We start from the raw sequence: 72,089 nt of genomic DNA, 5'->3' as shown, positions 1-72,089 counted from the left end.
TGTCGTAAATATTGGTTGGCTCTCTGAAATTCTGACGGTGAAGATTATATATATGAAGAATTACGTGCAACTGGTAACTATGCCAGACGAGGCAAGGATTAGTGCATTGATTTTTATAATGTTAATTCCCCTTCAGTGGATTTAACTTGGCATTAGCTAATGTAATTTTTAAAATATTGAAAATATTACTAAGAAAGTGTGAAACTTTGTTGAGGGCAAAAATTGTTCATAAATATTGATTAGGACATCATAAGTTCACCATTTGCTTCAAAAAACTTTCAATTTTTTTGTGATTTAAAATAAAACATTACATTCTTAGTCATATTTGAGTTCTGTTGTCAAAATCATGACTCAATTTCAACATTGAAAGAAAATTTGTTTTTTTCTATTACATTGCACTAAAGATAAACATTTTTGAATGGAACTATTAGACTGAATAAAACCATTCTCCCATTACAACTGTAGGTAAAATAATATGTAATAAAAATTGTAGTTGCTGGCAAATGCGTCCAGAAATCAGTTCTCAGATTTTGCCCAGAATTGGCTGGTAGATTGTTGAACAATGATTCATGCAAATCTGCAGTAATGTAACCAATGGTTAAAATGAGAAGGTCATCTAATACTTGCATTTGGAGGCTGTAATCTGTGATTCAGTCTGCTCATTAGAGACTATATATTTATAAACTTGATTATATTTTTTGAGCTACAAGGATTTGGAAAGGAAATGGAAGAATCACTTGCAAAAATAAATATTTTTAAATATATTCTTTTAATAATACATTGTTTCATATTAGCTTGCCTTGGTGTGATGCTAATCCCATTATTATTGATTCATGTTTATTTGAATGAAAATCAGCTCATCTTGTCTTCACCAAATCCATATCGATTTATTGATTTTTGCCCAAATCTAAACCAATAATATTGAAAAACTTGTGCATTAGTTGATTTGAATTACCTTATGAGGAATGAAAGGTTATATAAATGGGGATAGTGTGGAAAAACATATTGTGCTCCATAAATGGGGATTTGGATAAATATTCTTGAGTTTCAGCAAAATCCTGTTATTGCTAATAATACTCATGTTTTTACCAATTAGATAAAAAATTTGAACCACCTCTAAAGCTGATCTAATCCTCAGGGAAGAAAGTGATTTGGATTGTGAGATGCCTAGTGCAGATCTTAGTATATTAAATACTAAATAAGTGCCATACTGAGAGGCCTAGATCAATTTAAAAAATTATAACATCATGCCCAATTTCATGGTACTTCATTCACTATTCTTTTCACAGTAAAAGTTTATTTGAATAAAACATGCATTAACTGTAAATTATAAACACTCTCCAACTTTCAAAGAGAGGCATTCAAGAAAAAATCTTTGTTATGAAAGGAAACTTATTTGTACTTGTTGATATCTCCCGTGTGGAGGCATCCCTTCATACAATTTCACCTGCCACGTTCGTACCTAGTTTCATACATGTTTTGTTTCTAAATGTTCAAACATCACCATATATTTCATATCATTACCACTTACACTGCTCAAGATACTCCATACCTATCGAACATAGTTGCTATATCTATTGTGCCATACTCAATTTTTATGTAATACTCGTGCGTGCTGTGTTGTCAGCTTAAAGATATTTGAATATGAGTGTGTTTGCAAAAATAACAATTCAGTCATTCTTTGTAGTGATTTGAAATACCTTTCTATTTGAATGATTTCATTAATCTGAATTGCCTCCATTATTACCAATCACGTCATTGAGGGGCAACAGTGTAATGTGATATGCATGATGTGAATAGTTATTTATCAATGCTTGAAGGATGCACTCTTAGTTTGATCTGCTGAGGCTGATATTCAAGAGGTGTAGAGGGAAATCTATTATCCATTGTGAGAGCCTGCCATAGTCTTAAAATGGAACTTTGCTTACTTAATAGGACTTTTCAATAAGTTTTGCTTAGAAAATGAAATGGTTGTTTCTCTTGAATGATTGCAGAAAATGAAAACGACTTAATCCACTTTTTCAGGATTCATATTTTAGAAATATTTTTTTTATCCTGGTTTCTTTTTTTTAATGTAAGATATATCTTTGTTCTTCAGCAATGCTGCTAATGTTATATATTGCTTTGCATTCACATTATGTTATTGTGTTTTAATACTTGCATTGCCATTAAATTAATTACTTGTAATGTACTTGGAAGATTAAATTAAATTGATTTAAAACATTATTTTTACTTTTATTGAAACACATTGGACCCTTCCCCAATTCTACCTTTTGTTATAGACCATCTATTTCATGTTCTCTGCAACACCTCCGTAACATTTTTTTGTTTGGTGGGGTAGACATTATCTTTTTTGATTTAATTAACACTGCCTTATGATTAATAGAAGGGAAAACCTTCAGAAAATTATATTTGTGTCTGGTGGTGAATTGCTATTTGAAATCCAAGAGAACTCAGTACTTCCAATCTTGGACTGTGTCTCCACCAACCTGACTTTTCCATGTACTATATGGTGGAACCTCAAATTGAGTAATTTTCATATGAGCAGAAAAATTTTTCAAAAACTGACTTGTTTAATGAGTGGCTTTTCACATAACAAGTGACAAGGATAGGGGGGATTCTCAAGATTAATTCTTGCCTGCTGCATCAGTTTGTTTTTTGCACTCATTCCACTTGCATCTTAGTGTTGCTAGTGATCACATATTTTTCCAAATTTGTGTTCAAATATATTATTTGTGATTTTTTGTATAAAGTTTAATGCACCTGGCAAATGTGTTTCCAAAGGAAAAGCCACAAGGAGCCAGGCATAAGAGAGCAAAAGTAACCACAGAAATGAAAGCAAAAATCATTGATAAGAGAGAACAAGGTGTGGGTAAGACTGGTCTAACATGCTTATAGAATCAGTCAACATCAATGATGTGCACCATCCTCAAGGAAAATATTAAGGAGATTTCATTGCATGATAGAGGAAATGACTCGTGATATTGAACAATTTTTATATAATTTTCTTTGAAGGAATCATGAACATAATATAGTTTTTTCAGCATGGAATGAATTATCATTTTGTATTAATTTATGTGGGAAAAATTATTTTGCTTAACTAGTGTCGCTCTGAGAAAGAAGTTGTTGCCTCTCTGAGAAAGTTACTGGAATGCATTTGGCTCAATATGTGTGGTGCCACTGTACTTGCACACCTCCATCATGTCCTTCCTATTCTTTATTCTTGCCTATCCATCTTGTGATGGAAAAGAAGTTGTCCTTAATTCTTGACTTATTGAATGAAAGAAATACATACAAAAAAGAAAGGAATATGATAATGAAATAGGGCTGTCTCTCTCTCTAATTGAGGACTTTTCTCCTATTTTCAGGCAAGACATTATAAGACTACTATGAACATTCTCCAATTTCTCCTAAAGTAAATTCGTAAAATGCCTTCATAAACCTAGAATGTGTCATTTCCTGCATTCGGTAACCTCCCCTCTTTGTTTACATTCCTCCATTTTTTTCTAATCTCATCTGTGATCCATGGTTTCCTTGTCTATTTCTTATTTACAGTTCTTATAGTAAAATTTGCGGCTTTCGAAATCCCTTTCTTGATACATTACCATTTTTCTTCGATAGTCTCTTTACCATCATCCATGATTTTCTCCAGAAACTGCTGATACTCCCTCCTTGTTATTCCAGTTAATGCTTCTAAATTCCATTTCCCAACCTGCTGCTCCTGCATGATCTTTTTGAAACGGATGCTACACTTCATTACAAACAAATTGTGGTCAGAGTCTGCATCTGCTCCTGGAAAGCTGTGTGAATTGATCTTACTGTTCCTGAATCTGTGCCCCACCAGAATATAATCTGATACCTTTCTGAGCCACCTGGCATTTTCCATGTATGCCTATGCCCTTTTTGGTGTCCAAACCAAGTGTTGGTGATGACTAACCCCTGTCTTCTGCAGAATTCAATTGCTTTCTCCCTGTGGTCATTCCTGGTGTCTAAACCGTAGTCCCCCACCTCATAACCATCTCTTCCTTTGCCTACCATCGCATTCTAATCCCCATCTCTATCAAATTTTTTCCCCTCATGAACACGCGCAATTATGTCCTCTACCTGATCATATATTCTATCAACTTCTTCTATATATATGGTATATTCTATCTTATTATTGTTCTGTGGCAAGTATATTTGAACAATGGCCAAGTTTATTTGCTCTGCTTTTACGTCTGCTGGTAATATTCTATCAGTTGCTTGATATATGTTGACTATGCTTCTTCCTACCTTTTATTCATTATCATGGCAACCCCTTCTTGGCTCTCATCTTCTTTGCTGTATATTTCTCTATAACTATCACTTTAGTAATCTCTGATATCCTTCCATTTCACCTCGTATAGACCTAAAATATATATGTTTCCTCTTTTCATCTCTTGCTTTATATTCTCTAATTTGAATGTCCTAATATTCCAAGTTCCTATTTTAACTGATTTGGTCTTCTCTTGCATCTTCTGCCGGTTTTCCTTTGCAAGGGTTTTATGAAATGATGACTGGAGATCCTTGCCTCACCCGCTTCTGGACACAACACATGACCGATTGGGCCGAGTCCTGTAGTTACCTGGACTGATTTTTTCTACACTGTTGATTATAAAATTCTTCGGAATAATAATTTAAGAAGTTTCCCCTTGCCTTTCTCAAGAGTGTTTTTGCATGACACCATCACTCAATGGCTCCTCTGGGGTCAAATGCTTTTGCAGCCAAGGAACAAATGCTGCGTGGACTACCTTTCATCTGGCTCCTAACCTTCACCCTGTCTGGTATTGGTGACTATCAAGAGCAATTATCATTGCCCCCACCACCACAGCTCTATGGGTCATCCAAATGGACAAGCCCTTCCACAATGTTAAGCTTGTAGTCAATGGGAGGGTAGGACTGTATTATAAATTGAAGTTGAATGTACTTCGATGATTTCAAAAGAAGAATTTAAACCCAGCAAATAGGTTGTTTGAAGAACTGCTCCCTTTTTACCTAGCTATTGCTCTTAGTAATCAAATAAACTATACTGTACTAGGTGATTTTCATGTCATTATTTTTTAGAGGTGACACACATTTCAAGAATGGTGATGCAATGTATGTATCAGTATTGGTCAATTAGAATAAATATAAATGAAAGCTCTTTGGCTATTAATTTTTAAAGTTTAGATAAGCTGTAATGCTGAATAAGACTGAATTGGTCCCGTTTTTAGTATGATATTCCTTCATATTGATGGTTATATTGAGTGGCAGCCCTTTGATGGAAAACCTTGTTCGGGTAAAGAAATCTGTTGATGTCACCTTGACTTTTAGTGTGTGCTGAAACATTGTGCAGAAACTTAAGGTTAAGCAATATTCAAGTAAGTAATTATTCATTGCTATGCTGGAGTTATCGAGAGGAACTTCTTAGGATAACGGCAGTGGAAATAAAGTGGTGTCGCATCATTTAAACTGCCTAAATAAAGATGTCTGAAGACCTTGAAATAAGATGATATGAGATGTAAGAGTCATGGTCAATGCTTATATTTGGTCACCCAAATATAAAATATTCTTAATATGTAGGAGCAAATATTTTAGCAATCAAAATTACAAACAATAGGGTTATCAATTGAATCACACTTGTAAATAGGCAAGTATAAATAATAAAACTGCAGGATATTTGAATCAAAGTTTCTGTTGTAAATTGGGTCAAACTGTTCAAAATAAAACCCTTGGCTAAAAACTGCTTTTCCCTTTGATTTTTGTACAATCATTTTGGTGATATTATGATGGTTAATTTTAATTTAATATGAATCGGGTGGTATTTCTAGGTCATTGGGACTGTGCTAATCATACAAGAGGAAAACTTTCATTACTTAAAATGGAGTTGGCAAATCATAATTATCCTCTTGGATGGTATTTATCTGCAAAAATAAAGCTTTTGGTACACCACACTTAGCCTTGCAAATATCAAATTCATAATTTCAATCTTGTAGATTTATTTAAAAACTACGGTCAGTGCCATTATCAAAAGTAAACTCTAGTTTCTGAATACATATTCATTTTGGAAGATATAAGTCATATATTCCCCTTAGATCTTCTCATTAATGAATTTCTTTATTTATTGAGAATTTATATGCAGTGCCTTTTTTCATATTTGAAAATCTAGTTTCAAAACTTGTGGGTGCTATTATGTCAGATAAAAATCATCATTTGATACTCTTGATATTTTCCACTAACTCTGAAGCCTTTCCAAAAAAAATTTCAGGAAATGTCCCTAATAATAATAATACATTTATTTGTCTGGAGATTTGTTGCATATTCATACATACACAAATATAGGACACGTTAGATATAAATTTCACAATTTTAGAAGAGATACAAGATATATATATATGTATATATTAATATATATATATATGTATATATATGTATTAATATATATATATGTATGTGTATACATATGTATATATATATGTATATATATATATATATATATATGTGTATATATATATGTATATATATATACACATTCAAACACGAAATACCGCCAAACGGCGAATAAACACTCATATATACAGAAACAGATATAAGGAAAAGGGATAGGAACACATATAAAGGACGAACACAATAGAGGTGGGGAAGGCGGAATCGAACGGATCACAAGAGTAAAAATATTTCCTTGACCGGGACTTGAACCTCTGATCTTTCCACTTGCCGGGCGGATGCTCTTAACCACTTGAGCTATCAAGGAAACGTAATTTACCCTGAGATCCGTGGGTCTTATATGCCGCCAAGCACCCCGATTCTTTAGCCAAGAGATGGCGTCAGGGGGCTGTTTCACCCACCAAAGGAGAAATACACCACACACAAGAGGAAAAGAGAGTAGTTTAGAATTCATACAACATCATACTGGAAAGGAAACAGCCCCCTGACGCCATCTCCTGGCTAAAGAATCGGGGCGCTTGGCGACATATAAGACCCACGGAACTCAGGGTAAATTACATTTCCTCGATAGCTCAAGTGGTTAAGAGCATCCGCCCTGCAAGTGGAAAGATCCGAGGTTCGAGTCCCGGTCAAGGAAATTTTTTTACTCTTGTGATCCGTTCGATTCCGCCTTCCCCAACTCTATTGTGTTCGTCCTTTATATGTGTTCCTATCCCTTTTCCTTATATCTGTTTCTGTATATATGTGTCTATATATATATGTGTATATATATGTATATATATATATATATATATATATATATATATATATATATATATATATATATATATATATATATATATATATACATATATATATATAAGTAAGTAATCTACCGGTTAAGGTAGGTTTTTGGACGGACACAACTACCAAACAAATATTTTATTACTCCTAACCAAACACAAAATCAATCATCCTACTCTATATCAGGTCCCTCTTCATCTCTGAGTACTTTCTTTCTCCCTTCATCCAGTCCAACAACCCTATCCTTTTCCTTCCCTTTCCTCTTTTGCCCAACATTCTACCCTCTATCACAGTCTTCAACATCCCACTGCCGGTCAACACCCCCTTCATCCACTTTTCCTGCCTCCATAGGATTGCTCCCAACTAACCCCTCTCTTCGCCCACCATACCAAGTACTTCCTCATTTGTTTTCTTCTCTGTCCATTTCACCTTCTCCATTCTTCTCCACACCCACATTTCAAAAGCCTCCAATCTATGTCTATCCTCCTGCTTCAATGACCACGTTTCCGCACCGTACATAGCTACGCTCCATATCAAAGTTTTTGCGAGTCTTTTCTTAACATCCTTACTCAAAGTCCCCGTCATCAACTCCCTCCTCCTTGTGAAAGCCTCTTTGCCTAGCGCAATTCTTCTCCTTACGTCCCTACTACTTTGACCGTGTTGGTCCAAAACACTACCGAGATACGTAAACTGTTCTACCTGCTCTAGCTTTTGCCCTCCTATTTTAATGTTAAGCTTGGCCTTTTTCTTTCTAGAAAATCGCATAACCTTTGTTTTATTAATTTTGATTCTCATCCCATACCTGTCGCACTGAATTTCCAATTCACTAAGCAATGCTTGCAGCCCCTTGGCTGACTGACAAACTAAAGCTTGGTGATCGGCAAACCTAACTGAGTTTACGAATTCCCCGCCCACTTTCATTCCTACCTCCAGTTCTTCCCATGCCTCTTTGATCATTTCCTCTGCGTACAGGTTGAACAGCAACGGTGATAATGGGCAACCCTGCCTTACACCCCTTCCTAACACTGCCCATCCTGACTCCCCGTTTCCCACCCGCACCTGAGCAGTCTGAGACATGTACAGGTTGCGGATTAGCCTCCTTTCCCTCCAATCTATTCCTAATTTCTGCAATAAACTCATTAGTTTTTCCCAATTTACTCTATCAAACGCTTTTTCGAAATCTACGAAACAGGCAAATACCTCCTGGTTGTGTTCTATATTCCTCTCGATTAATAATCTCATTACTGCAATGGCATTACGCGTACCTCTCCCCTTCCTAAACCCAAACTGATCATCCCCTAAGTAATCATTTGCCCTACTCTCTATCCTTTTGTTTATGATCCTGAGAACAACCTTAGCTGCGTGGGATATCAAACTAATTGTCCTATAGTCCTCACATGACGTGGCCTTTACCTTTTTCGGAATAGGAACTAAAACTGATCTCACAAAGTCTTCCGGCCAGATTCCCTCCTCATAAATGCTACGGATCAGCCTATATAGCCTCTTCCATATTTTCCCAAGCATTTCAAAAGTTCCACGGGAATGTTATCTACCCCCACGGCCTTATTTAGTTTCATCTCCCTTAATGCCCTTTCTATCTCATTGTCTAGTATGCCTGGACCTAAGCTATATTCCTCTACGTCATGTTCCTTTTCAATGCCTAACTTTGTTGGTCTAAGCTCTTCACTATACAGTTCTTCTACATATTCCTTCCATCTCTCTTGGATCTTTCCTACGTCAACTATTACCTTACGGCCTTATCTAACTGCTATCGTTGATCTCCCTTTCTTACTTCCCGATAAAGATTTAACTATGCTGTAAAGCGCACCGATTTCCCCCTTCCTCTGCAGACTTTCCATATTCTCGCACCGCGTCTTCCACCATGCTTCCTTTGCTTTATTTGTTGCCCGCCTCAATTTATTGTTCAATTCTTTGTACTTCATTTTGCCTAATTCTGTATTTATATTCTTCCATTTTCGCCGCTCATCCATTTTTGCAATCATCTCATCCGTGATCCATGGTTTACGAGTCCTTTTAGCGTTAACGGTTCCAATAGTGTCTTTTGCCGCTTTAGACAACCCTTTTTTGATGCATTCCCATTTTTCTTCAATAGTACTTAGCTCTTTACCGTCCTCCATGATTTTCTCTACCGCCTGTTTGTATTCCTTTCTTTTCAACCCATTTAATGCTTCTACATTCCATTTTCTAACTCGCCGCCCCTGCCTTATCTTTTTAAAACGTACGCTACATTTCATAATAACTAAATTGTGGTCTGAGTCCGCATTCGCTCCTGGGAAGCTGTGGGAATTTATCACACTGTTCCTAAACCTGTGTCTAACCAGGCTATAATCTAGCTGATATCTTCCCGAGTCACCTGGCATTTTCCATGTATACCTGTGTCTTTTGTGGTGTCTAAACCAAGTGTTGGTGATGACTAACCCCTGTCTCCTTCAGAACTCAACTGCTTTCTCCCCGCGGTCATTCCTCGTGCCTAAACCGTAGTCCCCCACCTCATCACCATCTCTTCCTTCGCCTACTGTCGCATTCCAATCCCCCATCAAACTAAGTTCGTCGGTTCTGCTTTTATCTCCACTAGTAGTATTCTATCCGTTACCTGCTCTATGTTGACTACGCTTCTTCCTACCTCTTCATTTAATACTATGGCAACCCCTCGTTGGCTCTCGTCCCCACCGCTGTATATTATTCTATAGTTATCACTCCAGTAATCCCCGCTATCTTTCCATCTCACCTCGCATAGACCTAAAATATCTATATTTCCCCTTTCCATCTCCCGCTTAACATTCTCCAATTTCCCCGTCCTCATCATTGTCCTAACATTCCACGTTCCTATTCTAACTAATTTGGTCTTCTTCTCCTGCGTCTTCTATCCTGCTGCTGCTGGTTTTCCCTTGCAAGGGTTTCGTGGGATGACGACCGCGGAAGCCTTGCCTCCCCCGCTGCCGGGCACGACACACGGCCGATTGGGCCGAGCCCCGTGGTTGCCAGGACTCAAAATATCTCTATTGTCCATCATATTTTTCTAGGGAATGATAATTGAGGTGGTTTCCCGTTGCCTTCCTCAATAGTGTTTTTAACGTGACACCATCACTTACTGGCCGCCCCGCTGGGGTCAGACGCCATTGCAGCCGCCTCACTGAGCAACAGACGCTGCGTGGACTACCTTTCGTCTGGCTCCTAACCTTCGACCTATCTGGCCTAAATAATCCTTAAGTTTCAGTTCTATTATCCAATCCTGAAAGTGTTTGATTCACCATGTGATATGTGGCTGTTGTAGTGGACCTTGTTTTCCTAAATCCATGTTGAGATGTGGATAATAGGTTATATGTCTCAAGATATGATACAAGACGTTGATAAAAAACTATTTCAAATATTTTCCCCAGCTGGTTTAACAGGGATATTGGTCTATAAGAATTCATTGCCATTTTGCAACCTTTCCCTTTGTATATTGGCACAATTTTTGCTGATTTAAGAGGGCTTGGGAAAATTCCAGTTTTTAGGGATTCATTAATTAAGAACAGCAGCTGATCCTTAATAGCATTAAACGACCTTTTTATGACTATCCCTGGGATGTCATCTAATCCAGTACTAAATTTGTAGGGGAATTTATTGATTATGTTGGTCAGTTCCATGGCTGAACGTGGGAATATATATAATGAATTGCATTAGTTAGGAATTTGAGAATAATTAGCTGAATTGACTGAAATTGTGGGATTTTGATGGGACAGGTAGAAATCATTCAGAATGGAAGCCATTTTAGAGTAATTTGATATAGCATTACTAACGGAGTCCTTCAGTTGAAGATCTTGTACATTATGTGGACCCTTGGATTCGTTAATAATTTTCCAAATCTCTCTAGATTTATTGTCTGCATTGGTAAGTCTAAGGTTGCTGAAAGATTTTTTGGCACGCTGTAAGGTTTGGCGATAACTTTTCTTGAGTACTGAGTATTCTTGGGGATCTGCGGGATTTGATTTACTTTTGTATTACACTGCGGCATCTTTCATTTTCTTTGAAAGCCAGCGAATTTCATCAGAGACCCACTGACTTTTGTAGTTAACAGAAGAGCTTTTGTTTTTTGTATGCTTCAGGACACGGGGAAAGCATATTTCAAAGTAATGTAGATAGGCAGAATAGAAATATTCAAACCTAAGGTCAAAGGACTTCAAGGAAAACAAATCGGACCACTCATGGGAATTTAATAAGTCACAAAAGGCAATCATATTCTGATCAGAGAAATACCTTTTGTAGTATTTTTTACTTTCTTTGGATGTAGACCCAGCAATTGTGGAGAGAAGTGGGTAGTGATCAGATAGGTGGGCATTAATGGTATTTGTTTGTACTAGTTCAAGGTCGATATTAGTTAGTACATTATCTAAAACTGTTTGCGAACTAGCACTCACTCTAGTAGGTTCACTGTTGGTAGCATTGATGTTGAATGACGTTAGTAAATCCATGAATTCCTTTTTGGCTTTAGAATCGGCCATAAAATTACAATTAAAGTCACCTGTAATTATTATGCAAGGTTCATGGATTAACCTATGGATTATTTCCAAGAGTTTCCTCAGTTTGGTCAGGAAATGGAAAAGTCACTCTTCGACGAACGATAAATAGACAGCACATAAAAAACAGTAGTATCCATTTTGAAGCAGGCAACACAGCATTCAAATGATTGGTAGATAATACTGGAAATAGCCAAGCTATCAAAGATAACATAAGCAGAAGCATCACAGGAAATAATTAAAATCTTACTTTGTCAGATCCAAATATTGACAGGATTAAAAGCATTGGTAAGTTAATAGCGATATACTGTAATTGTTAAGGTAGTTATGAGATTGTTCAATAAGGAACTGAGAGGCTTTATTAATTAGTGTACGATAGGCGCTAAGCACTGCACTATGGGTAGGCTAAACAATTGCGGGAAACAAATAAGTAAAAATCCTGTAAACCTAATTGAAAAGAAGGTACTATTAGTGAGATATGGGAAAAGCACTAGGGACTGACACAAAATCACTTTTCACTGAATTACTTTTAAACACAGCTTTCAGTATGACTATACAAATGGGGAAAAGAACAGAAAATACTAATTGAAAGGGAGGCAGTATTTAAGACGACTATGGGAAAAGTACTGGGCACTGACGCTACATCACTTTTCACTAAATGACTTCATAGCATAGATCAAGAACAAGTGAGCTGGATAAAGGAGTGCAGGATATAAAAGGATAGAAATGCCGGAGTAAGATAGGATGGGAAGTCTTGAGCACAGAATCAAAGAAGGCAGATCAGTGGAGCAATTGCCAGATAGTGGGTAGCAGGAAGGTTGAGGCTCAAGCATGGAAGGCAGGAATTTCAAGCAGCAAGAGGTACAGATAAGTAAAAGTGCTGCGGTTAGGTACTATGAGGGAGTGATGTTTTTGCGGTAGTAAAGAGAGCTTGGCACTGGCAGGTCACACATCATTGTATTAAATAATTTGATGCTATCAGGGAGCAGTTTTTCAAAAATATTCATGGTAGGCAAGGAAGGCAACTCACCCACTGGGTTAACAGGGTCCGATCCTTGATGAAATATTGTGAGAGCTGTAATCAATACTCGCCTGCTGCTAGTCTCCTTCATTTGAGACAAAAATCCTAGAACCATTAGGTTTTATGACAGTTATCTTCCCATCTTGGGTCCAGACATTCTTTGGCCTGGTGTCATCTTTGGTGGCAAGTAGTAGACGCTTCTTTGTAGCTGTGAGTGAATCCATACTGAGAAATCAGCTTTCTTTTAGGTTTATTTTTGCCCTCCAAACTTGATCTCTGTCTTTATATGAAATAAACTTGACTATGATGGGTCGGGGATGTTTGTTCAATTCCCTAATGGGCCTATTCTGTGACCTTGGTCAAGGGACATGGGGTTCACGTTTACCTTTAATTTAGTAATGAAGAAATCTGGGGGTACATGCAAGCAGTTTTCACTTTTTTTATCCCATGCGGAAGAAGACAATTTGTTCTCGAGTACTTTTCAAGATCATCGAGGGGGTAGTCAAACTTTGAGATGTGCTCTTCAATATCCTTCAACCTTTCAGAAAAATGATGTAGGCCTCTGTTGATTGCATTTCAGAATTTGATGAATCTTTCTTTGAGCGATATAATTTTCAACTTCTTTTCTTCAGAACCGTCCTTCTTTGCAGTTTCAAGTTCTTCTTGAAACCTTGCCATGGTTTTATTTATTGCTTCCAATATTGATTTCAACTCGGCGTGGGCATAGGAATATTGAAAATATGTAGGTCATATTAAAAGGCATTGGGATTTTGAAGGCTCTGCGAGAAGGGAATAATGTTGACTAAGCATTACAGAGGAAGGAAGAGATGTCTTTTCATACATCATGATGCAAGTAGAAGTCACAAAGATATGAAAAGGGGAAAAATATTGTCCAAAGAAAGGGAAGTTTGCTGGAGATGTAGATGGTAATAGTTATTAAGGACACTCCATAGCCTCACTTATATTGGTAGCATAACTAGATATTGAATTGAAATTAATTTTTGCTGTCATTTTATTAGAACATATGAGGACTTAATCCTAAGGCTTCTGCGATGTCTATTTGATGAATTCAGTCTTCTTTTGGGAATTTCTGTCGTGTAGGTGGGTTGATGGACAACTGTTTCGCCCTCAGTCCTGGAGGCGTCTTCAGGTCCTGACGCCTGATGGACCTGAAGACTAAATTCATATGAGGACTTTTCAAAACATTCAACATTTTTAGATAGAAGATTGATGGCAAGGGAAAAAGAAGAGATTTGTCCTGCTTAATATAATGGTAAAAGTATTTTCAAAGCAGCCTACATTGGGGACATACAAGTACGTTCATGTGAATGAAAATTTCAATTTTATTATAATTTTTTTGAATATGTAACATTATAAAGTTACAAATATGGAAAATATTACCCTTTTCAGAGTGCAAGTGATTCTATTAGGGACCCCTGAGATGTGAGGTCTTCGATGGGCCTTTTTTTTTAGTCTATTTCTCCTTATTTTTCTCTTGATTATGGAGGGAAATATAATTTTAAATTGCATACAACAGACATAGTTACAGAAGAGAAGTGGATTTGGTGGTGGTTAGACAAGACATTCTCACATATATGACTAGACCAGGGTTTCCGAAGCTTTTTTGAATCCTCTGTCCCACCTTACCGCCTCAAAGATTTTGATGCACTTTCTAGCATAATAACCAACCAACCTCTAAAAGAGTACTTATGCTATTGATAGGGACTTTAATTATGAAAAGAAACATTAGTTAACATTTAATTTGACTTCAATGAATTTAAATTTTAGCGAAATTGATTCCTTTTTATATCCGAGATGATTCAACGAAAGAAGCATATTTTTTCATTGTCCCCAAAATAATTGAATTTCCCCCAAATTGCGGTAATTTGAATAGCAGGTTATGTACACCGCCGATTCCTTTATATTTGAAATAACCGCCTCTCAGACCTGAGTCCATTCGATTCAAAGGATCGGTTAATCGGTATATCGATTGTATCGACTTTAGAAATTTCCGATCTGAGCCTAAATAACTCATTCGCACCGTTGTTCTTCGCCTGAGGTAACGTGTTTTTACAGCTGCTTGTATCTTTGTTAAAATTTTCCATCTTCGATTTTCATCCGTTTATATTTAATTATTAATTAAGTAAATTTATAACCTAGGATAAGTTAGTGATATTTTTGAAGCATTTATTGCGATTTAAGTGTTGCAAAGTAGAATGCCACGTGTTTGTAGGCGTTAGTTAATTATCGTTGGTTTGTTCGTCAGAAATTAACGGTTATCAAGTTTTTTTAAAATTATTTATTAAGAAAGTAAAACTACATGTTTTTCACAAAAATTTTGTTATTGTTCTTTTGAATTTATCTCTCCGAGAGTAATTTATGATTTCGATATCGTGAGATTTTTCTGACTTGGAATGTCGTATGTCTTAATGATTGATTTATGAACTTATTTTCAGTCCTTAAAAATCTCTTCGGAGGAATCCCTACAACCACAGGATGGGTAGGGAGGACAAGGCGACCTGGAAGGCAAACTTCTTCACAAAGTTAATCGTAAGTGAAAGCAGTTAGTCCATCCTCTTCAGTTTTTAATTAAATCGAGATTTCCTCTACATTGTGCATTTTCCTTATCTTTCAGCAACTCCTTGACGACTATCCAAAATGCTTCATCGTGGGTGCCGACAATGTCGGGTCAAAGCAAATGCAGCAAATTCGCATGAGTTTGCGTGGCTCGGCCGTCGTACTAATGGGAAAAAATACGATGATGAGAAAGGCCATCCGTGGACATTTGGAAAGGAATCCAGCTCTGGAGAAGTAAGTATAAACATTGACAAAGGTCTTTATGCCGCTAATGCCCTGTGAATTTAAAGACTGGTGGAATTTGAAGAGCCATCAACAATTTGCTGCTTTAGTATTAATCATTGCTCTCTATATCACTCAATTCTGTATTTATCATTGCTTCCAAGGACTGTTGTTGTCTCGTTATTGTTGCTGACCGTTCATATACTATAGTGTATAGTTTTTACGGAAAGTTAATTGCTTATTTATTTTTCAGGCTCCTTAATCACATTAGGGGAAACGTTGGGTTTGTGTTCACCCGTGGTGACCTCGCAGAAGTTCGTGACAAACTGCTTGAGAATAAGGTTCGGGCACCTGCTCGAGCTGGTGCAATTGCGCCATGCCCCGTCATCATCCCTGCTCAAAACACTGGGTTAGGTCCAGAGAAAACATCCTTTTTCCAAGCCCTCTCCATTCCCACCAAAATTTCTAAGGGAACAATTGAAATCATCGTAAGTGATATTTGACGTATTTTGTATTCTGTGTAACATTAAGTATCTCGTAACCATTTTTGCTAGTATTTCTCGTAAATAGATTTATGCATGTTTATTTCAATATACGCGATTTTAAGTGAAATGGATGTTGCATTGTATTTTTACAGAACGATGTCCATATTTTGAAAGAGGGTGACAAGGTTGGACCCTCAGAAGCCACCCTGCTGAACATGTTGAACATCTCCCCATTTTCATATGGGCTGCTGGTGGAAATGGTATATGACTCTGGAACTATATTTGAGCCGAAGATCCTAGATGTGAAACCTGAAGATCTAAGAGTCAAGTTTATGGAGGTTAGTAGACTTCTCTCTTCAGTCACAAATATTTTGGAACTCCTCATGGTTGTATATGCCGCACTAGTTAATGCAACGAGAATTCTGCTCCTAAGTTGAGTAAGTGTTCATTGATGAAATTTTGTTATTTGACTGTGTTATCTAGCTTTCTCTCACAAGAATGTAATGAAGCAATTTTAATGTTCTGCTCTCAAGACGATCCTCGTCGAATAATTCTTACAATTTTTATTTTCACCTGTTTCAATTGAACAGAAAAAAGCTTCAGAACAGTTTATAATTTGAGCCGTGGAGACTTAAGGTTTTCTTATTTCGAGTTTTGAAAAATGTTATTATATTTTTTCTTCTTTTTTCAGGGTGTCAGCCGTGTTGCCTCGTTGTGTTTGTCCATTGGGTATCCAACTGTTGCTTCAGCACCACACAGCCTTATCAATGGATTCAAGAATCTTTTGGCCATTGCTGCTGCTACTGAGGTGGAATTTAAAGAGGCTATCACTGTCAAAGAATTTCTTAAGGTAATGTTGTTTCAAATTAACTTTTCAGCAGTAATGGGTAATGCCATGACATTTTTACCAATTGTGTATTCCAATGCAGAAAACTCAGAAATAATATTAATAAGGTTTTACAGACCTTGGCTTTGTAATGATGAATCCCTTCGTGTCTTAAAGACTGTGCCATTAACTTCTCAGAGCTAGAAATAGCTGAACCCACTGGGAAGGGTACAGTTTGCTGCAGAAAAACCACCATTTGGTTGTCTGAGCATTGCCAAGCTGTTTGCATTGCATCATGTATTCAGTTCCTCTGCTTTGCCACAATTATTGGATCTATTGATTAGCAATGGAGGTTTTCATTAGTTCATTTGTGTAGAATTGTTGTGAGAGAATATCATTTCAATTTTAAAAAGAAATTGAGATCAGTTATTGTATGCTTTAATACCTGCTGATGGATTGGAGCTAAGTTTATTGTTGCTTAAATTTCATAGTTGCACTTAATGTGGACATGTTATTTGCAAGAGTCTTGGGAAGTTTATTAGTCACTCAATAAACTTACAAAAGCCAATGTTTTGGCATGACATTTAATACGTTTTTGGATGACAGATGAGATGATGACATAGGTAAATAAGAGATGAAAATGGAAGAATGTAAACACAACTTTGCAGAAGGAAGTGCAAAGAGTTAAATTATAATTTGAGAGGGGCAACAAATAAGGCAGAAGTGTGGTGGAAGATGTAGTGCGAGGATATGGAATATATGCAGAAGAGTGATATTGTTGCGCTGTACATAAAGGTTAAAACAGTATCGGGAAGTAAGAAGGAAAGATGTGCTAAGAGTTATAGATAAGTCAGGTAAGATAATAGTTGATACAGGAAATTTCTAAGAGAGGTGAAGGGAATGTATAGAACTGTGTGCTAAAGAACTTGGGCCAACAAGGTGAGACATAGAGAAGAACTTTTTTATGGAGGATAGTTGTGTATGGCACAGAAACATGGTCACCGAAGCAGGATGATAAAGTAGAGTGGATGCTTTTGAAATGTGGCTGTGAAGAAGAATATAGAAGGTGAAATGGACCAGAAGGAAAATATGCTAGGAAGTACTAGGTATGATGGGTGAGAAGAGTTTGGGAGAGATCCTAAGGAGGCAGAAAAAATAAAGTGCATATTGATCTGCAGAGGGGAGATTGTTAGGCAAACAAGGGCGGCAGGAACAGGATAGGAATGTTGGACGGGATGAAGTACACCCGAATGATGTTGGATTTTTTGGAAGTTGGTTGGATGACAATAATGTTCATCCAAAACCTACCTTACTGGTAGATTAATTAATAATAATTAATTACTTTTAAGAAAGTTGAGGAATTTTAAGCATGTTAGCTTTTAATTGTAGGCTCTGAATGTATATTTACGTGTCTTGCGTATTTTTTTTTCAAATTTTATTTGGAATATTTATAGGAGTGAAATTATTACCTGGATAGGATCAATTTCGTTTTATTATGAACTGAACTACTGTTTATGCATAATTGTTACTTCTCTCCAGTTCTTGGTATAGCCCTCTTAAGCAAGCCTTCCCCTAGAGCTGTCAAATGCTTGTAACTTCTTCTCAAGAGTACCCCTGTAAATAATTGTATTTTTAATAACTGTATTTCCATTTATTATTTGAACAATACTCAGTAACCCTTTTACTGTAGGAGGAACTGATGCACATCCTTACTACTGGTTTTGCATGTGGTTTTATTCTTTATTACGGGTGGTGATCTAACACGACACTCCTTGTAGGGTATTATGTACACGTAGTCTGTTGCAATGGCATCTATTTTTTCCTCTTGGTAGGAAAATATCTCTAGTCAAGGAAATTGGTGAAAAACAGTTCATTTTTTATCGAAAATATAATTACATTAATTTTACACTTTTATTAAAGTGCCTTTCTGAAATTACACCTCATAATGGTTGACTCCTTGAAAGCATGTTAACGATGAAGAAAGCTTAATGGTCCTTTTAATAATTGCCCCTTCAGGTTTCAAATAATGATGAATACTTTCCATTTTAAATCAGATTGATATAATCAAATCTGACTGTTTTAGTCTAGGGTGGAATAATGATTACAATAATAGATAGTTGCAGGAGGATAAGACATTCCAGATTGAGCAAGCTTGACTAGTGCTGATTGATGTTAGTTGAAGAATTTCGTTTCCTAAATTTCATGTATAGGATCTTCTTAATATGCTGCTACCTGTTCTCAAAATATCCTCCAGTAAATCAACATGCATAACATTTCCAAACCACTGGGCAATGTGGGGATATTATGGATAACATACATACAGTGGTCAACCTGAAGGCTGGTGTGTTATGAAAGCTCATGAATCAGGGTTATGGGTTCTGTTCCTTTCCTGTTGGCTATGGCTTCCTAATTAGACTTGGTATCATATTCCTACATGCCGAGGGTGCCCAAAGAGTATACCCAGGAATTGAACCTGGATCCCTCCAGTCAGTAGTCCAATCCGCTACTCCTGGACTACTATGGCCGATTGATGATATGAGCATAAATTTGTTGTGAACATTGTTTTAACATGGTTCTAAGAATGCAAAAGTAAATTATGCATATTTTCCTTGCTTTTTGATGTGGGAGAATAGACCCAGTGCATCATTCAGAATCATTTGTCGCACATAGTACTTCACATGTTTTTCTGGTCTATTTCAATTTGTATTATCCCTTGTTTATCAAGTACTGGGTATATACATTTAGCTTGAGGATCTTAGTAGTTAACTACCATTAACCATTGGGAGAGTCATGTCAACCACTTCTACCATAGGAGAGTAAGCATGGAGGTTTTCAGTTTTCCTAGACTCCATCCCCAGAGTCACTTTCTGACCTGTTAGTTGCCCAGAGAAATTATTTCTGCCTTTCTTATCCCATCATCCTTGGGATGTGTTAGTCAAAATAATGGAATTTTATTCCTTTGGCTTGGCAGGTTTTGAATAATTAAGCATTTTCAGGTGAATTTCGTGAAGTAATAGTGAACTGTGCATGGCTGCCCATTGTGGGTCAATTTTTTATGCTAGAGTAATGTTTCTGGAATTTTGAAATTCACTTTCTTCACCATTGCACCTTGATGGCAATTAATGGGAGGTACGAGGGGGGGGGGTGGTTACAAATGTGTTGAATGATAATGCTGATATTGGTAATGACATCCTGAGAAACACTTTTATTAGGTTTTACAGTATATTTTTTGAAAAGGGTTAGATGTGGATATGAAAATATTGATAGCTATGGAAAACATGCTATTTTTACCATGAATATATTTTGTTTACTATACATTCATGTAATAACACCCACTACAACATGCAATCCATGAACCAGCTAGGACATCCCAACTAATACATGTATCTTGAAATTTCGCTATGCTGTTCTCCTACCACAGAGATAGCAGTATTGATACCTAAAAAGTCAGCTTCTAGTGGACTGTCATGGCAGGTTTTCATTTCCTGTTACACCATCTAACTTTGTACCTCAATATTGAAAAACTTGGTTGGCTTTGTAATGATGAATCCCATCACGTCTTAAAGGCTGTGTCATTAACTCCTCAGAGCTAGAAATAGCTGAACCCACTGTGGAGGGCATAGTTTGCTGTGGAAAGCAACCATCTGGTTGTCTGAACATTGTTGAACCAAGTTGCGCTTAGAATAGAGGTTATTAAGAGGTTAAAAGAAATGCCTTGGAAGACATCGTTATGTACCACAAGAGTCATTGTTAGTCTGGGCATTGAATAACATAATGTCATACAAATTGTTAAATAATAGCAATAACAAATTTGTGTATTTAGTTAAGATCATTTTCCTTATTTAATATCATGCTTATGCTAATCCTGGTGCATTGGCATACATTAATGGTATGTTGAACTAAAGTCTTTAAATGCTTTGATAGATAAGCCTCGGTTCCTAATTCTTTTCAACACAAAGCTCATTGCATTTTGATATTGTGTAAACTTTGTGTACCTTATTTCCTATTATGTAAAATACCTAGCGCGGTCCGAAGCTTCCTGTGTCCATTCGCGAGCAACATTGCCCCCTCCATCAAGCAGTACGCATGCCCACCCGTGGAAAAAACATATTGGATCTATTTCTTACAAACACGCCTGAACGTATTATTAGTGTATCAACTGATGAGGGGTTGAGTGACCATAAAGCAATTAATGTCCACTTGGACATAGAAATAAAAAAGATCATTAAACCAAAAAGAAAAATTTATAATTACCATAAAGCAGACTTTGAATCTTTTGCCAATCAATTAAACTCTTCACTACCCGAGTTCAAAACCCGCTTAAGTCATGTCAACGTGGAAGAAACTTGGACAGAATTTGTCAATATCATGCAAAAAGGAATCGTAGATTTCATACCTATAAAATACGTTAAAGCAAATCGCGAACCCAGGTGGTACAATAAAGACGTTAGAAAAGCCCTTCGAAAGCAGAGAATGCTACACTCTAGGGTAAAGAGGGCAGGCGTGAACACATCATCCCCTGAGAATAAACAATTATGGGACACATATAGATCCTCCAAAATTGAAACCAAAACACAATTACGTAGCGCTTTGCTGGACTTTAAACGCAAAGTACTTTGCGAGCACTTGGACACTGACCCCAAAGCTTTCTGGTCATATGTTAGGGAAGTAAATGGGAGTAAACAAACCGTGGCTTGCTTAAGGGATTGTAGCAATGTAATTCATACAGACAGTGAGGGTAAAGCTAACATCTTAAATTCATTCTTCCAAAGCGTTTTCTCGAACGATGTTGCCACCGCATATCTCCAAGAAACAATACATACTCCACCCATGGAAAAAATAACAGTGGACCAACAAGGAATTCTAAAATTGCTTAACGAGATTAAACCCAACAAATCCCCGGGTCCCGAAAATATACCAGCTAGGGTGATAAAACATTTAGCTCCAAACATTGCCCCGTACCTTGAATTTATATTCAACAAATCCCTCACAGAGTGCAAAGTACCTAAGATTTGGAAAACCGCGCAAATAACGCCTATTTTTAAAAGTGGTGACAGGGAGGATCCCAGTAATTACAGACCTATATCTCTCACTTCTATCTGTTGCAAAATCTTAGAGCACATAATTGTCAGTTCAATAATGAGACACCTTGACAATATTAACTTTTTAAGTGACAATCAACACGGATTCAGGAAAACCCGCTCCTGCGAGACCCAATTAGGATTATTTACACATGATTTACTTTTATCGGGTGAGAGAGGTAGGCAAGTGGATGCCATCTTCTTAGATTTTCAAAAGGCATTTGATAAGGTCCCACACGGTAAACTCATTCATAAATTAAAGGTCGCGGGTATAAACAAGGGCGCCATAAGTTGGGTTAAAGATTTTCTTTCAGAGCGGGAACAGAGGGTAGTCCTTGATGGCGCTAGTTCCGACAGCGTTCGAGTCACGTCGGGGGTACCTCAGGGAAGTGTGATCGGGCCGTTGCTTTTCTTGATATTTGTTAACGATTTGAACCGCGAAGTGAAAAGTAAAATTAGGATGTTCGCGGATGACACGGTGATCTATCGGGAGATATCTGGGGATGAGGATCGTTTTATTCTAGAGCAGGATTTATATTGCATTACTAAATGGTGTTCTAACTGGGGATTGACTCTAAATTATAATAAATGTTCAGTGGTAAATTTCTTTAAAAGATCAACGGGATTTGCTTACAAATTAGCTGGAGGTGACCTAGCAGTAGTTGATACGGTAAAATACCTAGGTGTCACATTCACCAAAGACTTAACTTGGGGGACTCACATACGTAAAGTCTGCGGTCAAGCATATAAAAAATTGGGATTCATTAGACGCATTGTCGGCAAAAGTGGCTCGAAGGTCAAGGAACGTTGTTACCACGCTCTTGTAAGGCCTCATTTAGAATACGCATGCAGCGTGTGGGATCCGAGTGAAAAAGGTCTCATTCGGGAAATTGAGAAGGTTCAACGCCGGGCAGCCCGTTTTGTAAAAAATTCCTACGATAAAACGCAAAGCGTCACCGAAATGCTCATGGATTTGGGGTGGGAATCATTGGCTGAGAGACGATTCAATGCAAGATTGAAATTATTAAATAAATTTAGATCCGCATGTTTCAGCACCGAGGTCTCGCAAATTATTCGTACTCCTACATACATTAGTCGCTTGGATCATGCATATAAAATTCGGGAAATAGATGCCAGAACTAGCCGACTCAAGGACTCCTTCTTCCCACGGACAATACGGGATAGCAACTGCAGGGTTATAGATAGCAAAAATTCCACTTGCCACCCTCAGTGTCTAAAAAATAATTAGTTGTATTTAAATGCATGCTCTTCCACTAACCTTATGTGTTTTGTTATAATAACACATTCTTCCCGAATGACCTCATTCATGTTCTGTTCATCTGTTTTTAAGTTTCCCTTTCAATCCCTCGTCCCTCTCCGCGGGGGGAAATTCCTGCTACCTGCAACGTTGGGTCGCATTCCCTGCCTTTTAAAGACTCTTTGGGGGCAGAGTGTTTCGTGGTGCATTTTCATGTGGTGTTTCAATTTCTTGCTTGTTGTGTCCTGGCTTCCGTGTTGTAGGATGTCTTTCGTGCTGCATCATGGGGTGCAGTTTTTTAGTTGTTTTGCGGTTTATGTGTTTGCATGAGTATTGGATGAAGGGATTTTTGCATGAGTGTGTGCGCTCCTGTGGGTGTAATTTTCCGTGTTGTTTTTTTTTTGCATGTGGTATTTTTCTTTTTACGGTTGGTGACCTAACACCCCCCGCCACACGCCCTTGCGGCGGCTTGCGGGGTATTATGTAGATGTAGATGTATAGTTGTTTCATTGATATTAGGTTTCCCAAAGTAATAATTGGGAAATGCTAATGTACTAATCTTAAGTCCTGAGTACAAGTTTTTCAATTCCCCTTTCAGGATCCCTCTAAGTTTGCTGTAGCTGCTGCTGTGGCTGCCCCTACTGCTGCTGCTGCTGCTGCACCTGCTGCGGAAGCAAAGAAAGAGGAGAAGAAAGAAGAAAGTGACGAGTCAGATGATGATATGGGCTTTGGTCTTTTTGATTAAAAAACCATGGATGGCTGAACTCTGTTCATTGCATTTTTATTCCCGAATAAATGCCTTTTTGGCTAATAGTTTGTTAATATTTCTTGAACCCTGTGATATCTGATCAATGTGAGGGACATTCATTCACAGTTTGAGAGGGAAGAACATTTCTGCAGTGTAATAGTTGGAATTACTGCTGGCTGCTCGCAGAATTTTTAGTGGCAGCCATCTAATGTCCATTTTTAATGCAACAATTTGTGTAAAATTTGTTTGCCTAGACGTTGCGATGAAGTGCATATTAGAGGATTGCACTCTATAAGTTGTGGCATCTGCAGTTTCTTGGATTTTGTCCATTTTTGTTTTCTTAAGCTTTTTGGCTGTTATTGTTAGGAGTTAAATGTTAATTCCACTGAAGATTGAAATTTAAGGTGCAAGACTGCGATTCAATTTTTTTGTTATGGAGCAATTAATAGCAGACTACCCTTAAATTAAGCTGGTGAGGCTCTCCTAAGATTTTGTGGTTAAGTGAGCTGTTTCAAATAGAAGTGGTTTTTTTTACCATTTCTAACGATTTTCTGACCAAATATTTTGGCCGATTATGCATCGGCGAGAAGTACGTGTGATGGTTTTCATAATACTGAAACTGGTTTTCACGAGTGCTGAATGACTACGATTAAGAGGAACCTTATTAGATACTCCCATAGGAGCACGATGCTTGGTGTCAGGAGGGATGACCTAATATGTTGGGTGTGACTGGTGGAGCCTTGTGACGTCTGATGAATCCTTAAAAGATAGGGAATGTGAATATAGGTTGTGGAAATGGAATTAATTTGAGCAAAGAGTTTAGGAACAGAGTAATATGGTGCAAGGAATAGGAAAGTAAATCATACGACGAGAGTAGTTTTTACTGCCGTAATCACCTTGCTACCTACTGAAACCTAATAGTGGTCGTACCTTGTCCGAAATATGGATCAACAGGTGAGATGATATAACATGCAATGGGAGTGCTACAAAATTAACTTCTTTTTAGGATCTGTCAGGTTACTCGTAAATGAAGTTACACCAATTATTAACTACTACGTAGTGCTACATCGCAACCAATTGATATTTGGAATATATTTTACTAGCATAAAATTTTGTTCTAGTTTTTGTCCATCTTCTCTTGATTTTCTACTTGGTACAGGGATGCTCGGAGCATGTCAAAAAACGTAGGGAATAATCATTTACTGCCTAGTGTAATTAGCTATAATTACTTTCCATGTGGTGGGTACCAAACGTTTGTAAAAATTGTGTACATCGGATAATGTACATAAGGCACACGAATATACGTAACCCCACGCCATACAATCTTCCCTTTATATATATAATATTTTTTCTCGATATACGTTATGACGAATTGTAAATATCTTCGAGCACCACAACCAATAATATAGAGAGATATATCCTTCCCATGTCTGTGGTCTTGACAAAACTTTACAGATTTAAGTGCGTAATAACAGGCGTAACTTTTTTGCGCTAACGCGAGTCACCAGTTGAGCAACAAAATGCGTGCTGCTCTAATTGTGAAGGTGGTCATGTAGAAAGTTATCATTGTGCTTATTTTGAGTAAACATGATAGAGAAAAGAGAAGGAAATACATCGCCGATCACTGCCCACGGCATACATGAGTCGATTTCCACAATATCTCTGGAGACCATTGACCTTTATTTGAAGCAGCTGGAGGCTCAGAAATTGCAGGTTTGTCCGAAATACAACTTAATGTTTTAATATGAGTTGAAGTTGTTAAATATTTCCTTTTAATATTTAAAATTTTACGATTGCACAGGCACAAGCAGATATTTCCCGTTCATTCAGTCAGTTGACGTCCCTGATAAACGCCAGAGAAAAGCAGCTTTTACGTCAAGTAGATGCCATTCATGATCACTTAATATTAATATTGCAATCTCGTAAGACCTTTTGCCCAGATGCTATTGCAAGCTGTGAAAATAAAGATAAAGAACTGCAGTTGAAGGAACAGGAAGCAGAAGGTTCCTTGGATGACGATAAGAGGTGTGGCTGTTGTGTTAACCCCTTTGCTGTTTATGATCTGGAATCTTATTTGAAAGTCTTTGGCAATGGTTATTTCTGTTTTACAGTTGTAATGCAAAAGCATCCCCAGGTATTGATGTTTCAATTGATACTAAGGAGCTCGAAGATCAGATCCTAACTGTAGGTAAAGTCGAAATGACAGGGACAAGTTTTATGCATCTGAGTGAAGACAACGAGGCTTTCGTGTTTCCGTGCAGGTGAGTATTTGAATTGACTAGACATCAAATAACTTATCATTTTTTATCTGTTGACTAATGTAAAGTCAATTTTTTTTCTTCCAAGGGTTCAAAATTATCAGGAAACAAGCCAAGACCACATGCTTCTTTATAAATCTCTCGAGACAACAGAATCACTTAACTCTTCATGTGTCAAAAGTGAAGGCACAGTTCTTGTATCCAGAGAAATGGAATCTACTTCCAATATGGACATAGCGAGTCCAGTTGTACTTAGTGCCAAAGCAGTTTCACCTGACGTCTCTTCCTCAGACAGTCATATGCAAGAGAATCCTGAAGGAAACAATGGTGAAGGGTCAGTGAATTTAGGAAAGGTGAGGAAGTAATGAATAATTGTATTTCAATGCACTGGTATCATGCTCACTCTTATGAAGTCGAAGTTTGTGGAATTAGTATGTGTGTTTTACTCTATAAAGAAATTCTAATGTATGAATTAATTCGTAAGTTTACCATCAAAATATTGACTTGGTTTATTCTTGCTTTTACAAATATGTCGCACATCAAAAGGTTTTTGGTGTTCATACTCTTATCTGATAGGTGTATCATAGTGACATTTTTGTCGTCTTGCATTTTTAGGAAAAGGAATATATTGATGCAAGCGATGACGGGCAATTCCTAAGGAAACTTAGTGAAGAACGATCCGAAGATGTTCAGCACTGGATGAGAGAAATTCTAAATGAGACCAATTCAGAACCCACCAGCTGTGATCCAGAAAGATTTGATCTCTTCACAGTACTCAAGTGTAATCTTAGCAAGGAAGATATAAAGCATGAGAAACTTAAAGTGTGCACTGAGCGGCAATGTACTTCTCGTGTATCAGCAATGGATCATGCATTGGAGAGGGATTCAGTACCCTGCCTGAAAGTGGATCCAGACCATCTCATTCAACAGGTTTTATTTTTGATTTGTCTTCCTTTAATTTCGATGTTTGGCTTTATTTAACACTCTTGAAGGCTAATGTTGAGATGCCTGAAAGTTTACCTGAAAACTCATCCTGATAGACTGGAATGCCAGCCTAAGATCTTAACACTGAGGTCTTGAATGAAGTGTTTTCCAGGATTATTAGTTTAAAATTAAATTAAGACATTTTAGACTTAAGGTTAGAATGTTATTCAGATTAAATCACCAGGGGCCATGAAACAGTATTAAAAAGTTGTTGAATGGAACTGGTTGGATGGCAGGCCACAAGCTACAGTGTTTGACTGTGGCCTGTATGGTCTGAAGTTTAGATTTCTGTGGTTTTATGAAAACTCATAGATATCCCTGTACTGATTTTCTATGTTGAGATTGTTTTTAAAAGCTGAAAAGCTTCAAAAACTTTTCAAATCCTCTGATGAAAAACAGTTATAAATGTATCTTAAAAAACTATGCTATTCTTTTAAAAACAATTGTGTTAAGTTTTGGAACGTATTTATATTTTGTCTAAAGACCTGCATGGGTAACTATCAACACTTGCAAATTGTCTTCGTGCTTTGAGAAATTAACCCTAGTTTACCTTGGATGCAATTACTTGCCCTTAAATATCATACTTTCTTGGAATTGTAATGTTTTCAATATAATTTTGCATTAATGATCCTAATGTTTGATTTATGTCTTCCTAAAATTTTAAATGTTTATAAATTTTCTATTTTAACTAAAGTTTGTCGTTGCACTGAGCAGTTACAATTAAACTAGGAGATGTTAGGTTTAAAATTCTTGTGCAAGATTCTGCTGTTGGTAATATTTGCACTATGTACACTATTTTAATTTTATGTAGACCTTACTAGCTCATTTAGGGAATAAATACTGTTTTTAAATTGTTTCAGCAACATGAATTACTTTGAGGCCATTCTCATACCATGCAGTGCTATCTCATTGTATCTTTGGGTACCGGAATGAGCACATACTCATTAAATCTTTTCAGTGGTCACTGTAGTATATTCTTCATAATTTTTCTACTTTATTCTAAAAATGGTAGATAAGTATTTTATAAATTTACAATTTAAATCTAGTTTAATGTATCATTCTTACAATTACATTAAGGGATCCCATGATGTTTAATTTGCATCATAGATATCATTCTCTCAGAATTACATAAGAGAACGAGTTAAACCTTTAGCTTTGAGGAAAAAGGTCTTTTCACGCTCTGAAGAACGATATATTTCCTGAATAAAATGAATGGTAACTATGGTGGTATGAATTTTATGGGAAGAATCAACCCCAGCTCTACTCTTTCAAAGTGGGCAAAGGATATAGTGAGGGAAATTAGAGAGAAAAAATGAATAAATAAAATAAAAAGATAAAGGGGGGTTAGAACAGAACAAACAATTAAACCAAAATATAACAAAAATTCTCTGGCCAAGGTGTACAGATAGCATTGACCCTCACCCTTATCAGGTCCTCATCTAGACAGGGCTTCAAAGAGGTTTCTCCCTGTGCCAGAAACCATTTCGATAGATATATTTGGCATTTAATACATTGTTTAGGAAAATATATGACAGATATGCCCAGATCTCTTAGCGAAGGGTTTTGTGTATGCGTTTGGCAAGTATTGTTAGTCATGTATAACCTTGGAATGGATGTGTGCCTTAAAAAAATGGAAGTATGAATAGGGTGCCACACTTGATGAATATTTATCCCAAATTTTATTTTCTTTCAGGCAACCCCTGCTGTGACTGCTGTGCCAAGTGAATGTGATTTAATAGAATGATATGCCCATCTGTGATGCTTATGCCATCTAGTCCTTGAGAAGGAGATTGAGTAATCAATGTCTTTCCATTGTGAAATGGTTTGCCAAAAATATTTGTGGTTTTTATTTAAGCTTGCATAACTTAAGTGAGGCTGAGTAGCAAAATGCATACAAAGTATGTTGTAGTTTAAATGGCGGTGAGTGAAGTAAAAGCATGTCCGGGCAAACAATGGGCCATTGGCACTTCGGCAACTATGTCCACGACTTAATTTGACACCGGAGAAATTTTTTATGTCAGTTTTTAATACTTTGGCGTACACTTTTTGGAGAGAATATTAGAGATATATATATGGAATCAATTAGTCCCAACCTTTTTTTTTGTGATTTATACTTAGAAGTTGACATTTTAGGTTCTAGCACCTCGTGAGTGTCATCAATGGTACCATCAAGCACCTCCAGTAGAAGTGTTAAATAATTGTACTTATTTATGTTATCAAATGTAATGGTTTGCTATTTTATGAAGTCAAATGCCAACTCCTTAGAAATTGGCAACAAAATTGTTGGTACCTTCTTTGGAAACTTGATCAATATTCCGTGAATGACAGTCCTTCAAGCATCAGATACCTTATTTGTTGTTGAGACAGTTGCTGCCCTCAAAGAATTGGAAATGGGTGCAGAGATATGGATTCTTTTCTATCCTCGGGGAAAAGTTTTCTTTGGCATCCTTGTCAATTTGATGACGACCATAGTTAATTCCTCATGTGATGATTATAAGCACAGTTTTAAATGCTATTATGGATGAAATTACCGAAATATGTCGTTTAGGATCAAAAATGGCACATAGTTACTTCCTCATCCTGACCTAAAATAGTAGTCTTACTTGATTGCTGTAACTTATTATTTGTATTATTAAATGTTTAGTTTTATGAGCCCATATATGCGTAGCCTCGCCTAATTTATACGTTGCTGAATTTATTTGTTCCTAGTAATATAAATGGCTAATTTGATTCTGATACAACTCTCAAGATGGCTTTTTTTGATATGTGCCTATTGTCGTGGTACTTATGTGTTGGTATTTTTCGTCATCTTTTTCCTATTTTCTTTCATAAATGAAGGTTTTGCCCACTTAGTATTAGAGAAATATTCTGAAGGGGTCGGGGATTCAACTTTAGTGAGGAAGGCTTTAGGGTAAAAACAAAGATGTCATGCAATTGGCGATGAATGTAGGAAAGAGAGCGTATGAGAAAGGTTATTTCTTAATTTGTTAAGGTTTATTGCATGAACTACATAAACTGAGTAGGAGTGTGGTCAATACCGAAATGCCATAACTATTATCGAGCATTGAAAGCAGGCAGGGTTAATTAACAATTGAAGCTGATAAATAATGTCTCTGATCAGTCTTTTAGTGCCGTTTCAGTTTAGCAGTTGATGTGGGGTTTTAGAAAGTAATTGGAATGGAAATTCCATCATATGCCTTTAGTGTAAGAAGTGCTAGTTAAAGAATGATGTTTTAGGGCTTTGACATTTTCAACTCAGGTTTCTACGGACCAAGGGGACCCTTGTGTCTTGAAGCATTTCTGAGCTTACACTCCACCGTGGGTGAACAGCTGGATAATATCTTCCTTTTCTGCTTTCCAAATTTTGTATATGTCCCCTGGGCTTGTAATCCTATGTCAGTAGACAAATTAGGTGAGAAATCATAGAAAAGGTGAAGACATCCACTATGTAGAATTGGGTCCTTTTGTATGAATTACCATATTTTCTGGTGCATAAGATGAACCCCATTTTTTTAAAATTCACATTTTTTTAAGAAAAAATTCAAAGGCTGGCTCATTACACCATTTTTCAATTCCATGTCGCTGGTTGAGTTTACAATGCATCTGCATATGAAAATTTTGGTCACTATCCCTGAGAGGTGATGAAGGATCTCAGGTTTTCCCAGCATATGGTATTCAAGAAGTTCTCTCTGGTTTCCCACTGGGTCAGGTTGCAGTACACCGACTTTTCAAAGGCTGACTCTGCTATCGTCTTCAGGGTAAAGTGACTCACCCTGAAGACGATGACGATATTTTCTTGTCTTTGAATTACATTGGTGCACCTGAGATGAAAAATGTTTAGCTATCCACAATTTAAACTGAAACTGCATTGCGTGATATGTCAGGATTAAACCAGACTCTAGCGTGACAAGGCAGCTGCATCCTTCATGTGATGCATTTAGTCTGTGTAAGTTTTGTATTTATTATATGTACTCATATTTTAAGTAGGCATTACCTGTCCTTGGTTTTTTGTAAATGCCTTCCGTGCATTATGGATACACAGTCAATCCTCTTTTGATGTACATGAAATAAAAAAGATGGATCAAGACAATTTGATCATCAGTTCACTCAAATAGGTGGTGCATTACTTGACTATGCTTCTAATAAATGTCTCGTATGTCTTCTAAAACTTCTCGTATTCAGTCAGTGGTGGTTGAGTAAAAGTAAAAAACTTTGTTGGCAGGGTTTGTTTCCAGCCTTGATCATAGTTGCCATGTGAACATGTTTTTATTGACTACTGCTAATTCCATTATCATTTTCTTGTTTTGCTATTTTTTTTACGCATCGATATCACTACATGCCTTGTGTCATGAATTTTATGCCAGGTGACATTAAATAACCCTTTCCTATTCTTTCACTCAGTAACTTACCGTGATGGGTGATAAAATTATCAGGGGCTTTGATCAAGAGTTGAATTGCATACATATTTTAGAAAATAATACACGCATGAATGTATTTTCATCATATCACTGGAGTGCTACCACCAGTTGATGGGTTTCCTTGTCTCTGTTGTTCCTGTTGAGTAACTAGTATATTAGTATGGCTATGTGAAAAATGTTCCTCTTGGGAAACCAACACCCTGTTTGCCCTAATATGTATTGATATCTATTTAATGAATCGCCTTTGTGTAAGATGGTCGACAGCCATGTATCTATTACATAATGTAACTTTGTAAGGATGTAACTTATTTTAATCAAGTTTGATTTTGTTATGTAATTTCAGTGTTAGCGGAATATGTTTACAGGCTCGATAAATCGAAGGAAGTACATGTATAGTGTGGAATACGTACACGGGTTGCCTGTAAAGTTTTTTAATCAGTATGTTAATTGAAGCCATTTGTTTCATTCTGTAGAAGTAGTGTGCTCAATAGGGCCGATGCTTCTTTGGGAGAACACAAATTCCATAGTTGTTTCAGAACAAAAGGTGTTAATTTATTTTAGACGGCATAAAAATGTTGCTTGATAGATGAAGGATATATGTGGCTTAATAAAAATTGGTGGACAAGCATGGTGTAAGGACATTAGTTTGAGTTACTACCACAAGTTACTTGTTTAGATAAATGAGTCATTGACTCTTTGAGTAGTTGAATATGTACTCCATACACAAGTTAGAGGTTGACTCTCTCTGTGAAAGTCTGAAGATTACACATTATGAGGCATTTATACTGTAGTTCAATGTCTATACACACTTTTGTGTGTTTATTTTTATGTATGTAATCTTTTATAATGGCTTTTACTAGATCAGACATTTGACCATCAATGATGTTGGCATGGTAGCTGCCAGCTTGTCAACAGGGTATTGGTAGTTTTCCATGCATGTAACTTGAAATTTATCTCACCCCATGCTTGGACTCTCAAGAGGATATAATTTCTTCGGAGGTGATAATTTATGCATTATTATACTATTTAACTTCACTGAAAGTTGGCATTTCTGTGAGGCTCAAATTTCATGAGTTAAATGTGTGACTTAAATAATGCTTCACTTAACAAAGTGGAAGATTGATTTGGTTTAACTTAAGTAATTGAATGCTTAATATTGGTAAAAAGCCTGTATGCTTGCCACCCATGATCATGAGTTTTATTTATAAATCTCTTTAGGCAAACTTTAACAGCAAAATTTTTGGTATTATTGAGTGTAATGTTCATGTGGTGTCCTTTTACTCTTATGATACTAGTTTCAAATGTTTTTTTTTTAAATATTCACAGCCCTAATTTATCCAATCACTGAAAATTAGTGTATTTTGTGATTATTTTATAATATTTAACGAGTGAGTATGACGTCCAAGGGATGGGGCCCATGGAACCTTATGACAAGAGGAGGCTAATGCCTACGCCAGGTTTCTCTCCACCCTTCCTTTCCCATCCATCCCCAATGGCGCAAATGACCTTAGCTGTCTGTCGCCTCCCATAAAAACTACTACTATGTAATATTTAAGAGGGCAATGATGAAAAATTTTGTCAGTTTACCTTAGGGCATGCCACCTTTTGAACTTTTTGCTTGTTTTTAAATGTTTGGTGAATGAAACCCTTTCAGTTTAATGCATTTTTGCATCCACTGTGTTAAAATTAGGTAGGATGGTTGCCTACAGCCATTTGCTGTGAAGTGAGGAGAAACTAAGAGTGAGATTATGGAAAAGTACGGATATAGCTAAGGGGAATGGTAATTCATGGGACTCAATTGACTGACCCTGCTTGACCAGTTTTTTAATGTCAGCAGTTTCACTTATATTTGAGTGGCGTGAGATAACTCTTGGTCACTGGGGTGATGTATCAGAAAAGTAAGGGGTGAAAGAAGTGAGGGACAAAAGGTAGAGGAAAGGGATTGGAGATATAATAAAAGGGGAAAATTTGCAATATTGCTTTGAATTAAAAGCCATTGAAAACCCACGTACTTAATCCTATTCCTATTTGACTATAAACCACGATCCTAGTATGCACTCTGATATAAAATTAAAAGTTACATGACCCCCTTGGACTAGCTGAAAAAAATGTGGTTTCCTTTCTACATTGGTATTAAAAAAAATCTATATTTGAATGTTACCTTGATGGTAATAGGCACCATTTTCCAATGGACATTAACACTCGATCGAAAAAAAGTATAATTTTGTAAAAAAAAATTTGGAATGTGGAGGATATTGATATTTCTCATGGAAGGTGTTCAATTTTTATTTATTTTATTTTTATCGGATTAGTTTGAGTCTGAGAAAATGTTTAAAAAATAAATGTGATTTGTGACATTAACCTGCATTTCATTTTTTGTTTGCCCATGGTTTATGAGTGTGAAGTTATTAGTGGAAGCAGGCAGGTAAGTTCTACTTTTCTTCCTGAAGCTCGCGGCACTCAGATGCACAGCGTGATGTTGAAGAGGGGGTGAGTTTTGTGGAGAGGGTAGTGACAAGAAATGTGAGGGGGGGGGTGAGGGTGGTGAGTGCATGGCAAAGTGGCCACAGCAGCATTTCAGAGGTAAAGAGGTAATTTTCATATATTGGACAACTCTTGTTTGCTGTGGTGCAGGTGGAACCCTTATAATCCCTGCAGCTTCTCCTGTATGTGTGGTAGAAGTTGTTTAATATATCCTTAGGCATAATACATTTTCATTGAGTTGTCAGGAAGAAAACAAAAAAGTTAGACTCCAGAAAATAACACTTATCAAAGTACATATGAAGTGCAATATAAAAAATAAATAGATTGATTTAAAGATAAAATCAAAGTTATTACATATTATATTCTTTAATAATATTGAACAAGTTTTCTTTGCATAATATTGTTTACACGTTTTAATTTCCTGTGATCCAGGCATTTATTTGCCAACAGCAGCTTATTGTTGAGGCTGAATCCTTTGTTAATGTGCCAGGAGTTGAGGAATGTATGTTGTTTTTTGTGCCATGACAAGTAGAATATCAATTACAAAAAAATTTAAAAAGGGACCATATGGGAATATGGTTTTTGTTGGTAATGGCAACTTATTTGGGAAATTATACTTGTAAGGTAAAATTCAACACAATTGCTCCTTGCGTATCAGCCTAAAGCTTGACCCTGTTTGCAGATGGTCATTCAGTACTATCACTTTAGGTTGCATGGGTGAAAATGATTGCATATCTTGGATTTCTTGTCATATTTGACATGCGTATTTGTCAAACTTGCCTCCATTGTGCTTTTTTTAGTAAGTTTTAGAATTTTGTGACATTACTCGCCGCAATATGAATTAAACTAATTAATTCTCTGGATTAAAACAAAGTCTATTAATAGCGTAATCCAATTTCAAAATCTATTGCAGGGAAATCCCTTAAAGTAACTTTAAAGTTACGGGTTGATATGAATTGCAAATCATTTTGCTTACATTCCTGAAGCTCAAAAAAGATTGTTTGAGAAAATATTTGGTTTTTTCTGTGATACTTCAATGATTCTTTCTCATTTTGCAACTGTGGTAGCTTTAATCCCTCTCGATATTCATTTAAATGAACAGTTCATGAATACGTAGCTTTAAATCGCGTGGTCCTAATGTAGTAGTACAGCTCATGTCATCTATCTTTGTAGTAGGAACTAGTTCCTCCCATTATGGCAATAATGTTGCACCACGTTGAATAACCTTGTAAAACTACGCCATCTTCAAGCGAATATCCCAAAGAAAACGGAGTAAAAAGTCTAAACATGGGAATGTAGGGTAGCGTTTGGTTTTGGGCAGGACAGGTCCAGGCTGAATTGTCATGACCGGTCCTGAGTTTGCGACCTTTAACTCAGGATAGTGATAACATTTTCCACTGCAGAATTCTAGGTACGCAGTTCATAGTTTTCACTTCAAGTAGGTGCTCTCAAAAGAAACTGAATTTCTAAGCTTGGTGTGAACCATTTGTGATTGCGGTAATTATGACTTATTTTTTCCATAAACGACCACTTCAGTTTCGTGTGAGCAAAGCTGGGAAATTTCTTAAATTGGTGTCTATCTGCAATAATTTCTCTTGTCTTTTAGTACCAAAATCGGAGAAGATCATCGCAAAATGGCAGTAGACGAACCAACAGTAATAGACAATTGGGTTAGGATGAGAGTGCTTGGGAGCGGTGGGTTTGGGGTGGTTACTCTTTGGGAGAATAAAAATACTGCTAAAACGATAGGTGAGTAACTTTAACATTACCGAACGCAGGCAATAGTTCTTAAGTTCTGTATGTTGTTGTTGCCACAGAGCACTAGTTCATCGATTGTATTATTATTGTTATTCTACCGATTACTGTAGGTTTTGGATGGTCATAGTCTATGCAGCGTTATAAATATACATTTACTTGCCTCACCTAAACAAACAACCTGACATCCGACATCTAATCAGCCCGTCTTAAATTCCGCATACTTCCTTCCTCCCCTCATTCACCCAACATGATTATCCTATTCCTACTCCTTCCTCAATTGACTTACGCTATCCCCTCTTTCACAGTGTTCAACATTCTATTGCAAATCAAAATACCCTGCATCCACATTTCCTCCCGTTTTTGATTTCTCCCATTAATCCTCTCTTCCACTACCACGTCTAGCACTTCTTCGTTCGTTTTCCTTTCCATCCATTTAACCTCAACCATCCTTCTCCACGCCCACATTTCAAAAGCCTCCAATCTGCCTCCCTTTTATTGATTCAAATTTGTCTATTTGCTTTCTTCGTTCCCATTTTTCTTCTATGGTACCCAACTCCTTTCTCATTTATGATTTTCTCTACTGGCTGCAGATACTCCTTTGCTGTTGCCCTGGTTAATTCTTTTACATTATATTTCCTAAGCTGCATTTTCTGTTTTACCCTTCAACAATTGTACACAATGTATACTCACAGTCGATATCCATGATATCCATCGGATCTACAGACTTCTTCAATTAGTAGCATGTCCCTGTAGATTCTAGAAACAATCTGCCACTGAACAACAGCAAAACTTGTTTTTTTGCAATTCCATTGGAATATGTTTTCACCCCCTCTTTATTCTGTTGCTCAAAAGTAATAATTATTATAGTTGTGTTCTTTAACAATCTGGGCCTTCACTTTAGTGAAAATCTTGACTGGTCATATCCGTTATCTAACCAACAAACCATCTGCTGGCATTTACATCATGAGAAAGTTTACACGAATCAACTGTACTGAAACCTTAGAAATGGTTTACTTTGATAGTATCACTCCCAGATTCAAATGGTTTAATATTCTGCGGTAATTCAAGAGCTCCCACTTAGACTATTGTCATTGCAAAAAAGTCATAGAAAAGCCATTTTTGGTGTACCTATCTACTATATCTTCAGGCAGGCTTAATAAATTAGATATTGGGTGTCTATGAGTCCTTCCTCTACCTTGTATACATATTTTACAATGTTCTATTTTTGTAGGAAATAATCATTATCTGTTATTTAAGCAGTCATAACCTAATACATTATAAGCAGTCCATACGATTCATTCAGACTCACAAATTAATAATTGTTATCCAGAATCCACTCGAAGTATAATTCCCCCTGCAGTTATGCTGAAATAATGAAAACTAGAACATGGCTGAATGTATTTTAGTGTGGATGTGTTCTTTAATGATGGCTTTTAAATATTTTTTTTTTGAACTGGGTCTCCAATTTTCTCATATACTGCATTTGTGTTTTTATTATTCATTCTGTGATCTTGTTGTAAAAGGTCTGTCCTGAAAGTAGTAGCCCTGAGTCTATTATAAAAAAAATCATTGCCAGAATTGAAACATTCGCTCAATACTCTTCAAAGTTGTACCCTTGTGAGTCCACACACTACTGCCTCTGGGTCTTCCATGTCTTCTATGCCTTCTGGAAGGTGGTGCCTGGAATGCTGATAAACTCCCTCATCATGGCCTATTGTAATGCTTCCATCGAACCATGGTGAAATACTTTCAGCATGGATTTAAGGTGGGGGAAGAGGAAGAAGTCTGGTTGGGTATTGTGCCAAAAATTTGGATCCTCACTCTTATAGTCGGGAAGCTGTTGGCAAATCTCATTGTTTGTGTGAGATTACTTGCGGCATCACTTCGCACACACCTTTCTCATGCCAATGTTTTCATTCACAAGTTGATGCACATCCCTTTAGGAATGTCAAGTTCATCAGAAACCATGGGAACACTTAATCTGTGATCCCTGTCCAACAAAACCTTCCATCTTGCAAGATTTTTGTTACTTTTTGAGGTCAAAGGGCATCCTGAATGTTTGGCATTGGCAAAATTGTGCCACACAAAAACACCGGATCTACCCGTGGCGTAATGACCATAAGCTGCGTTGAGCATGTCATGAATATCTTTCCTGGTTTTGTGCAGTTTCATGCAAAATTTGATGGTGTAGCGCTGTCACAATTACCGGTTCATAACGGAGCATAACAAGGTCACGTTATAAAGCTTTCGCAAACAAACAATCCCCACTCCGGGAAGGCTGGAAAACAACTGCCACCAGCCTCCAGCCTTTCCTGAGACTCCTCTCCCTCGAATCAAGCCAGAGAAACCACTGCTCGTCCATCCGGGAAAAAATAATTCAAACTAGTTTGGGACGGACCTCCATTTTTTGTGCTAATGTAAATATCATGTTATTATTGATAAGTTCTTTGCCTTCTGAAAGTTTGAAAAATCAAGCTATTATTATTAGTCCCCCACCCACTTCTGTAGCTGTATTTTCGCCTACACTGCCATCAGTTGCCTTTTGCTCCATCCCAATTCAATAATGTGTGGATGTTTATTTTCTTTGGATTGCATGTTGTGTGATTGATATAATTGCTTAATAATGACCTCAGTTTCCAGTGCAGATTAATTTTCTTCGTTTTCAGCTGTGAAGAAATGTCGCTCAGATCTGTATCCCTTGATGAATCCCAAGCAGCAGGAAAGGTGGGAGAAGGAAGTTGAGATAATGCTTCGTCTAAACCATGACAATGTTGTGAAAGCTATGCCTGTGCCGGACAAAGTTTTTGAAGAAACTCTTCGTAAAGGAGCAACCAGTCTGCCCTTGCTTTGCATGGAGTTTTGCTCAAGGGGTGATTTAAGACAAGTATGTACTGAAAAAGTGAAAAATTTTTGAGAACAATGTCGTTAGGTGATCCATGTAATATTTGCCATTCCTTCTTGACCCAGAACTCCTTGGGTTTATGACTTGGTGATGTGTGGCTGAACACTGATAGGATTTTATGCCATGTTTCAAATCAACGAGAAAATTTGAAGGAACATGCTTTTGATAGGGGTTTTTGAAAATTTGTTGAGCAGGAAATGTTAGATTTTCAATTTCATGCAGAGATTTAAATGAAAATGCCAAAATTTAGCCATATACCAGTAAATGGGATGCCAAGCTCTTGAGCCCCCAGCCTAAAGAAGTATGTGATAAGGAAAACATATCATTGTTTGTGAGGATTGACTCCCTGCTCTACCTTGACTTCACATCTATTCAGTCCTGTGTATGGAACGTTTTGTTTTAACCTTGTAAGTCATCCAACTACCCTTGTACTACACCTTTCAAGTACACCTTTTCGCAACACCAGATTCTTTGTTGATTGGATTGGGATGTCTGTTGCGTATGTACCTGACTTTCATCCTATGCAGCTTTGGAGTGGACAGTTCTAGTTGAAGCAAATCATATGGCTAGGTGTAACTCATTTCTGGATTATGTGTAATGCTTTTAAAGCTCATTGAAAGCCGTTTGTATATCTCAGATTGAAATTTGATATTCTTCATTGGGATGGATTTATAATGAGGTAAGGTAGGTAAGATGAGGTAAATAGGAATTGCTTTGCCTGCACTGTTGATCAATTATCTGAGTGATTATTTGTTGTCCTTCCTGTGGACTGGGAAATCACTAGAGAACAAACTTAAAGAGTTTGAGCTCTGAAACAGTTCTAGGTACAATCAGTCCAGAATGCTATCTTTGTAAGTAGCTGGTTTGAGAAGAATGGTAATGAAATTAAGTAATGTATCAAAAGTTTATAAATTAATCTTGAAGGATTTTTCTAGATACTCGATAAGTTTTCCATTGATAATATCTTAGTCTTATCTTTACCCTATCAGCATCCTCTGTACCATGGAATGCCATTTTTAGTGAAGTAAAATTCTAAGTAGCCCCTTCCTGAGTTGCATTGAGCTTTTATGCTAATGTATTTGTTGCCATTTTTGTAAAGGTTGAAAAATAAAGACATCTTTTTCATCTTTTTAAAAATGTGTACCCTAGTGTCCAATATTAAAGTAGCTAAACGTTAGCCCCATCCATGTATGTGCTTGAAGTGTTTACTGAGTGGTACAGACTGACTCGCTTAACATCAGGAAAACATTTCATTGTATCACGGCACTGCATCATTTTGGCTGTGTTGCATTTTGCAGAATATGTTAGCTCTTTCACCTACCATTCAATTTTCTTGATGTTCCCTCTTGCCTCAAATGCCTCAATGAGAGATGCCTCTTGATCTTTGGGGAAATCTTTGATGTTGGCACAGTCATCTCCGTGTGTGAAGTAAATATATGAGATTCCCATTTCCATTGGGAAAGAAAATGAATTCTATGACGCCTAGAATGTTGTTGGTGAGGGGTCCACGAAAGAATGTGTAACATTGAGGTTTATGATAATTAATTGAGGGAAGAAATATGCATGGAAAGTTCATTTTTGTCTCGCAAATTAAGTATACTGCTGGATTGTATGATAAAATGGCAAATATAAACATAATCTGTTTGTGCATAAGGGTCCAGTTAATATAAAATTAAAAGAAGTCCTTGTTAGGAAAGATTTGAAGTTTAACTTCTCATAGATATAAAATATTTATTTTAATTTTGGATGAATATCAACTGCCGTTATTTTATGATTAATTGTTCTTCATCACTGACAGTGTACATTATTGTGTATGATGTGCATATTAATGTTTGTGTTTGTATTTTTATAAGGTCCTTAACAAAGCAGAGAATTGCTGTGGTTTGAGAGAGAATGAAGTTAGGAGTTTAATCAAAGATGTTGCCAGTGCTGTAGAATATCTTCATTCATGTAAAATAACTCATCGTGACCTAAAGCCTGAGAACATTGTTCTTCAAGAAGTTAATGATAAGGTAAAATTGAATTTAAAAAAATGTATTTCATGTCATGCCAATAAACTTATTTTTATGAAGGCCCGTTTAAAAAAGATTTGAACTTGTAATCCTCGTTGTGATATTGACAAAAGACCATGTTATAAATAAGTTTAATTTTTTGGCATTCAAAAATCTTTTGTTACTTCCATATATTTTCATCATGGTCTTCAGTTATGTTATGTCAATGAGTGTTTTCATACAAAATGCAATCTGTTATACTGTTGAGGTAAATGTAATAATGAAATCTGTTAATTTCATTTTTGTGCGTGAGAAATTCTTTAAATATGTATAATTCATCTTTCAGATTGTTTATAAGCTCATCGACTTGGGCTATGCAAAGGAATTGGATCAAAACAGTGTGTGTGCATCCTTTGTCGGCACTCTGCAGTACCTGGCTCCAGAGCTTTTTATGTGTCAAAAGTAAGTGTTTTCATCCCATTCTTTTACTCTTAACTTGAGTAGATCTAAAAAATTTCTCATAATCTTTATTTATTAGTAATTGGTTACGTACAACTATAGCTCTCATTAAAAATATTAACAGCAAAATGCAGACTTCATGCATGCATGTATTTATATTCGTTTAACATGAAAACCTAATCACTAGCGCCAGTAATGAGAAGTTAAATTGTCGAATAAGATGGCATGGTTAATAGCTAATGATATGGTTTGGTTTTTAAGGTTGCAGTATTGGTGTTGTAGCCAGAAAGAGGTAGTTAAATAAATAATTTAATACCCATGTATTTTACAGTCATGGGCCTTAGCTAAGCAAGAATATACTGTATTTAGTAAATTGTGTTTCTTGTTTCCTGACTATGTACATTGTATCACCTCAAGAGATTATTTTCATGCTGTTTTATATTACGTAGGATATCGTAGATGCATAGGATTTTTTTTGTCAACTCCTTTCAACGAACGCAATATCTTGTGCAACCATTAATTTCTTTCATAATCTAAGTCATGGTCAAAAGTCATATGGATGGGAGAGAGTATGGTTCAGGAATTAGAAATGACCATTGAGAGAAAGCATTCAAATTCTGCAGGAGATAGGAATGAATGCATGGTGCATTAATAACAGGGAGATAAGGCCAACACATGGTTCGAACATCATCACAGCCATAGTTTCACATGGAAAATACCAGGGCGAAAAAGTTGAGTATTGGTTAGATAAAATCATGGTTAGACATAGATATAGGAAAGGCATCATCAACTAACACAGCTTCCTTGGGATGGATCCAGATTTGCGTGACAATTTTGTTGCAATGAATTGCAAATTGGAATTCAAAAGAATTAAGAGGTTCAGGCGAGTGAAAAAGTGGAATGTTAAAAGTTTCACGGGAGTAAAAAGGAAGATGTACTGGGAAAAATTTAATTTTATCTAATCGAGGATGAGGAAATAAAAAAAGTTATGAAAATGTGACTTGATAATTAAAATGGGATAGAAGGAGCACCAAATGAAACGATAGGAATTGTGTATACAAAGAAAATTAAGAAGTAATGAACCATTGGAGAGATGATTAAGAGAATGGATGAAGGAAGAATATGTAAGAACATTCACACGGAAAAGGTAGAAGAATATGTAGTGAGCTAAATAATAAATTTAGGGCCGAGAAACTAATAGGGCCAAGGAAATTTGGCCCTATTTATCTGATGAAAAGATAATTGCTAGAATATGGATAGATTTATGGATCTGTAAAGAGGAAATTCCATGTAAAAAAGGTAAAAGAATTGTCAGGAAAATGTGAGAAATGCTCATCACTTCCACTGTTGTTCATTAAACTATGGACCCCATGGCCAGATTGCATTAAGAGTAGGCTGATGCCATTGGTAACTTCATCTTCAGTTCTCCAATATCCTCCACTTTCAGAAATTCTATTTGCCCATGAGCTATCAATCTCTCTCTTTTGATGCAACCTTTTCAATCAATGTTAGTTCTATATGGGAGAAAATGAAAAGCAACAATTTCACTTGATATATTCTCTACTGTTTCTTTTTCTATGTACCATTTTGTGTTGTGTGTATATTTCTTGTTCAAACAATAAGAACATATAGATTTACTGTCATTATTTCTCTGAGCACTCCCTTAGCATTTGGTCTCTGTTATTATTACTCAGGAATGTAATAATTGTAAATTGTTATTATACCTTCCACATAATGTTTAACTGTGATGAAATTGAGATTTAATAATTTATGAAGTGTTCACTTAGCACTGTATGCATCTAATGCATTCATTATACCTGTATATGCACTTAAAAATTCATTTTCTGGCAGGTACAACCATTCTGTAGACTACTGGAGCTTGGGATTAGTCTCTCATGAAGTTATTACTGGTGTACGACCATTTCTTCCTAGCATGCCTCCAGTGACTTGGTAATTATTAACCAATATGGTATGTGATTATTAGCATTTTTTTAGTGCAGTCATGGGTAGAGCTCTTGCGTTTTGTTCTAATTTATAGTCTACAAAATTGTAAATAAATATATGTTTTTAAGAGGGACTGATAATTGTTCACTGGTGGAATTTGTGATCTAAAATCATATGTTTTTTGGCAGGATGACTCGTGTTGAAAAGAAAACATTCAAGGACATCTGTGCTTATGAGGATTATGATGGGAGTATCCTGTTTAGTCAGGAATTGTTTCCACAAAATCACATATCTCAGTGAGTTATTTCTTTATGCCTTTCTATGAGAGCCTAATATGTTAGCTGTGTTAGATTAATCAGAGGGTTCAATGGAAAAATTATTTCAAAAGAAATATTTGAAAATTTTCTGGGTCTTTATAAACATCATCTATCTTTCATTTGTAGGTAGCGGTTCTTACATTTGCACCGAAAACAATTTTTGTAGAAGGGCGGTGATACATAATTAACTTTCAAGTGCACTGCTCTTATTTGTTAATTCAAAATTTGTGTCATATCAGTATTTGGGAAAGTTCAACAACACAATGCATTCTCCTGTAAAAACAGTAGAATAGTCTTTAAAAAGTTTGTAATTTTCAATTTGAAAGATGGGATTGTGGACATGAACGTTAACGTTTCTTTACATGTGTGCTTATAAACTCTATTTTGGTGTATGCATATTTTTAGTACAATTAGGGCATGCTAGTCATGTAAAAGATTTGTTTTTTACAGATGCTAAGCATCAATCCAGCATTAAGGCTGGAAGGCTGTCGATCCAAAAATTTCCAAAATTCTATCAAGGTAGTTAACTTTTAAATGCCATTCTTCAATTCATTGTGGTATAAGATCATTTTATTTATTTATGATAAAAACTGGAAGAGTGACTGCTCAAGGCTTTTCAGGTATTTAGATTAGTGGTTGCTTTGTCAGACGTGGTCATTTCACACCGATTACAAGAATATTAAAAAACTGTTTTTTACATAATAATCGAGATTAAATTTGGAAGTACATACCTAAATTCTTATAATACGTACATGTATTCATAAAAACATGATGGATAAATTAATAAATTCTAATATTATTAAATTTAAAATATGGCAGTATCTTAAAAAAAATTTATTACGTTGCTGATTTTCTCAGTGTTATGCCCTAAAGTATGAGACAATACCCCCTCAAAACGTTCAGCATTTTGTGATTAGGCCAGTACCATTCATACTCTCCAGAAGATGTCTCCGGCTTAATGAAGAGTTGCGGTCATTGCAAAGGGATTGGATCATGTCTTCCGAAATGAGATAGAAGTGAGTGAATACCCAATGCCCCATCCTAAGATTAGTGATTGCTACCTCTTCCCTTTGACTCCTAACAATCAAGCCTGCTCATAGCAGCCAATAGGAGGAAAGGTATCACTGCAGAGCTGAACTGCCAATAGGACAGTGCCATTAAAGCATGGCGTAGGGTGACGATCCATCCTTGAAACCTATTAAAAAAAAAAAAAAAAACCCACTGAAATCCAGGAAAAACTAGCAATCAAGCAGTGAAAACCATAATTTTGGAGTTTTTTTTGTTATTTTACTGCAAAATAGATAGTGGACAGTGGAAGAATAATGACTCATTTGCATTTAATATGAATAACTAATAAAGGAGTTTTTTAAATTAGTAGCTTTCAGTGCATTATGAGTTCTGTGCTAAGGTAAAGAATTATGTATCATGTCTGGTGTACATTAAGGGCATTGATGCATTTAATCAGGCTTATCAGTCTTGTGTTACAAAACAACTGCTTACGTACCATTGCACTGGGACTCTTTGGTAGACGTTAAGTACTTCTTTGAGTAAAAATACCGTGATAGATAAATTCTCCAATTTATGAATGATTTTTTCACTAACACTCGGTGCCTCCTGATATTTTGTGTTGGTACTTGCTTGCAAATTTGCATTTCCTGAATCCTGTTAATGAAATGTTCAATTGAGGCACAGTTAAAATTCATGTAGGTGCTTACTAAAGTCAGAAACCTCTACAATGAAGGACTCAAAAACTATGGTGATCGCCCTGTCATAAGAGCGGTTAAGGTTAGCCATCAACATTTAAAAATTATTATTATTAATTTATTATCTATCCATGAATGTCTTTGAATTTGATAAAAATGCAGAAAATATTTTTGTGTGTTATTTTGGCACTGTCTGTTGGATTACATTGGGGGTACTGGGTAGTGAAAATGTAGCACATACGTGCCATGATGTGCTATGAGGCAAAGTGTAGATGAATGTATCGAACAACCATAATGAGTTATGTTTTACAGACATGGGTTAATGTTTCCAAGTATGACATTGTATTTTGATGTGATGAAAAGAGGAAAAATTGTTTTTAATATTTTGTTGTGGATTATACAACCGTGAAATTTGATTAGCTTTGTTCGAATGGCTCTGGTGTTTCCTCCACTGGACATTGTCACTTGTAATGGAAAAACGTTTGAAGTTCTTGAGCAGTCAAACAACTCATAAAGCTGTTTCTGTCATGAAGTATGCTATTTATGCTGCCATGACCATAATGTACTGGCTTCATTTCCGACTAGTTTTGGCATTGCTTTGGCTTTTAAGTTTTAACTTGTATTTTGTGCATTTTTTTGGTGCACTGAGTAAATGTATCTGGTCATCAGGTGCCTCAAGTACTACATGGAGCAATGGCTGCCATTCTGTTTGGAGTGGGACAACAAACGGAGGGGAAGGGCATTTAACGAAGGCGATGAGAGCAGAGTGGTTATTTTTTCTCTGCTCAATGAAATCCTTTCCAAGAAAGTAAATATGTCATATTAATTATGTGCTTTTGTTTATACTTGTTTTTACATTTTGTATTTATCATGGTTAAATATGTCTTCATGCTGTGTTGTATGCATACACATCCTGCTCTTTCTTTCCTCAAAAATGTGTAATTCTTGCTATGAATTATGTGGCAAAAATATTCAAACTACACCAGAAATCCATTAGAAAAAAGTTCAAAATTCTTCCCATTCTATTATTAAATGCATAATAACTGAAGTTTATGGTAAAATGGGTTAAAATAATTTTTTGAAAACCAAATACTCTATAATATAAAAGAATCGACTTTTGTGCCAGTTGATGGGTTTTTAGTTTAATGAGCTTCAAAGTTGAAACTTTCGGGGGTTGCTGGATTGAAGTAACAAATGATATTTCCTCATTTGTGGGCCAGAAGACAATATTTTAAACATTTGGCCATTGACGTTTTGTCAGTTAGTTTCTCCGTGGTTATGAGGCTTTTTTATCCAGTCTGGATTTTGGTTTTTTAATTTTTCCTTTTTGCTACCACCATCAATTACCCTTACTGATTCAAGCTCTTATGGTTTGCTTTGCTCTTAAATTAAATATTTCTTCTAATTAGGATAACTGGAATGCATCTTTCAGTACTATTCATGTGCATGTATGACTTATGTCTATATATAATTGGGTGTCCATTTAAAGATCTTTGGGAAAGTTATTATTATGGTAGTCTACCATCTAAGGTAGGCTTTGAATGGATTACCCGACAAACCATCTGTGCACTTCTAAGCCTCACCTTCCATACATTGCTCTAACGACTTGCAAACTTAATTTGTTCTGAACCTTGTTTTTGTACTTTGAACTTTTGAACCTTGTAATTTGTTCATACCGTGAAGAATTAGTACCCAATTTTTAGGGTATCAGAATGTAATCTGTTCCACTTATTTGAGTTTATCCTCTCTGATTTTAATGTTATACTCTTTGGTACAATATGGTGCTCAAAATGAAAGGGAGCACTGAAAAGGCCCTTTTGTCTCTGGGACATAACCTTCCCTGTTTTTTTACATTGATGCTGTCTTTCTATTTAATTAAGTCATTCAGAATCATTTTGAATGCACCCTGACGTATGTAATAATTACTTTCCATTAGTTTTTAGCATCTCACTCATTTCATTCCATCCAAATAAGATAAAAGGTAATGTCATTGAAAAGGTTTTTTAATATGACTGGAGAAGTAACAGTGCTTTCACTACCTATAAACTTTAATCAATTATTATATGGGAGACAGGGTCAATTTAGATGCAATACTAAATTTCAACTTTGCTTCTTCAGTATTAACATTGTTATAAATTGCATTACAAATGTTTTTTGTACCCCCTTAAATTATTGTGTTCACTTATATGTAAATATATTATACTACAATATAGCCTTTCAGAGCATTACTTAATGCATGTGGAATGAAAGATGTATATTTTGGTTAATTTATGCTAATGCTTATTTTGCTCATTTATTTCAGATAGTTCATATCTTTTCTTTGCCAACATATGACATATTAAGCTATGAGGTGGATGAATCAACAAAACTTAGCACTCTTCAAGGCTGGGTTGAGAGGGATACAAACATTCCAGTGGATCGACAAGAGGTTCTTTCCTCTATGGCTCAGGGAAAGAGCCTGGATCCTGATGAGCCTGCTCTGCCATCTGAATTTTTTCAGGTAAAGCTTAATATGAGTAGAATAATGGGTGGTCATTATTTTTTTATTGGTGTAATTTATTTTGCAAAAGTTTAATTTTATATTATATCATAAGCTTAATGTATACTATGCATGTATATGGTAAATGTTTCATTACTGACTCAAGTATTTCATACGCAGTATCTGTTGCAAGTTGAAACATGTTCAGTTTGCCTACAACAATGGCAGTGGTAAAATGCGATGAAAGATGTGATAAACTGGAATTTTGCTTTTGCTTGAACAAATTGTCTGCCAGAAGTTTATTTAATGACAAATGGAAAGTCTGTTCTTTCTGAGAGCACTGCTTGAAGAAGGTGTAAAACACTTGAAGTGAGGGGAGAAGTCAGTTTCATAGGAAATCCAGTTACTGCTCTCATAGAAGTGAACAGTAGCATCACTGCTGCCATTGTGAGAGAAGATCGTCGAATGATGTTAAGAGCATTACCAGGAATTGTGATTATTTTATTATCTTTTGCACAAATGTTGGTAAGAGAAAAATTGCTCATGAGACACATTTTTGCACTGTGTATTCACTGTTCCCAAATGGGAAGAAGCATGTAAGTAGGATGTACTTTTCATTATTGAAAGCTGGCAAAGGGGAACTGGGCATAATTCAACTTACAATGGCTGCTGTTGATGTAATACTAGGGTCAAGTCAATGAAACTTGTATCACCTATACATTAAACATTAGACTGACGACAAAATTAAATTTTTTGCACTATAAATTTCAGTAATGAAAAAAATATGATAATTTTTCATTGAACAACCCTCTTAATTTCCTTTGCATTCAGTAGAAACTTTATTCCCTTTCTTTAAAACAAACCATCAGCCTGCAGGATTGGAAATTGATTAGTGTATTTAACAGCATATAAGATGCTCCAGCATATAAGCTGAACCTTTATTTTGAAGAAAAAAGTTTTAGCAGCCCATGCAAAAGTATGATGCCCCACCAACTTAAGTTATAGTTCCTTTTTAGTTCCACCCTGTTTTGTTATGATCAGTGGTGATGAAGTATGATCAAATTTGTTTGATAACTTGCTCCCACCTCTTTCAAAATTGCAGAAGCGAGTAATGCAATATTTAAATCACATAATAGTAATTGACTTAGTAAATGCCAATTATAGTATTCTTCAATTGAATAGTGATTATCATATATAAGTAAACATAATGGAGTCAAAATAGGTGTCTGGGGTAAAAATAACATTCAGTATTTAACGTTAACTCATTGAGTTCAGAACTTCACATCTGTGGGAGATTTTTGTGAGCCATAATTTTGGCAAAAAAGGTGTATTTTACATCTCATCAAACATTGTAATTTTATTCTTGGTAGGGTTTCTGGTTAGGTGTAAGACAGCTAAGCCCATTATACCAGGTGTACAAGTATGGAATTTGGATTTCAGACAACAGATGGTGCACCAATGCAGTTTGTGGTATAAAGATTTGACTTTAATGCCATTTTGTTGTGCATCAACAAGTGGTTAATTGAAAAAGTGTTTGCATAGTGTTGTGTTGCTGTGTTGAATATGTTGAAATTTATACCAAACAAACCGAACTTCAGAATTTATTGTTTTCATTTGAAGAAAATTGCTGCTGAATCATACCAATTACTTCAAGAAGCTTATGGTGAACATGCTCCATTGCAAGATATGTGTGAATGATAGTTTCGGCATTTCAAAAGTGGTGGCTTTGATGTTGTTGACTAGGAACATGGAAAACAGCCAAAAAGGTAGGATGATGTGGAATTGCAAAAATCATTGGACGAAGATGATTCACAAACACAAAAACAACTTGCAAAGCAATTGAGTGTTAGTTAACAAGCTGTTTCCATTTGCCTGAGAGAGATGGGAAAGATTGAGAAGATCGGTACCACATGAATTGAATGACAGGCAGATGAAGGCACCTCTCAATCTCCCTCTGAACAATGCATGTAAAATTTTACTCGTACGATACAAAAAGGAAGTCGTTTTTGCATTGTATCATTACTGGGGATGAAAAGTGGATTTATTTTGAGAATCTCAAGTGCGAAAAATAATGGGTGGACCCTGGCATACCATCCACATCAACTGCAAGACTGATTGTGTTCATTGTGTTATAAATAATAGCAGCTAGTGGGGTTAATTTTATACCTAATCGGTTCAATGCTTTCCAAGTGCATTTGCCCCAGTTATAAGGAAGTTCTTGCAGCAAAGAAGCCTCAGAAAACAAAGAATAAAAGAAAAGAGGCTGCTTCAGGTAAGGCTGCTAGGCAAGAAGATTAAATCGTTTGAAAGCACAGAAGTTGTTCATATTGATCAAGAGGCTCAGTAATTGATCAAGTCCTGCCAGAGAGAAAGTGGTGTAGATGATTCCATAATTATTTTTTGGGTGTGTTAAGAGTATTTAATTCCTTAGTGTTCAAGTGTTGACATTGTTCCATATCAGGTTTGGGTTCACCTTACAGTGTTTGGAATTACAGTTCCCTACCAGAACTGGTCTTGACCCAGTTTTTCTATCTTTTTAAATCTATTTCAACCTTAATTTTTTTTTTGAAAAAAAAGAACCCTTCCTTGAAAGACATTTTCAGTTACTTACTGCAGCAAACAATGGAACTTTGAATGCAACAATTTTCTAAGTGTAGCAATCATTCCCCTTGAATAGGATTCAAATCTGGATCCCTCGTTGGCCTCAGTAGCTTAACTGGCCAAAGCTCTCGGACAGACATCGAGAGATCCAGGTTTGAATCCCATATAAGCCAGATGTATTTTACACTTTGAAAATTATTGCATTGTAATGTGCATTAGTGGATGACTCCCTGAAAAGTTACTGTTGTGGCATCTCCCAGTTTCTTTGAAATGTTCCCAAAGTTTGTTAGTTTCATTTTTCTTTTTCGAAGTAAGCTGAAAGTTAGAAGTATAACTGCCTTGCCATCTTCTCCATTGTGCATTGTCTATAAACATTTTTATTTTGCTAAATATTAAGCCGCATTTCAAAAAAAATATTTCTTGGAAAATCATGAGAATTGAAATGGAAAATTCTGGAAGCATGTAGAAATAAAAAAATTCTGATTTGTTGAATGCCCTGGAATTTAGCTGTGTTGAAAATTAACCTATCCCCCAACCTTTGTGTATTGCAGGATGAAGGAAAGGAGAAGAACTGGAATGAATGCACTCTCTTTATTTTCTTGAATGATTTCCTTGAAATACCACAAGTACAACCCACATTTCCTGGTTTGGTGATAAAGATTTTGAATGATCCCAAGAGGTTGATTGAATATCATATTCAAAAGCGCGTCTGGGCAAATGCTGTGTTCTTCTTACAGCAGGAGGCGCATCTGTTTCGCCAATTTCTTCGTGCTTATAAAATAAAAATGTGAGTAATTCAATCCTCCTTATATTAATAATTATGAATTTTTTAATCTGATCATTTGAGTATTTTTTTGTCAATATTAGTTTTAATTTGACCTCTATGCCTTTGGGTTAAGAATTGTTTCAAGCATGCAAATTTAAAAAATTGGATTTCTTTAATAATTAATTGAAGCCTGCAAATTTTTCGTGAAGGTATTGGAGTGACACAATTTGGATACAACGGAGAAGTTTATTCATTCTCTTTGAAGTTTTGTAGAGAAATTTTTGAAGTCATGACCATCATGAAACTTAGCTTAGTGTCATGTATATTTTCACTGCCTATACGTCGTAATGATGATTCTATGATGTTGTAATTGGCAAAATTAAAGGTAAATAATTGTTTGGTGTGAAGAGAAGGTGGAAGAAGGGAATAAGTATTTTGGGTGTCAAAGAGACGTAGTGTGAATTGCCAAAGGAGAAAATGAATCCTATAACATTAGTTATTTACCCATGGAATGAAAATGGTTAAAATTGAATACCTATCCAATTGGAAAATACAAATCTTTCATGGAAGAGTTTATAGGTTGAAGCCGTCATGCCAGGCAACGAAAGCACAAGTGAATATGCAGGAACTAGGGGGTTGAAGCAGTCCATCTGTCAGGCAAGGTTGATTCTGAGCTTTGCCAGTATGATGAAAGTACATCTACGCAAATACCCTGCAATCCACCAAAAATGAAAATGTGGGTGGTAGGATGTATGATCACCAGTAAGAAAGGATAAGGGATGAGGGAGCTAGAGGGTGGTTAATGAGTGAGGGAAAGGGTAAAAAAAAACAATTAAAATTCCTGAAAAGGACATGATGGTGACATACATACAAGAGTAATCCCAGAAGTACCCAACCCAACAATTTTGGAAAATATTATTTATTTTTCAACATAATCTCCTTTCAGCTCTATGTACTTTTCCCGGTGATGTTCAATAAGTTTGATACCCTTTTTGTAATAAGATCTCTCTTGCTCCTCAAAATAACCATTAACTGCCGACATCACTTCTTCACGGTTGGAAAATCTTTGACTATCGAGCCATTTTTTCAAGTTTGCAAACTGAAAATAATCCGAGGGGGCTAAATCTTACAAATAGGGTGTATGAGGTAGCAATTGAAATTTTAATTTTTGAATTTTGCCCATTGCAGTAATGAGTTTGTGAGCTGGTGCATTGTCTTGATGAAACAACACTTTCTTCTTAGCCAAATGCTGCCGATTTTGCTTGATTTCTTCTCTCAAACGTTGCAATAAGTTCCCATAATGCTCGTTGTTGATAGTTTTTCCTTTTTCAATATAGTCAATGAAAATTATCCCATGCGCATCCCAAAAAACCGACGCCATGACCTTGCCTGCAGATGAAACGGTCTTCGGTTTCTTCGGAGCCAGTTCTCCCTTTGGAATCCATTGTATTGATTGCTCTTTTGTCTCGGGTGTGAAGTAATAGACCCATGTTTCATCCGTGGTTATGAAATAGTGCAAAAATTCTGCTTTGTTGCTGTGAAACTTTGCTAAACCTTCAATTGAAACATCTTCACGGCACTGGTTTTGCTTAAGTGTGAGCAAACGCGGTACCCATTATGCACACAGCTTTCTCATGCCCAAATTTTCAGTTAATATGCGATGTACCGCCCTTTTTGAAATGCCTACTATGTCTCCTGGCTTGCACACTTTCAGTTGACAATCATCCAGTATCCCTTTGTGGATTTTCTTCACTATATTTTCCTTGGGAAGGAGTCCTTGAGTGCTTGTTCTGGTGTCTATTTCACGAATTTTATATTTTTGGTCCCAATGACCTGTGTATGTCAAAATAAGAATGATTAAAGAGTATTGGAACGAATAGCTCTGAATTTTTTAAAAAGTTCAACCTTGCGTTAAATCTTTGTTTTAATGATTTCTAACCCATCTCTAGATGCACCATTTGTGACACTTTTTTGAAAGTTTTGTCAAATTGGACTACCCCGTATTTAAGTTTAAGAAATGCGGAGTTATTTTAAATAACATTCTGCCCATTTCAGTCAATTGGTTAATAGGATCAGTACCTACCTACCCACCACTTGGAACAAATGAAAATTATTTAAAAAACTCCTATCAGAAACTACAGTAAAATCAAATAATGTGTGAGCCCAGTACTTGGTGGGTTGGAAAATAGTTGTTATTATTTAAAAACTTTGTATCTGTCAGCATTTGTAGTTTTGTAGAGATAAACTTGTAGGTAACTGTGTTTCTTTGAAGGTGAAAACAGTTGGCACTGTGATTTTTTTAAAGTAATAGTTAATTATTTTTTGATAGGTCTCATCTTTGTAAATGCTTAAATATTCTAGTGTTTCCTTTGCGTAAATGATATTTTTGTATTTTTCTACTATTGCTCTATTGAACAGAAATAGTTTTGATGTTTTAGCATACATTTTTATGGTTTATATGCACCTCTTGGTACTTCCTTATTTGTTTACTGCAGAGTACAGAGCTTTACAATTATGGTATATTTGTGCTTGTATCAATTGTCTCTTGGTAGATATTATAATGCTCAAGTATGTAATTTTATCCACTTCTAGCATGGGAATTAAAATATTACCACAGTTTATAGTTATGTTATGTAGTTGAAATAATTTTTTTCCTTCCCAGGTTGCACTTGTATGGTTTATATGCCAACATACGTTTATTGTGGCAAAAAATGCATTCAGAATATCAGCAAACAATATCTCAGCACACTCTGTTTTCCCAGAGCCTCAAACTTGATGAGACACTTTGGGAAGAGCATGTAGTTAAGATGGGCGGTAGAGCAACATGTGAGCTGAATTTTTATTTATTTGAAATTATTAGTGCTTATTGTTCTGTTGTTGCTTTTAGGTTTTGTTGTGCATGTATTGCTTTCATGGTCCTTTGCTCGGAATGGTTTTAGCGTATGGGTTAAATCATGGTTGTTTGTTATTATTATGAAAACCTTGTAGAATATGCATATCTTTCAAAGGTATAGACACGGCTTACCTAAAAGCCGTTCCAATTTGTTACAATTACAATTTAAATGAATGTTCAGCATTCATGCATTGACATACAGGTATACCTCGGCTTAATAGCAGCTTGTTCATCATAATGGTGACTGCAAATCACCCCCATTATGATTTAACTGTGCACAACCTCTCTTTGGTATGTAAAAATAAAAACAAACTGAACTCTGAAATTATCTCAAGCCAACGTATCTCAAGGCAATGTAGTTTTGCTTTGCATAGTTTCAGGCTTGATGTGATGGAATTAGGACTGATGAATGACCAAATAATATTAATTTTTCACTGGATAAAATTTTGTTACAGACAAGTTATTGATATACTGCTTCATCCTCCTGAGAAAAGCATTTGTGATTTGAAGTCGCAGGCATGATTGGTCTCATGATGTGCTTTTGGCGATCATTGACGTAGTTTTCCCTATGATTGTACACTTCTCATGCACTTTGATTTGGGTGGAATAATTCCTCCCAAACTAGTGTAGGTAGCTTTGTACTTGCACAATATTTCATAAACACCACTCATACTCTCGTGTGTGTCCTGTAAATGGTATCTTTGGTGATGCTGGAGTGGTGTTGGGTTTAAAAGTAAAAAGAATGATGACATAGTACATGGAAACCTGTGGCTAATAAATTTTTATTTTGTGGAAAAGTGTTGTTATTTGGTCATTAATCCTGTTTGCCTTAATGCAGCTCTCTAGATGTTCCTAATGTTCTTTCCCCATATTAGGTCTGTTTATAGTTTGCTGCAATGAATTTTACTTGGTTTGCCAATTTTATTTCTACTCCTACTGAGTATGTATGTATAGGTGTGAGATTGTAAGAATTTCATTTCCCGGAAATCCAATCTTAGTCAGATTTTTTTAAAGGTCAAACTCCTGACTCCCAGCACAAATATTTTTGAGAATAACAGAAAAAATCCATATTAGGGTGAAGTAATTTTCAAGGAATACTGTGCACAGATCGTTTTATCATATCTACAAATGTAAATTTGTCTCTTTAAATGACAACTCATGTAATGACATATTTTCATGGAACCAAAACCTTATCATGAAGTGGTGAATGGCTGTATCAAGTTCCTTTTTCCAGCGGTTATCTTACAGTAACATTATTTTGTAAGTAAGCGGCACAAAGTTCATATTATGCTGTGGTTTAGCACATCTGTGAAAGCTAAAATATGTATTGCTGAATATATTTTTTAAAGAATATCTTTGGTTGCAATTTCCATTGATATAATGAACATTTCATATTTTATCCAGCAGTTAGTCATGGCTGAAACATACAGTTCTGTTCAAATAAAAAAATCACATTGTCTCCCAATGCATGGAAATATATGATAAAGAATTCACAGCATAATATTGAATGAATGTGATTATTAGCCATTTCACACATTAAAATGTGGAGCTGTGCTCACAGCAATTAAATTTACTGTACATGTTAAATTTTTGGCAAACCAAAAATGGGCTTGTTTTCAATGACTTTAATATGTGTGGTGAACCAAATGGAAGGATTAATGATGAATGCCTTGTGGTAGATAGAGTATTAATGTCTAATTTTTTTGTATTTATCTTGTTTGAAGATCTATACAGTTGACTTTTTTCCTGATTTTTAACTGATTTCTGACTGATTTCCTGATTAAATTCTCACAAACAGTTCACAAGTTGACCTTTTGATAAGGTGGTAAAATATCAAAGAAAGAAAAAGTAAATTTGACTTGAAATTGAATTAAAAATTAAATTTGAAGAAACATAAAAGAAATTCCTGAAATATTCCATACACATGGAATGAATAAAAATTCATTCCATGTGTATGGTAAAATTTAGTTTCATTCATTAATTGAAATAAATAATTTGAGTGTGAAATGAAAAGTTTATCATCTGTGCAATCAGTAAAACCTGACTTATACTTACAGAGGAATCGCACTTGACCAGGGTAATTTGTCCTGGAGTCTTGATCGTAATGTGAAACCTTCATTGAGTGGAACAATTTTTCCCATATAAGTTAATGTAATATACTATAATACGTTCTATGCTGAAAAAATAAATAAGTTGTTAATCGGGCATTGAAACGTCGGCTAATATGGAACCCCTGACCCGGTGGAAAACCCGAGAAAACTTTATGAAGCAAATACGCCGGGAAATTACCATATCTTACTTCATGTCACTCACTTTGAAGTATCTATCTCCTTAATTTTGTCCTTGTTCTTGTGGATAGTACGAATATTTGATGCTGACCATTTTTATGTGCATGTGGGATGAGCCACACTGACACCTCGTTCTTGCTCTTCAATGATTTTACTTTTCATTTCTATGGTTATTTTAGTTCTCTTATTGCTGTCTTCTTGCAGCTTTTTCCTCAGGGATAATTTGAAAACTATCCACAAAATCATTTTAAACCTAACAAAAAGAATTACAAATAATATGTTTGAACGCAAGTTTAAAATAATGTGTTATCTCGAGTAACAATAAGATGCTAGCAGAATGAATGTTAAACACAAACTAAAACACCAAAAACTCTATCATTCTGGGGATTCCTCTCTCCTAGGTGCTTTTTATGCAAAACATCGCTTGTTGAGCGATTAAATTAAAAAAATATTGTTTACTCAATATGAGAATTACTATTTTTGTGAAGTGCTCATTAAGTTAGGTTCCACTGTAATTTGGATATAAAGCAACCCAGGTGTGTGCTGAGTTTAAACATAATATTTATTAATCCTTAGGCTTCCACGACGTCTATCTGATGAATCCATACTGCTTCAGGGAATTACCGTCGTGTAGTGGGTTGATAGACAACTGTTTTGCCCCCAGTCCTGGAGGCGTCTTCAGGTCGAAGTGAAGTGAATAACTTCGACCTGAAGATGCCTCTAGAACTGGGGGAGAAACAGTTGTCTATCAACTCACCTATGCGACGGTAACGCCCAGAAGCAGCATGGACTCATTATATTTAATATATAGTCAGTTTTCTCAATCTCTTCCGTGTTTTCAAATGTTGGAATTATGTGTGTTCTGTGTGGATATCATTATGTTGTTAATGTAATGGCATTGAGGAATCCTCAGAAGTCTGTGTGTATGTCAATAATATTTTACATTACAGATCAAAAAAATGTTCCTGAAGGATGGTCTAAGGCTGGGGAAAGCATTTCAAAGAGTATTCCCCTGTTGAATCAAGCAGTTACAACGCAAGAGAAGGATTGTTCTGCAATTGCTGCTCAAGTATCACTGTTTAAATCCAATCCTGCTCCTCGTGACACACCGTATCATGTATTGGAACCATTGTAAGATGTTTAGATTTCAAAAGTTTTACCTCTATACCTTAAGTCTCCTTGAAACATTATCGAGGGAATGTATAATTGAAAATCATGTGAAGGGCATTCAATATATTTTAACAGTCAACGGTGATATTAAGTCAGATGACCATGACTTCATTGCCATGGTCTTACTATTAAGCTGGGCCTGATGATCTATGCATTGAACCAATGCTATGATGCTGTATTGAAATCAAAATTTTGGAATATAAGAATTGATTTTGAATTCATCCATGTTGATTCAATAAGGGGAAAATTCCATCATATAATACCAAATGGTATAATATTTGAAAATGAAATTCCTACAGGAAAATATATTTGACAACTCTAAAGAAGGGTATAAACTGCATACCCATTTACCATTTGCCAATTTAAAAAGATGGAAGAAGATGCATTTTTATCATGACTATCTGTACACCTGAATACTTAAGGTTCTTTGATTTCTCATATATATTTTAAAGCCATATTTTGTTTCTCTGTGCATTGTTACTTGAAGAAAGTTTTAAATATGGCATATTACTAATATTTTTTAAGCAAAACCAAATTTTGAATATTATTGAGAATACGTCAAGAGAGTGGAATTTTGATATGGATTAATTTTTTGCCAAATTTGATTTAACATGAGAGTGAGTAACACTGCTCAAATTCCTTTAGTGTTTTTATGGATTTTTATTTTAAATGTAAATGTGATATAATGATTTGACATAATCTAGGATCATGTTTAAAATCATTAATATCTCATAACCAAGAGTAACTTGAGAGGTTTTCAAGAGTATGTGTGAGTGAATCATGCGTGATAATTTTGGTAATGACTTCACCTATTTGAATGAATTTTTGAAATGAGATTCAATAGTTATCTTCATAAGCATTTGTATACTGGTATCTTATTTGTGACTTTGGATTACTGAGCACAATAGGATAGGAACCACAATTAATTTTGTTATGCCGATTTTGGTAGGAATTGCTTAACTTTGGGAGGGGTATCCTGTCCATTGATATGTGTGACAAGGTGACTTTGATTTCTCTGGGTCTACTATAGAAAGATAATTTATTATTTCTGGGCCCCAAGATTTATCATTTAATGCATTAGCACTATTTTTTGTTGGCATAAGCATAATGAAAATGAAAAATAATTAAATAAATGAATGATAGTGTATAAAAAATTTAATTAAAAAATATTAAGCACATAATTAATGCGCTTATGGTAACTTTTAATAAAACAATTTAGATCATAGTCTGAAATACACATGACATATAAAAAGGCCATTACATCTCTGAGAATGTCAGCTTAGACAATATATAAAATGGAAATGTAACTTTCATTATTGAAACTTCTTTATTAATCATTCAATTGGAATATTAAGTCTAAAATATTTGATTTTGTCTCATTTTTTTATTTTGTTGTGGAGTGAGTTCCAAGTTTAAGAGGCTAATATGAAAGAGTTTATTTACTGTTCAGTGCTGGGGAATTTGTAGATTAGAAGAGTAAGATTGAATGGGGTATTTGCGAACTTCAGTTTTTTATTTGAACTGTTCTGATACCCCATCATGCTAGAGAATCAAATGCACCTTTTATGTCAGCTAATAACCAAAATAAATACATTGCTTATGTGTTTGATCTAAACATTTCAATATAGCAATGCTAGAATGGAATGAATTTCATCTTAAAAGTTTTTCATCTACATATTTTTATACTATGGCATTATTTATCTTCTTGCTTCGATCTCTGCCTACTTTGCTATACTTAATATCATTTCTGATATTATAAATTTTGATAAGGCCTTAAAACCCAGGGGAGAGGTGAGGATAATGGGGATGGGTAGGAGAATGTTAGAACAGGAGCCTGAAGCTGAAATGATGACCAAGACCGTTTATTGTATGGGAATGAATATTCTAGGCATGATTTTATTTTTTTTGGATCATTTTCATAATTTACATACATATTTAATTACCATTTTACTATTTTATTGTGTTGACAGAAATGGGATTTTGCTTGTGCTCCTGACACACTACAAAGATATCTTACACTGAATTATTCTTGTAAAATGTGAATAAATTATAGTTTGGCATGGAAAGTAGTGTGAAATTTATATTTCTTTCCTTTTGCTGTGAGGAATTATTCTATGCATATGCAATGGATGGAGATAATGAAATTTATTTCTGAAAGTGGAATTTAGCTAGCATGAATGTCCTTAGTTTTATCAACCAGAGGTCTCTAAATTTTTATCAATAGATTAGAGTTATGTGTATTATATATAATTTGATGATTTTTCTCTTTTTTTGTTTGAATTCAACTCTTTGCATCAACATTCACACTTACCTAATGATAATGTTCTTTTGAAATTACAGTAATATAATTAATAATAATTTTATCTTTGGATTACAATTAACTCATGACATGGGTATGTTTTGTGTTGCTCAACATCTTATGCACTCAGTTTAATTTTTCTTTTTTTTTAAGGGTTTTAGCTGGTCAAAAGTGCTATGAGCAGTTATGTCGTCGCCCCAAGGAAGTTCGTTACAAAAAAAGTGACAATGTTGAAATGGTGAAAATTGTTTATGAATGTCTCAAGGAACGTGATAAACTTCTAAGGGATAAGGCATTTCAGTCCCACTTGCAGTAAGTTGTCTGATTAATTGGTTATGCGTTGATCTACTCTCTATTAAAATTTACTCCTGGTGGTAAAAATCTCTATAAACAATTTGTTAAGAACCCTAAGGATTGTCTATTGCTATGACTTCCCAGGTAGGAAATATTTAAGTCTCTAACAGTGGACCTGGCATTGCTTATTCATAGAAATAACTTAAAAGTCAGTGGATGTCCAGGTGAAGGACAATGCAAAATTAGCTCGCAAACAAGGATAAACAAATTCAAGCCCCCAATTGGTCAGCTAATTTTGATGATTGTAATTCCTTTTTCCCTTTTTGTACTTAGTACATGGCTATGTTACTGAACCCGCTATTGTTCTATTATCACACCTGTGATCATTATTCTTCTGGTGAAAATTTTAATTTTTGAGATATGAAGCTGAATATTGCAATTTCTGGCCAGTTGTGGTTTCAAATCTCCACAATCACCTGGTTCTCAGGTTGCTGTGTCATCTTGAAATATTAAGCTCTGCTTTTAGTATTTTGGGTTGTGTTGTCCATTGACGATAGTAGTTGTTATCAATGGAAAATTTAATGCAGATGGAATCCCAAAAGCAGAGCTTCTTACAGTAATAACCTTATTATTCATTGACCAATTTTTATAATGAAATTCTTGGGACTAAGAATTGAGAATCTTCCACTCTTGGTAGAATCATCACTATTCCATTCATGGTATTCTATCTATTAAAGATGGGCACTAACAACTCTTATATTTATTGTGAGAACTTCCTCTTTCTTAGTCCTACTTTATTTCCTTCTTCATTTGATCGTAACTTCTGCTTATCTTTTTGCTGTCTAAAAAGCCCACTCTCTTCCTTTCTATACTTCAATTGCCCAGCGTTCTCCCATCTGTTAATGCTTAAATTATCCCAGTACCTATAAGAGTTTCCTTCATCCCTTACCCCTAACTTTTTTGAAGTTCCTCCTTAAAATTTTTCACTTTGCCCATCATATGCAAAACTTAAGCATTTGTCTTTCTTTCTGGCCAACTTGCATTTTCCATTTTTGCCACACTCATATCTCAAGAGCCTCCACTCTGTTCTCAATCAGTTTGTTGTGAAATATTACCGTGCATTAGTTTAAATGTTTCTAGGCTGCCCCACAAAAAAGTGATTTCCGCATAAAAAATGAGGCTAACAGAATAAACATGAAAAAAGTCAGGTCCGTAAATCATTTGCAAGTTGGCATTTTTTCTTTGAAAGATCCTTTCAAAATCTAGCCCTGGGTTTGAAATCTATGCAAAAATTGAGGGTCAATACATTTCATGCAGTTCACTTGGTAATGTTTAAACAAAATTTGAAAGAGGCACAAGTGTACATGCTTAGGAAAACTATTAAATGGTATAACCATATTATCATATTATTTAATAGAAAAAAAACTGTAGGAGATGAACCACGTATAAAAATGTTGTATACAGCATAATTGAACAAATTGCTGAATATTACCATAATGTAGAAAATTTGGAGATTATCAGTTATTCCAAAGAAACCGCGGGAGATGCCGCAACAGTAACTTTTAATGGAGTCATCCGCTAATGTGCATTTCGATGCAACCATTTCAGAGTGTAAAAATCATTCGCCTTGACTGGGATGTGACATTGTATGTACGGTATTTCGTCACAACATCTAGTTCCTTTAAAAGCCCCAAAATTTCAGAGTTTAAGAGGATGCCTCGGTAGCTTAAGTGGCTAAAGCACTCGACCGGATATTGAGGGATCTGGGTTCGAATCCCAGTCAAGGTGAATGATTTTTACACTCTGAAATTGTTGCATTATCAGTTATTGTTAAAAGATTTTCTGTAGCCCTGAATTTCTGTAAAAATGGCAATCCATAAATTGGAGGACCTATTATTATTTAATTGAAAATCGTCATGATAACAAAATCATTGGTACATTAAAATGATTTATGGTGCAATGCTTGTTGGCATAGACTTGCTGAATTCTAAACTGATAACTGTTTACAACTGTTGAATTATTTGATGTAATCTTCAGATAGGAAGGCAGTCCATGCAATTTGACTAATGTTTTAAGGCAAGATATGGAAAGGAGAATAATTTCATGTGAAACATGACTTAATAGTAAATTTTGATTTCAGTCCTGCCTGTGGTTTTACAATTAAATGTCCACGAGTAATTTTCTTCATCCACATTCTGCGTTTTGCTTTTTACCTGAATTCCACAATTTAATCAAACCAGCAGTCAAATAATCCTCCTTCATTTTCAATTTATATTGCATAGCGTATTGCATATGTTGCATAACCTTAAAATGATCTTCATTTCATAATTTTTTATTTTAGGAAAGTATTGAAGTGTCAAGTAGAAATGAAGCAGGCAGAGAAGCTTTTAAATGGGACAATAAACCAGATTACCAAGTTAAAGAGCCAGCTATGGATTCATCAAGCACAGCGGCAAAGAGACATTTGGAATCTTCTCCAGAGTTCTTTACCAAATGTAATTTTTTGCGATATTTAATTAGTTTGTATAATATCTTTTTCCTGGGACTGTTGCCCTCTCATAATTCTTTCGAAATTCCAATGGCTAAGCCGGGATTTTTATTGCTCTACAGTAAAAATTTATTGAAACAAAGTGCTTAATAATAGAATTAAAATTAATTTATGGAATTAATTTATACTCTATAGGATTAATCAATAGAATTAGTCAAGTCTAAGGTCCTGGTAGTTGGTGGTGTGGATTTGTGTGTAGAAGTTCCTCCCTCTTGCTGTAGCAGTATTCTGTTACACTTTTGGGTGAACATTTTTTCCTGGTGCTAGAATTCTAATTAGACAACCTTTTTTAGAATTATTTCTAGCTCAAATTTTTTTCTGTACCATGCTCTGTATAATTGGTGGTTATACCTCTTAAAGACTTAATGTTTCCTCATAATTCAAATTTTATTTTTGAGAAGGGCCTTAAGAGCATTTTTCCTTAAACCTATGAAATGTTTTTTCATCCTTTCTTCTAACCAATTTCCACTGTCATGAGAAAAGGAACTTTGTTTCAATAATAATTTGGTTTAATTATGTGCTAAATGTAATCAGTGGCGCAGCACCCAAAAGTTGAAAATTTCATCACAATGCTTCCTGTCTCCAGTTGCCAAAAAAAACTTCAATAATATTATTTGATGTGTTAACCTCATCATTTATATTAATCTCATCATTGAAATTTATTTGAAGACAAGAAGTGGAAAAGTGGGCATTGGGTATCCAAGTAATTGGAAATTCATTTAAGATGCACGTTTGATTTAAAAAATTCAATTTGATAAATTGAGCAAGGTTATGAAATCAGTGTGATGGATGGGTATGGGATAAAGATCAGTGCAATGCAAAAAACGTTTTTGAGGTCTTCCAGAAGGAGAAGGACTAAATTAAACATTAGTGTTAGCGGGCAAAACTAGAGCAGGTGAAACAATTTACCTATCTTGGAAGTGTTTTGGAAAATGGACCAAGTAGGTAGATAGATAGATATGTTTATTTTGGGGCTAGATTGAGACTATGGAGTATCTTCTACCACCTAGCCCCAAGTAAGAGGGACGTAAGAAAAAGAATTACATTAGGTAAGGCAGCCTTTTCCAGGAGGAGATAGCTGATGACAGGGATATTCAGTGAGGATGTTAGGATAAGATAAGTGAAAAAATCGGTTTTGTACAGCATAGAAAATTGGTCTTAGAAGTTAGGTAGATTGGAGATAAAAGGTAGATAGTAGGTAAAAGATAGATGGGAGGTAAAGGGTAGATAAGGGGTAGAAGGTAGAAGGGATGCATTTGAGGTTGTGGAGAGGTCTAGAGAAAGGGAAAAAAGGTAAAATGAATAAGCACTAGGCATGGTGGGGAGGAGAGGGGATTGTTGGGAGAAGTCCTTAGGAGGCAGGAAAGGTGGTCGCAGATCATTGTGATTGGCAGTGAACTGTTGAAGACTGTGATAGAGGGGAGGAAAGATATGTCAGGCAGGATAGATAGGGGAGGAAAAGGATATGCATTTGGATGGAATGAATGGAGGTAGAAAAATATAAGTATGTAGAATGAAAGAACGGCTTAGTGCTTTAGGTGTGTCAGATTGTGTCTATTTAGTTAAGGCTATGAAATATAGAGGTTTTAAGTATTAAGGCCCATTAAAAATCTAAAATGGTTTACTACCAAATGATAACATAGTGAATCTCATAGCTTTTAAATTACTTTTCTGATGGAAACCTTTGGGCATATAAATGTGTTACATTATGATGAATACTTATGTTATATGGGTATAGATATATATTAGCAAGTACATTTGCCTGAATCGAACAAGTCTTTATTAGAGAATTTTCATAAAACTCGCAACATTTAATTGAGCACTTGCAACTCAATTTGCAGAATGCCATCCGCTTACCTTACTTTACTTTCTTGAAGGATTTCTAATTTTTGATTCCTCAGGCTTCATGTGAAAAGTTTTAAAGAGCATGAAATGCATTGTTTCATGGAAGTTTGTGTTGAATTCAATTTAAAGTGTCTTTGTTTCTCCATTTCAGGAAGGTACTCATGGGGCCCCGTTCCAATCTAGGAAACAGTTTCCTTCAAATGCAATGCCTAACAACCCAGCATATAATAAAGATACTGTGATAAATACAAATTACGAACACATACTCTTATCAGAAGGAAGCATGGACCTAAGGGAGCAGTATCCTCATATTCAGCCTGACACAGGGGAATACGACAAAGTTTGTGATGCATATGATGTGCTCAGTGAGAATTATTCTTTGAGATCAGCGTAAGTAATTCCTGTTTAATTTCACCTCATTGATGTTACAAAGTATGAATCAAGCAGTCAGGTGGAGGCTAACTTATGACTGCGTATAAGACTTAACTTAGGGGTAAGTAGAAGATTTGATTATACGAATAAAGGAAATTACATTCAAAGGGTGGCAGCTTAATTATAGACCAGAATCTGTTTTTGCTGGCTTAAAAAATGAGGTTCTGTGTTAGGGCAAATAATTGGGAGAGTTAAAAATCACGTATTATCATGCAAATTTCTGAAGAAAAATTAAAGACAAGTTTCAGTAGTTTTATTTCCCCTATGAGTTAACTGATTTTAATTTAGTAAAATATACCCTTGAGAAAATCCATTTCTGTGTTCATTGCCAGGACGGCCAGTCATCCCTGAATATTTGAAAACTGGGAATTGAGAAAACCTTTTAAAAAATACCTAAAAAAGCTGTGAAACTTTGCATTTTGGAGAATCTGAGTTGTTTTAACCGAAAATAGTGGACAGCAGAAAGTAAAATGACAAATTTGTATTCAGTATGAATGACAAAGAAAGTGATTTTTTAATTTAGTGGCTTTCAGTGTGATGTATATTCTATGAAAAGGTAAAAGATTGTGTTCATCACATCTGTGTCCATTGAAGTAGTATTTGTGCGGTTAATATAGGTAACAGAGGTTTGATTTATCTATTTGCCAGAAGGGTACAACAGTGTACTAACCATTAGGGACTTATTTCTTTGAGTGAGTATACCATGGCAGATAAATATTCCATGTTAAAAATGATTTTTTCTGTGAAACTAGGTACATACTGATTTTTTTTTATGATATCACTTGTTTACAATCTTATATTTCCTCGATGCTAGCAGTTAATACGACAATGGTAGAATGGCATGGTTATAACTTTTCCCAGTGCTTAAAGTCAAAAACTCTTGTTTAGGATTCTAAAACTGTGAGGTAATCTCTGATCTATAAGTTGTATTTTTGTTTAAATGTACTAGCAAATTTTCCAAAGTATTTTTATTAATTCGTCATTCATCCTATCTCTGTTACAGGTTAAAGTTATGAAATATTTTCGCATATAAGTTTAACAGCATCTATTGAATTACATTGGTGAAATATGGTTTGAATTGTACCTGGACCAAAATGTTGAAAAATTAATTTGTATCCTTGAAAATTTAGAATCATAAACCGCCTATTTGCTGGCCATCTTGGTTGTAGCCTGTCAAAAATATTTTGTCGCCTTAGTTGAACTTTTACTTAAAATGGATTGAAAAGAGCTGGATTTTGGTGCAGAGGATCCAGTAGTCCTTAACAGCCAGTGTGTTTGTTATTGCCATGTATTTAATCTTATCATCTTGCTCTTTCGTTGTTAGTAAATGATATTTTTGATTATTGATTAAAAAATTAGTTGTTTTGTTACAAAATTTGCAATAGTTGTGGAAAATTATGCTCTATATGATGTGCAAAATTCATAAATCATAAGGGGTACAGGGTAGATTTTGTTTCTTTTTGCCACCCGTGGTTTCCCCGACAGTTCTGGTACCTGAGAAATCTTAGAGCTCAAGTGAAACAGAGTTGAATATACTATATAATATTTCCTGGGCATGCCAGGGAAGCAAACCTGGGTGTTATCCACCTATCCCATTTTTATTCACGTATATTGAGCTATTGTGCTGAGTATTATGGGGACCTTATGCATTACTGATGTATTCTCGAAAGAATCCACTGAAACAGGGCGAACATTGACTAAGATGAGGGCCACCCACCAAACTTGTCATGCAGTGCCTTATTTGCAGTGATCCAGAATTTTGTTCGAAATCCTCATTTCACACAAATGTGTCAATGTATAACCTCAAGAAGTGAATTTACAAAATAAGCTATGAAAAATTAATGTGAAGTGCTATACATTCTTGTATTAGACACTAGTATTTCACAAAAACTCCTGTGTTTCATGAATTATTATTGTTATTATTCTTGTTTAAGGTATATTTTGTATTAACAAAGACTTAATAATGATAAATTTCTTTGCCTCTCCTAATAGAATACAACCTGGTATCTAAAATTTCAATTAACCCTTATTCAATATCACATTGCCAATGCCAAAGAGTTCTGCATCCACCTTTCGTGCCTCTTTTGGGTTCCTGCAAACAATCCATTCTCTTAGTCTATAATGCCTAGCGAGCCCTCATTTTTCTTTCTGTCCTCTTCTCCTTCTCCCTCTTTCTCCACACATTTTAAAAGTCTCCAATCTATGCCTATCATTCTGCTTCAATCACCATGTTCCCACACTGTACAAACCATGCTCCATATCAAAGTTCTGATGATGAGACTTTTAACATTATTACTGAACATTCCTACCATCAGTTCCCTCCGCAATGTGAAAAATTCTTTGACTAAAGTAATCTCTCTTCTGCCTAATTTTATATCAAAGTTAATTATGTACTGCTAATATGTAAAAAAACTTTTTAGGATGGATTTATAATGCTATATTTTTTAATGCAGTTCCTATATTTAAGTATTTTGTATTTGTGTCAACATACTTATTTTAATTCTTACTTTTCTGTTTCAGGATGCAAGATTTAATTCATGACACTCTGGATAAATTTAAGAGTGTGGTGTTTGAGCCAATAGATGACTTTGAAGTTAAAAAACCGTGTTAAAATTGTTAAGAAATGTGTCCATCAGAGTTATCGCATATGTAATTTTTGTTTTAAAGTTCACTGTGCCTTCTAACTAACCTTCGGGTTAATTACTGTAGTTAAACATTTGTACAAATATAAAATTGCAAGGATATAGGTATAAGGAAATGCAGCAGAGATAACGTTTATATAAGATGTAAGAAAGAAAGAATGTGGATTATAAGCTGAGAAAAGTGTCCTGGACATTGAAACTTTTTCCTTTCTCTCTCCAGGAAACTTTTTTCATCATGGAGTTGGCATCCTTCCACCTTCCCCACTAACCTTGTGCTTGTCATTCATGTGGGTTTTCTATTCCTTTTCATTATATCTTATCCTTGTGGAGATGTTCGCATAGTTTGGTGGGTTTCCCTGTAAAAATGTGTGTGTTTACAAATTTTGGTAATATTTATTGATCATCAGCCGGCATTTCATGGAATAGATCTTGTCACAATAAAAAAAAACCCACAGTGATCAACCCAAAGGTTGGTTTGATGATACCAACCTTTGGGTTGATCCAAAGGCCATAATAGTGTCCTTCAATGTCCACTCACCTAAAACTTGGCTTAATGGCTTGTGAAATTTACATATTCTGGGTAAGGGATTCAGTTATTTATCCTGTACCTCCTGTGGTTTCTCTCTGAAAGATCTGGTCCCCAAAAAATCACTTAGCATGGATAAAGCTGAGGATGCCCAGAGGCATTGGCTGGAATCAAACCTGGGCCTTCCAGTCAGCCCAGAGTGTACCCACTGGACTACCAAGCCCCCTACTTTGTTATAGTCCACGCATTAAATGCATAAAAATTTACATACACGTTTATTTGTTTATACAATTTCATGAAAGGATTGAGAAAATTGTTACAAAGGTTCATTTTACAAACATTCACATGGAGATATTACAATACTTGATATCACAGCATTCAGTGAAAAAAATTGCAAAGTTGTTCGATCTTAAGGTTAGTCAGATCTCATCTAATTGCAAGTTATTTAAAAAATTGACTTTGTTTGTGATTGTGATGTCATTCGGTTGGGTAGCTTATTAAATACTCTCAAGAGTGAGTACATCGGAATTTTATTTAGTTTTAATTAGCCTGCACAGTGGAATATCAAGTTTTTTCATGCTATGATCGTATTTATGATTATTTCAGCTCTTACATGAGAATTTGTTTGGTTTTCTTTCACATGTACGCATGCTTAGGACAAAACTTGGTAGCACCTATTCCTTGTTTGCACACCCATGTTCCTAGAGGTCCAGGGCCTGACCAAAGTGGGAATTGGGATGGCGTGGTGGCTAATAAACTGGCTTCCCACCAAGAAGGCCTGGGATCGAATCCTGGAGGTGGCAGGATTTTTCAGTGGTATTTCAATCCCTACTTTGGGTGCCATGTTGAGAGCACTTGGGGCAAGTAATTTGCCCGTTGGATGGGACGTTTAACTGTGGACCACTTGGTACCTTTTGTTAAGAAAAGGCTTATGCTAATGCTAGGTTTCTCTCCACCCTTCCTCAATCCCCTTAAACATTCTACCCCAACTACATAGATTACCCATCTATACCTAATGGCTCAAATAAGCTCAGCTGTTGATCCCCTCCCCTAATAACTACTACAAACATCACCCGACCCATGTAAATAATGATGGTGAACACATTTTGTTGCCTCTTTTGTGCATTTGACCAAAGACACAATTTGAATGCGATTGTAGGGAGTAGACAACCAGTGTGATGATGATGACCATGGAGGCCTTCAACTTCCAATAGTCCAATTTCTGTAGTTGTCAGGATATGTAATCTCTTTGTTTTCATCCATATTATAATAGGAAAGAATAATTCAGAGAACTATGGGATACGCTGTAACTGTTGCTTACTATCGGAGTCACACAATGAAGTGCACACAGTTGGAAGGATTTCACAGTGTAAAAAGCATTCACCTTTCCCAGGATTCAAACCAGGTCCCTTGATTTCTATCCGAGTGATTAGGTGGGTAAGCTACCACGTTGGGTGTCTTCCTATGTTGTGGATTTCTAGGGGTTTCAAAGGAACAAGACATACTTGCGAATCCTGGTCAAGGCGAGTGATTTTTTACACCATAAAAGTCTCTCATTTGTGTGTACGATAGTGACCTCACTGAAGTAATTTTGGCAGCATTTCCCCGAGTTTTTGGAGTGTGTCAATGTTAATCTTCTATGCATTTAAATTTTGGCTTGAACCTGTTGGTCTGTGATGCAACATGCATGGCCACCATACCTTGTGGCAATTTATGTACTCTATTATGTGTATCTTTTTATTATTACAAAATACCTGTTGGTACCTATTTGTTGAGTAATAGGACAGTAATTTTGATAAAGTTCCTCGTATTCAATATTTATACAATAATTGTCTCATCATGGAATTGTGCGAGAACATTGTGTGTATATAAATTATGTTTGTGCGCATACAGTCAACTAAAATATTATGTTCTCCTTAAGTGACTTTTCAAACTTCTATTTGTTTGTTGATATTTTTTCGCCCTTCATTGTGAAAGATTGTTGTCTGTTATTGAGTTTATATTTTATGATTCCAGATTACTTTTACTCTGGAATAACATGTCCCTACTATTGAGTCTCATTTTCACCCTAGAAACTAGTGATAGTTTTTCTATATGGAAGAAGCCTTAGAGGATTCTTCATTTTATTTTTGTGTGCAATTGCTTAATTTTAAGAGTGGATGATATTAAAACAGTGGCTAATTTGAAAAAAAAGGACGCCCATGGAAGAAATATTTAATATTTTGGCGGTTAAACTCACTTTGTCAAATGAAAAATGATGTATTTGTATGTATGTGTGTGTTTGTGTGTGTACGTGTGTATATACTTATGATATCACACAAATGTTGTGTTGAACTTTGATGATTACTGAAATCTCAACACCGGTTGGTATTTTAATAAAAAGTGTGGTAAAATTACTCAAAATTTTTTTGGTGTCTGTAATATGGAACGAATCCACGAATTGAAGACGCATTCCCATTTGTTATAAACCTCTTTCCTTTTTTTTTTGCATTTCCCATTCCTCATCACCCCTCCGCCGGACAGCAAAAAAAACGGTTCCTCGGGAATGGGGTCGGAGGAGGATTGGGATACGTATGGAGGAGGAGGCAGTTGCGGCCTTTTTACATAATTGCGTTTTGCGGCGTCCCAAGCGTTCCCCCACGAACACAAACCCACACACTTCGCCGCGCGCGCGAATTTCCGGTCAATAACCGTCGAAAAGGGTCATAAATCCACGCGCCGAAAATTCTTCCGCCGATGGATGGTCGCGGACCATGGGCCGATCCCAGCTTCCTCCCTGCCCCCCACTCCCATCTCTCCCCACCATCCACCCACAACTCCCCTCCTCCCGTCAACCCCTTCCACCTCCCACCTTTATCTTCCGACAGAAGTTGTTTTCGCATTGTACTCCCTCCACCCAACCACCCCTCAAACCCACGGCTGGTCTTTCTTTTTTGATTTCTACACCCACATCTACACGGTACTCTGCGAGCCGGCGCTAGGGTGTATGGCAGGGTTTATCACATCAGGCATGCAACTTCAAAGTTAGTCAGTATTAACGGAGGAAATTTTCCCTGGCGTGATATGGTGGAAATTATCCATCAACGGAAATTAAAATAATTTTGTGAACTCCACAGTGAATTTTTTGTTGATACGACCTAGGTTTCGACTCGTGTAATCGTCAAGTCTGATTATCATCATCATCATCGGACATAATGATGACACTACGTGTGGAAGCCTAGATTGTCTCATTAAAAAATCCCTCTTTAGGTCAACAAGTTTTCATTTCCGTTCTTTATTATTAATGTAGTAGTTACCGTTTACCGTAGTTTTTGGGTGAAGACACCAGCTAACCACAGCTAAATTATTAAGTCTAGGTATTGACACCATACTTTTCAATGAGCCCTTGTTCAATTACGCGTACTGTCTGCCTCCCTTCATTCCGTCCAACATTCGTATCCTTTTCCTGCCCCTACCTCTCCTGCCTAACTTCATTCCCTCTGCATCACGTTCTTCAACATTCCATCGCCAATCAAAATGCTGTGGACCCACTTCATCTTGCCACCACTGGATTGCCCATCAGAGGGAAGTGTTGCGTAATTGTCAGATACCAATGAATGTGTGAAATTATTCAAGTTATGGAAATAATATTAAATACAGCTGGATCGACTACGGTGTCTGGGAGGAAAATAGTTCTCTAAACATACTATACGAGCTGCTAGTTCCAAGATTAACAATAAAATAAGGTCATTCTAAAAATAATAACGTACTAGGCTACTTAGAATAAATCCCCCACTCCTAAGCGCGATCTTTTACTGTAATTCTAATCCCTTATACATACTTTACGGGAAGAATGACATCTTAAATAGGTTAGTCTTACAGATTATCTCTCTAATCTTATTTTCATGATCTCTTCTACCGTAGTACAATGGGACTAATAATTCATTTCCTTCGGATCCTTCTTCTTGGGAGGGTGGGGGCGTTTTTCCATCCCCTATCATTTTGTCTGTGGGGCGTAGCGCAAATGGTATAGGGTGTGTTCGGTTTTCACGGGGTGGATGTTGGTACATGTGCCTATTGCATTGTATTTATTCTGCCTTATGGTCGAACGTTGGAAATGGTTGGTTGGCTTACTGCGATAAGC

The 72,089-nt window shown here is 35.9% G+C and overlaps 4 protein-coding genes across 5 annotated transcripts in view; 3 read left to right on the top strand and 1 right to left on the bottom strand.

Annotated features, from left to right (window-relative positions):
• Positions 1-3,727, bottom strand: part of LOC139686877 (piggyBac transposable element-derived protein 3-like) — a 10,151-nt gene extending 6,424 nt beyond the window's left edge. Inside the window, exons 1-2 of the mRNA XM_071583953.1 lie at positions 3,631-3,727; positions 1,212-1,219 (exon numbers count right to left, since the gene is read on the bottom strand). Of these exons, the coding sequence (XP_071440054.1) occupies positions 1,212-1,219; positions 3,631-3,727 (105 nt within the window). The remainder of the gene's footprint in view (positions 1-1,211; positions 1,220-3,630) is intronic.
• Positions 3,728-14,764: 11,037 nt separating this feature from the next.
• RpLP0 (ribosomal protein LP0) lies at positions 14,765-24,030 on the top strand. Its single transcript, XM_071583805.1, has 7 exons — positions 14,765-14,827; positions 15,225-15,318; positions 15,404-15,579; positions 15,821-16,055; positions 16,205-16,390; positions 16,744-16,902; positions 23,816-24,030. The coding sequence occupies exons 2-7, from the start codon at positions 15,265-15,267 to the stop codon at positions 23,960-23,962; spliced, it is 957 nt and encodes a 318-aa protein (XP_071439906.1). The 5' UTR covers positions 14,765-14,827; positions 15,225-15,264; the 3' UTR covers positions 23,963-24,030.
• Positions 24,031-25,456: 1,426 nt separating this feature from the next.
• LOC139686768 (uncharacterized) lies at positions 25,457-33,986 on the top strand. Its single transcript, XM_071583804.1, has 6 exons — positions 25,457-25,678; positions 25,767-25,990; positions 26,077-26,226; positions 26,312-26,576; positions 26,839-27,153; positions 28,901-33,986. The coding sequence occupies exons 1-6, from the start codon at positions 25,553-25,555 to the stop codon at positions 28,949-28,951; spliced, it is 1,131 nt and encodes a 376-aa protein (XP_071439905.1). The 5' UTR covers positions 25,457-25,552; the 3' UTR covers positions 28,952-33,986.
• A 1,417-nt stretch (positions 33,987-35,403) lies between these two features.
• IKKbeta (I-kappaB kinase beta) lies at positions 35,404-70,348 on the top strand. Of its 2 annotated transcripts, none has more exons than XM_071583802.1 (16): positions 35,404-35,520; positions 35,716-35,858; positions 38,534-38,751; positions 40,623-40,781; positions 41,107-41,222; positions 43,071-43,169; positions 43,352-43,459; positions 45,853-45,991; positions 47,486-47,683; positions 50,815-51,050; positions 53,692-53,855; positions 57,161-57,341; positions 59,833-59,991; positions 62,315-62,468; positions 64,518-64,756; positions 67,319-70,348. In XM_071583802.1, the coding sequence occupies exons 2-16, from the start codon at positions 35,744-35,746 to the stop codon at positions 67,407-67,409; spliced, it is 2,376 nt and encodes a 791-aa protein (XP_071439903.1). In that variant the 5' UTR covers positions 35,404-35,520; positions 35,716-35,743; the 3' UTR covers positions 67,410-70,348. The 2 variants fall into 2 exon arrangements, with proteins under 2 accessions (XP_071439903.1, XP_071439902.1); XM_071583801.1 differs by having other exon boundaries at positions 35,404-35,606.
• Positions 70,349-72,089: the final 1,741 nt, after the last annotated feature.

This window comes from Hetaerina americana, unplaced genomic scaffold (genome assembly GCF_022747635.1).
Source record: "Hetaerina americana unplaced genomic scaffold, ioHetAmer1.1.p SCAF_15, whole genome shotgun sequence".
In the NCBI taxonomy this organism is placed as follows: Eukaryota; Metazoa; Arthropoda; class Insecta; order Odonata; family Calopterygidae; genus Hetaerina; species Hetaerina americana.
This window is presented reverse-complemented; position numbering and strand designations above follow the sequence as displayed.

Bases quoted from the DNA above. Each gene is read 5' to 3' on its own strand.
- RpLP0 (XM_071583805.1), top strand. From the start codon at position 15,265: ATGGGTAGGGAGGACAAGGCGACCTGGAAGGCAAACTTCTTCACAAAG. The intron at 15,319-15,403 runs GTAAGTGAAAGC...CTTATCTTTCAG, and splicing joins ACTTCTTCACAAAGTTAATC to CAACTCCTTGACGACTATCC. The intron at 16,903-23,815 runs GTAATGTTGTTT...TTCCCCTTTCAG, and splicing joins CTGTCAAAGAATTTCTTAAG to GATCCCTCTAAGTTTGCTGT.
- LOC139686768 (XM_071583804.1), top strand. From the start codon at position 25,553: ATGATAGAGAAAAGAGAAGGAAATACATCGCCGATCACTGCCCACGGC. The intron at 25,679-25,766 runs GTTTGTCCGAAA...ACGATTGCACAG, and splicing joins TGGAGGCTCAGAAATTGCAG to GCACAAGCAGATATTTCCCG. The intron at 25,991-26,076 runs GTGTGGCTGTTG...TCTGTTTTACAG, and splicing joins TCCTTGGATGACGATAAGAG to TTGTAATGCAAAAGCATCCC.
- IKKbeta (XM_071583802.1), top strand. From the start codon at position 35,744: ATGGCAGTAGACGAACCAACAGTAATAGACAATTGGGTTAGGATGAGA. The intron at 47,684-50,814 runs GTAAAGCTTAAT...TGTGTATTGCAG, and splicing joins TGCCATCTGAATTTTTTCAG to GATGAAGGAAAGGAGAAGAA. The intron at 57,342-59,832 runs GTAAGATGTTTA...TTTTTTTTTAAG, and splicing joins TATCATGTATTGGAACCATT to GGTTTTAGCTGGTCAAAAGT.